The 70,523-nt window shown below is 34.6% G+C and overlaps 9 protein-coding genes across 10 annotated transcripts; 5 read left to right on the top strand and 4 right to left on the bottom strand.

The window, feature by feature from the left end:
• Positions 1–12,857: 12,857 nt before the first annotated feature.
• Positions 12,858–15,923, top strand: LOC130968253 (probable protein phosphatase 2C 4). The gene is made up of 4 exons (XM_057893430.1): positions 12,858–14,799; positions 14,885–14,998; positions 15,082–15,346; positions 15,536–15,923. The coding sequence occupies exons 1-4, from the start codon at positions 13,078–13,080 to the stop codon at positions 15,649–15,651; spliced, it is 2,217 nt and encodes a 738-aa protein (XP_057749413.1). The 5' UTR covers positions 12,858–13,077; the 3' UTR covers positions 15,652–15,923.
• A 3,078-nt stretch (positions 15,924–19,001) lies between these two features.
• LOC130969450 (epsin-3) lies at positions 19,002–21,100 on the top strand. Its single transcript, XM_057895180.1, has 4 exons — positions 19,002–19,401; positions 19,781–19,903; positions 20,029–20,190; positions 20,294–21,100. The coding sequence occupies exons 1-4, from the start codon at positions 19,295–19,297 to the stop codon at positions 20,844–20,846; spliced, it is 945 nt and encodes a 314-aa protein (XP_057751163.1). The 5' UTR covers positions 19,002–19,294; the 3' UTR covers positions 20,847–21,100.
• Positions 21,101–21,479: 379 nt separating this feature from the next.
• On the bottom strand, positions 21,480–26,152 carry LOC130969449 (U-box domain-containing protein 33-like). Its single transcript, XM_057895179.1, has 7 exons — positions 25,662–26,152; positions 25,296–25,414; positions 24,871–24,980; positions 24,256–24,625; positions 23,328–23,879; positions 22,160–22,879; positions 21,480–21,943 (listed from the first exon to the last, which is right to left on the bottom strand). Exons 1-7 carry the CDS (start codon positions 25,942–25,944, stop codon positions 21,761–21,763), a joined length of 2,337 nt encoding a protein of 778 aa, XP_057751162.1. The 5' UTR covers positions 25,945–26,152; the 3' UTR covers positions 21,480–21,760.
• Positions 26,153–26,904: 752 nt separating this feature from the next.
• On the bottom strand, positions 26,905–28,519 carry LOC130969082 (actin). The gene is made up of 3 exons (XM_057894662.1): positions 28,373–28,519; positions 27,223–28,303; positions 26,905–27,133 (listed from the first exon to the last, which is right to left on the bottom strand). The coding sequence occupies exons 2-3, from the start codon at positions 28,288–28,290 to the stop codon at positions 27,068–27,070; spliced, it is 1,134 nt and encodes a 377-aa protein (XP_057750645.1). The 5' UTR covers positions 28,291–28,303; positions 28,373–28,519; the 3' UTR covers positions 26,905–27,067.
• A 14,774-nt stretch (positions 28,520–43,293) lies between these two features.
• Positions 43,294–46,573, bottom strand: LOC130970850 (putative E3 ubiquitin-protein ligase XBAT31). The gene is made up of 8 exons (XM_057897050.1): positions 46,143–46,573; positions 45,964–46,023; positions 45,756–45,827; positions 45,542–45,663; positions 45,286–45,426; positions 45,069–45,176; positions 44,556–44,811; positions 43,294–44,067 (listed from the first exon to the last, which is right to left on the bottom strand). Exons 1-8 carry the CDS (start codon positions 46,323–46,325, stop codon positions 43,654–43,656), a joined length of 1,356 nt encoding a protein of 451 aa, XP_057753033.1. The 5' UTR covers positions 46,326–46,573; the 3' UTR covers positions 43,294–43,653.
• A 4,422-nt stretch (positions 46,574–50,995) lies between these two features.
• LOC130969912 (U-box domain-containing protein 13-like) lies at positions 50,996–54,134 on the top strand. 2 transcript variants are annotated; one of them, XM_057895829.1, is made up of 4 exons: positions 50,996–51,424; positions 51,523–51,639; positions 51,736–52,191; positions 52,781–54,134. In XM_057895829.1, the coding sequence occupies exons 1-4, from the start codon at positions 51,146–51,148 to the stop codon at positions 53,894–53,896; spliced, it is 1,968 nt and encodes a 655-aa protein (XP_057751812.1). In that variant the 5' UTR covers positions 50,996–51,145; the 3' UTR covers positions 53,897–54,134. The 2 variants fall into 2 exon arrangements, with proteins under 2 accessions (XP_057751812.1, XP_057751813.1); XM_057895830.1 differs by having other exon boundaries at positions 51,201–51,410.
• Positions 54,135–55,584: 1,450 nt separating this feature from the next.
• On the top strand, positions 55,585–56,493 carry LOC130969448 (uncharacterized). Its single transcript, XM_057895178.1, has one exon. It carries the CDS (start codon positions 55,585–55,587, stop codon positions 56,491–56,493), a length of 909 nt encoding a protein of 302 aa, XP_057751161.1.
• A 1,963-nt stretch (positions 56,494–58,456) lies between these two features.
• LOC130969436 (secreted RxLR effector protein 161-like) lies at positions 58,457–59,182 on the top strand. Its single transcript, XM_057895156.1, has 2 exons — positions 58,457–58,570; positions 58,685–59,182. Exons 1-2 carry the CDS (start codon positions 58,457–58,459, stop codon positions 59,180–59,182), a joined length of 612 nt encoding a protein of 203 aa, XP_057751139.1.
• Positions 59,183–65,029: 5,847 nt separating this feature from the next.
• On the bottom strand, positions 65,030–66,678 carry LOC130969748 (dof zinc finger protein DOF2.4-like). Its single transcript, XM_057895616.1, has 2 exons — positions 66,470–66,678; positions 65,030–66,201 (listed from the first exon to the last, which is right to left on the bottom strand). Exons 1-2 carry the CDS (start codon positions 66,518–66,520, stop codon positions 65,263–65,265), a joined length of 990 nt encoding a protein of 329 aa, XP_057751599.1. The 5' UTR covers positions 66,521–66,678; the 3' UTR covers positions 65,030–65,262.
• Between the last annotated feature and the right edge of the window lie 3,845 nt (positions 66,679–70,523).

Below are 70,523 nucleotides of genomic sequence, written 5' to 3'. Positions count from 1 at the left end.
GTCGTTATCGTTATCGTCGTTATTGTTATTGTTATTATTGAATTTTTTTTTCATGTTGATAATGTTGTCTGATCCAAATTAAAATTGATTTTGGATGTGTTTTTTTCACGATTCAGTTTTGTTTGTGTGCTTATTTCCGAATTAAGTTTATGTGTGCAATCATTATGTAATTTCGATTCATTTATGAGTTAATTATGTCGCAAGTGTTATGTAATTTCAGTTCATTTATGAGTTAATTGTATCGCAATCCATTATGTAATTTCGGTTCATTTATGAATTAATTGTGTCGCAATCATTATATAATTTCGATTCATTTATGAGTGAATTAAGGTGCATTTAGACTTGTTGTCCTACACAATTCTTTTTCTTTGTCATCTTTTTCTTCTTCATCTTCTCATTCTTTTTTCATTTTATTATAGTTATTCTTGTTTCACTCTTTTAGGAGGAATAAAACTAAGAAAAAGAGAAGAAAATATCAAACAAACAAAAAAGAAGAAACATATTAATGACGTTGTCTAGTCCAAAATTAATTTTGGATGCGTTTTTGTTCACGATTCAGTCTTATTTGTGTACTTGTTTTCGAATTGAGTTTATGTGTCGCAATCAGTATGTAATATCGGTTCACTTCTAAGTTGATTGTGTCGCAATTATTATGTAATTTCGGTTCATTTCTAAGTTAATTGTCTCGCAGTCCATTATGTAATTTCGGTTCATTTATGAGTTAATTGTGTCACAATCATTATATAATTTCGGTTCATTTTTTAGTGAATTAAGGTGCATTTAACTCGTTGTCATACACAATTCAAACTCTTTCTCCTCACCTTGTACTACAATAACAACAATAACAGTAGCAACAAAAGAATGACAACGAAGAGAAAACACGCGGAGGAGGAGGAGGAGGAGGAGGAGGATGAGGAGGAGGAAAAGGAGGAGGACGAGAAGGAACAAGAAGAAGGCGACAACGATAATGTAAAGCCCTGTACGTAAACGTAAACGAATTGTTTGTAAAAATGATGTGTGTGCATGTAATCAAACTCTTTTTAATGAGAGTAATTTTTGTTGGTATTGGATCTACTTGGTTAGACTTAGATGATAATATTACTTGAATGTATAACATATCTGTTATAAATATATCATAAATTATTGTAGTTGTAATTCAGATATTAGAAATGTAATTTTTTTTTGTTTCGTTATAAAACTATGATATGAACAATTGAGATTGAGTGTATTTTTCTCTTGTTGTATCAGAAAATTAGGTAGAAAATTGAGGAGTCTTTTCAATTCAATTCCTAAATTATGATGAGATTGACAAATTAGATTGAGATGTCACTTTCTTATTACGTCAAGAAATTAGATAAAAAGTAAATAATTTCTTTTACATTCAATTTCAATATATATCATTTATTTTTATTTTTATTTTAATATATTTTTTTATCTAGCTAGTTTGAATTTTTGTTTTATGGTTTACCTCCTTATTTCGTATCAATATTTTAATCTCATATTTTATATATATTGTTCATACCCTGTCCCAATAATAAAGGCCCAGGTCCAAATGAAAGGCCTAGTCCAGAGGATTGAGCCTTGCTGAGCACCGACCTTCGTACTAAGAAGTCGGTGTTAACCCCGACTTACTCTAAAGAAGTCAGAACGGAGAATAGCTGGCAGATAAGCACTCATTCAAATGAGTAACTGCCCCTAACATCTCTCTAACCACTTCATCAAGCCATATCTTAACCTCCCTAAGATAATGGGACGGTTAACACCCTAAAAATATGGCACTACTTCAACGGTGGTTATTGGCTCACCACTATAAATACACTGACACCCCTCAGGTATCTCTAAGCCCAATACTCTCTAGACCTGCTCACACTCTTGCTAACTTAGGCATCGGAGTGTCTTTGCAGGTACTACCCCCCTCTCCTGGCACAAGCAAGTCGGACGGAGCCTCCCAAAGTTGCAGATCCATTCGGAAACCTCCTCCTTCACACGTTTGGGCCAACCAACGCCATCCATCTTATTAATCTCTGGTTACCCACCGTAACATTGGTGCCGTTGCCGGGGACCCGAGAGATCATCCATCGATGGCGGACAGATCCCACGAAGAAGGTCATGTGGAGACAGATTCTGAGCAAGAGAATCTGGACACAGGCAATAACGATGTGGACTTCACCCTCCACCAGGAAATTGATAATCAGCACAGAGAAGGCACCTCCGGAGTAAAGAACCCGAAGGTAAACTCCTCAGAAGGGCGCGAGTCAGAAAAAGAAGAACCACCCCATGTAACTGAACTCATGGGATTAGTCCACAGCCGCCTGGAACAGTTAGAACAAGAGCGGGAGCGACAAAAGGAAACTGAAAAGAGCCTGAAAGAGGAGATGGAACGACGAAAAGAGTTAGAAAGAAAACTCTTAAAGTTAGAATACTCCCTCAAAGGTCGCAACTCCCGTGACGAACAAGAAGAGCCGCCCTTAGGTGGGGAGGATCCTTTCAGCGAGGACATAATGAGAGCAAAAGTTTCGAGGAACTTCAAAAGCCCAGATATGGACCTTTATGACGGAACCACGGATCCAAAGCATCACCTGAGCAACTTCAAAAGTCGGATGTACCTAGCCGATGCTTCCGACGCTACACGATGCAAAGCCTTCCCGACCACTTTATCGAAAGCAGCGATGAAGTGGTTCGATAGCCTCCCCCCGAGGTAGGTTACTAGCTTTGAAGACCTCTCAAAGAAGTTTTTGATGAGGTTCTCGATCCAGAAGGACAAAGTGAAACATGCACCGAGCCTCCTGGGAATAAAACAGGAGGTCGGAGAATCTTTACGAGCCTATATGGAAAGGTTCAACAAAGCATGTTTGGAGATTCAAGACCTGCCCACAGAGGCAGTCATAATGGGGTTAGTCAATGGACTCAGAGAAGGTCCCTTCTCGCAGTCCATATCTAAAAGACACCCCGTTTCTCTAAGTGATGTACAGGAAAGAGCTGAAAAGTACATCAACATGGAGGAAAACGCCAAATTAAGAGACCTGAGTTGGCGACCTGGGCCCCCTCCCTCAACAAAAGAGAGGGAAAGGAAAACCAAGAAAAAGGAAGAACTCGGTCTTGAGAGGCCAAGAAAATATCACTCTTATACTCCCCTGAAAGTCTCTATAGTGGATGTATACAGAGAGATTTGTAATACTGAAAGACTGCCACCCCCTAGACCCATTAAAAAAAAGGGGGAAGCCGCAACGATTACTGCGAGTACCATAAAATATATGGTCACTCCACAAACGACTGTTACGACCTTAAAAATGTGATAGAAAAGCTGGCTAGAGAAGGTCGGCTTGATAGATATCTCATAGAAAGGTCAGACAGTCATGGAAAGAGAAAGCGAGACGATATGGATAAAAGAGACCCACCACCGCAGACACCAGAGAGACATATCCATATGATCTCAGGAGGGTTCGCGGGAGGGGGACTTACCAAATCCTCTCGCAAAAGACATCTCAAAAGAGTCTACCAGGTCGGGGAAGAGTCATTCGACCTCCCTACCATTTCGTTTACAAAAGAAGATGGGCAAGGAATAATCCCTGGACACGATGATCCAGTAGTAATAACTATGATCCTAGCAAATGCCCATCTCCACAGAACCCTAGTAAACCAAGAAAGCTCGGCGGATATTCTTTTTAAGCCCGCTTTTGACAAACTAGGGTTAGATAAGAAAGAATTAAGAGCCTACCCCGACACCCTATACGGATTAGGGGACACGCCAATAAAACCACTAGGATTTTTGCCCCTTCACACCACTTTTGGAAAAGGGGAAAAATCAAAGACTCTGAGTATAGACTTCATAGTCATTGACGTTGGGTCAGCATATAACGCTTTAATCGGCAAAGCTACCCTTAATCGACTCGGAGCAGTGGTATCCACTCCTCACCTCTGCATGAAATTCCCGACCTCAGCGGGAATAGCAACGGTAAGGGGAGATCAAAAGTTGGCAAGGAAATGCTACAATGAAAGCCTAAATCTGAGAGGAAAGGGCAGAGAAGTTCACACGATAGAGCTCGGTGGCGCAAGGGCCAGAGAAGAGCTGCGACCACAACCGGGAGGAAAAACCGAGGAGATACAGGTCGGTAAAGAGGAAGGGAAAAATACTCATATAGGAGCCAACCTAGGGGAAACCCTAAAACAAGGATTGACTAAGCTCCTAAGAGATAACTCCGACCTCTTTGCCTGGAAGGCCTCAGACATGCCTGGGATAGACCCCGAGCTCATGTCCCATAAACTCTCGGTTTATCCGGGATCCCGACCTGTACAGCAAAGGAGACGCAAGCTCGGCCCAGAACGAGCCCTAATAGTAGAAGAACAAGTACAGGCACTCCTGGAAGCTGGCTTCATCAGAGAAGTCAAGTACCCAACATGGCTAGCCAATGTAGTGCTAGTCAAAAAACAGAATGGCAAATGGAGAATGTGTGTCGACTATACCGACTTAAATAAGGCATGTCCCAAGGACCCTTATCCCCTACCAAGTATTGATACCCTAGTGGACTCCAGCTCGGGGTACCAATACTTATCATTTATGGACGCCTACTCGGGATATAATCAAATCCCGATGTATGAGCCCGACCAGGAGAAAACATCATTCATCACACCCAGAGCTAATTTCTGCTACGTGGTCATGCCATTCGGATTGAAGAATGCAGGAGCCACATATCAAAGGTTGATGAATAAAGTGTTTTCCCCTCACCTGGAAAGTCTAATGGAAGTATACGTCGATGACATGCTTGTAAAGACCAAGAAAGAAGTCGACCTCTTGTCAGACCTCTCGCAAGTCTTTGACACCATAAAGCTGCACGGGATGAGACTAAATCCCGCAAAGTGCGCCTTCGCGGTAGAGGCAGGGAAGTTTCTAGGATTTATGCTAACACAAAGAGGGATCGAAGCCAATCCCAACAAGTGTAGAGCCATCCTAGAAATGAAAAGTCCGACTTGTTTGAGAGAAGTCTAGCAGCTGAATGGCCGACTTGCAGCCCTCTCCAGATTTTTGGCAAGATCGGCACTGAAATCCCTTCCACTATTCTCCTTATTAAGAAAGGGATGCCAGTTCGAATGGACTCCTGAATGCGAGGAGGCGTTCCAGGAGTTCAAAAAGTTTTTAAGCCAACCTCCTATTCTAACCCGACCAGTATCTGGAAAAGACCTCGTCCTGTACTTATCCGTAGCGGACAAGGCTGTCTCATCAGCCTTGATAAGAGAAGACGAGGTCGGACAACATCCAGTTTACTTCATCAGTAAAGTTCTACAAGGCCCTGAACTAAGATACCACAAACTAGAGAAGTTTGCCTACTCCTTAGTAATAGCCTCACGAAGGCTACGACCTTACTTTCAGGCTCATACAATAAGAGTCCGTACGAACCAACCCATGAAGCAAATCCTCCAAAAGACGGATGTTGCAGGGAGAATGGTCCAATGGGCAATAGAGCTCTCCGAGTTCGACTTAAGATATGAAACTCGGACCGCGATCAAAGCCCAATGCCTCGCCGACTTCGTTGCAGAATACGCAGGGGATCAGGAGGAAAAACCAACTACATGGGAACTCTATGTAGACGGATCCTCCAACAAAACAGGAAGCGGCGCAGGTATAATACTGGTAGATGAAAGAGGAACCCAGATAGAGGTTTCCTTAAAATTTGAATTTCCAGCTTCAAATAATCAGGCAGAATATGAAGCCCTGATCGCTGGATTAAAGCTGGTAGAAGAAGTCGGTGCTACAAAGGTGATGATATACAGCGACTCACAAGTGGTGACCTCCCAGATAAGTAGAGAGTATCAGGCAAAGGACCCAAATATGAAGAGGTACTTGGAGAAAACTTTGGAGCACCTTGGGCGCTTTGCAGAAATCGAGGTCAAACACATAACTCGGGATCTAAACAGCAGAGCGGACGCCCTATCCAAGTTAGCAAGTACCAAACCAGGAGGGAACAACAGAAGCCTGATCCAAGAAACCCTCCAGGAACCCTCAGTAGTAAAAATAGAAGACAAACAAGAAGTACTTGAGGTAGTCAGTTTAAACCTCGGATGGATGAACCCCTTAGTCGAATACATGAAATTCGACATCCTCCCTAAAGAGGAGAAAGAAGCTAAAAAAGATCCGAAGGGAAGCACAACACTACACCTTGGTGAGAAATATTCTCTATAGAAGGGGGATATCAACACCACTATTAAAGTGTGTACCGACCTCAAGAACTGCCGAGGTATTGGAGGAAGTATATAGTGGAATCTGCGGAAACCATCTCGGAGCAAGGTCACTAGCCAGGAAAGTAATCCGAGCTGGATTCTATTGGCCGACCTTGCAGAAAGATGCCACAGAATTTGTGAAAAAGTGTCAACCATGTCAGATGCATGCAAATTTCCACGTGGCTCCACCAGAAGAGCTTATCAGTATCACTTCTCCATGGCCTTTTGCAAAATGGGGAATGGATTTGTTAGGTCCTTTTCCCCAAGCGACAGGACAAGTCAAATACCTGATCGTGGGAATAGATTATTTCACAAAGTGGATAGAAGCAGAACCATTGGCCACCATCACCGCCCAAAGAAGTCGGAGGTTCCTCTACAAAAATATCATCACAAGATATGGGATACCTTATTCCATCACTACGGATAACGGAACCCAATTCACCGATGCTACCTTCAGAAGCTTAGTAGCCAGTATGAAAATCAAACATCAGTTCACCTCGGTGGAGCACCCACAAGCCAATGGGCAAGCCGAGGCAGCCAACAAAGTCATACTGGCAGGGCTAAAGAAGAGATTGCAAGAAGCAAAAGGAGCTTGGGCTGAAGAGCTCCCTCAAGTGCTATGGGCTTACAGGACAACGCCCCAATCCGCCACTGGAGAAACGCCCTTCCGGCTAGTCTATGGCGTAGAAGCAATGATACCAATAGAAATCAATGAGCAAAGCCCAAGGGTAATTCTCCACGATGAGATCGGAAACATACAGGGGCACAAAGAGGAGCTCGACCTGCTCCCCGAAGTCCGAGAAGATGCCCAGATAAGAGAAGCAGCATTGAAGCAAAGGATGACTACAAGATACAACAAAAAAGTCATTCGAAGAACATTTGCCCCGGATGACTTGGTACTAATCAGAAACGACATTGGAGTCAACAAATCAGGAGAAGGAAAACTTGCCGCTAATTGGAAGGGACCATACAAAGTCAATGAAGTTTTAGGAAAAGGTTATTATAAAGTAACCGACCTGAACGGCACTGAGTTCCCAAGGTCGTGGCATGCTTGTAATATGAAAAGGTACTATAGTTAAAAGCGAACTCTACTCCCTGATGTACTCTTTTCCCAACTTCATGATTTTTTCCCAAAATTAAAGGGTTTTTTCTGGAGAAGGGTTTTTAACGAGGCATCATAGTAGAGGCTAAGGGAAAATAGGCTATTAAAACCCTTAGTAGCAAGAAGGTACCTCCCCAATTAATAAAGATCTTTTTCATCTACAATATCTCTTATAAAATCCTTTTTATTTTCTAAGTCTTTCTACAAAACGCGCCGACTTAAGTTCGACAAAACGTGAAAATCCCATGAACCGACCTAGATGGTCGTCAGGATAAAACGACGAGGTACAAGTCGGTGTAAAGAGGTTATATGAGTCGATCGTAAAAAACTCGGGAACAATCCGACTCATAAGTCGAAATGAGAACCCGAGTAGAAAAGCTCGGAAATACTTCGACCCGTAAATCGGAGTGAAGGACCGAGTAGAAGAAAAACGCATCGCAAAAATAACCTAAGTCATAAGAACTCACTAAAACAAAGTTGAGTATAAGGGATAATAAAAAGAGATTGAAAAACCTAGGAAAAAGTTTAAAGGCTGTCCTAAAGTCCTTAAACAAAAGGCTCAGAAAAACAGACAAGCCAAAGGGAAAGGTTTCCAGAAAAAGATCAAGGGGACTTCGAAAAATCAAAATCAGAAAAGCATACACGCATAAAGGTAACTTAAACCCTTATCCAAAAAAGGGCATTTATTTTGCTAAGTTAACCCTTGTTAAAAAAGGGTACTTATAAAATATTTTTGTTTACGGCCTTAAAAGGCCAAAAGAAATTGTTCAACCGACCAACAACATATAAAGAGTTTAAAAAAGGGGAGACTCACAGGCCGAGCCCCCATATAGCCATAAAAAAAAAGTTATTTTTGCAGAGGAGTAGACGGATCACCACCACTAGAGTCAGGAAGAGCGCCATCAGGACCGGGAAGAGAGGCAACCACGGGAGATGAAGAGGAAGCCGGAGGAACAACAGAAGAACTCGGAGCGTCTTTAGAACGAGGAGGGGACTCAATAATCCTCTGCCCCCGAGTCTTCAATTCTGACTCGGAAACGATTACGGGGGCAGGAGGATCCACAATGGCACCATCAATAACAACTTTGTCAGGATGTAAAGGAGAAAGATCCAAGTCGGGAGCAATAACTCTGACTTGCTCCAGGAAGATCCTCCAAGACTCCTCGGCACCATCAGCGATAGAGTCCTCCAACTCGGCATACGCATTTCGAGAGTTCAGCAAATCCTTCTTCACAGACACAAGATCTTGAAATAAACTCTGATAACTCTCCTGTGCTGTCTTCCTCAAACTCGCCTCCATATTGCATTGGGCCCGCAACTTACTCTCCTTCTCCCGAAGGCTATCTCTCTCCGCCCTCAGCTTGGAGACCTCATCCTTCAACTCCCTCTCATGCTCCTGATAAGAAAGAAGCCTCCCCTCCAGCTCCTCAACCTTCGAGATTAACCCCAAAGAGCTGAGAGGAGTCTTCTCAAAAATATCCAAAAGCTTGCCACAAATACCCGCCGCCCTAAAACTTTCCTCGGCCAGAGTGGTGAGGTGGTTTCGAACAGAAACATCATCCATACTTATATGAGGATAGATGTTCTTTCGGACGAATGCAAGAGCATCCGCCTTAACCCCACCATCAAAAGAAGAGCCAGACTCTAAAGTCTTGCGCTTCTTCTTCTCTGGCTCAGAAAGAAGTCGGGCGGAGGGGAGCGGCCGAGATAAGGCTGAAGAAGAAATCACAATGGGCTGAAAGGGAGTCCCCACGTTTTGAGGAGGAGGAGGAGGAGAGATGATTGCCCTGGCACCACCAGCCCTGGTCCGGGACTTTGCTTTAGCCTCCTGAACTCTCTGGTAAGATTCCTGAGCATTCTTCCTTGCCATGTCTGCAAAAGAAACAATTAGCAAAAATTACAAGTCGGCAAAACTCAAGTCGACAGATACAAGTTGAAAATAAGAAATGTATATACTACCTAGTTGCGACCGAACAAAGGTCGGCGACCCCTGGAGGAATTTCCTAGTGTCCAAGTATGGGGCCCTCCCCCACACTTCTCGGAAAAACCCCACAATGGCCGCCTCCACCTCGTCCAGGTCGTCCAGGCCGTACTTCTCACAAGGGGAGGCCTCCAACCAATAGAGGGGAAAGCGAGGGGAAGAATTCTCATCCAGGAAAAAGGGGTGGTGACCCTCTACAGCTTGCACTTTGAAAAAATAATTTTTAAAGTCGTGGAAGGATTCGTCAAAAAGGGTGAAAATTCTCCGACCTTGTATGGCTCGGAAAGACACCCATTGCTGCTTGTTGTTTAGCCCACTAAAGGGCTTAGTCATGTGGAAAAGAAAAAAGAAAATCCTCAAAGAGGTCGGAAAGTCCAAAGCGTGACTAATAAATTGATAAATTTTCAGAAAACCCCAAGAATTGGGGTGAAGTTGGGTAGGGGCAACTCGACAGTGGTGCAAAACAGACATCTCAAAATCCGAAAAAGGAAGAAAAACACCCAAACGGGTGATCATACATTCATACATAAAGAAAAAATGAGAGGCCGCCTCATTGGCCCTCCCAAAACAAACACGGTCTTCTGGACCCGGGACTACCAACTCATACTTTGGCTCGTCATCCTCAGAAGCACAAATCCTGTGATAAGTACGAAGATGAGTAATAAACTCAGCATCGACCAAGGGTTCCTCCCCTAGGACTGTGACATCAACCCATTGAGAAAGAGCTTCTACAGAAGACATTTTTCTAAAAATACGATGAAAACCTACAAAGGAAAAAGAAAAAGAATAAAAAACGAGAGTCCCTAAGGGGATACGAAACTTAACAGAAGCCTACAACGTCACTTCTCCCTCTCTAAAGAAAATAAAAGCATGCAAACACAAAGCATGTCATGAAAAAAGAAAACACTAACCTTTATCCAAAAGCGAAGGTTGGAAGAAGCAGAAGTCTCCAAACGCAAGAACGAAGCACGAACAAAGAAAGAAGAAATTTGAAAAATTGCAGAAACGAAAAAATGAAAGAGAGAGAAAAGTATTTATAAATACTCTAAGGGCATAATGGTAAAAACGAGGCAGTCATTAATGAGAGTGCACCGTTACCAAAGCCATCAATCCCTAAGTGCATCCCTAACTGACACAACGCTTGAATAGACGTAACTGTCAGAAACAAAAAGTCGCGAAAATCACGTCGGTTTAAAAACCCCCGTCTCCTCCGAGAAAGTCGGCTACGAACCCGAGTAAAATACTCGAACCCAAGTCTTATAGAGATCTTGGGCTCAAGTAGGGGCACTGTTCATACCCTGGCCCAATAATAAAGGCCCAGGTCCAAATGAAAGGCCTAGTCCAGAGGATTGAGCCTTGCTGAGCACCGACCTTCGTACTAAGAAGTCGATGTTAACCCCGACTTACTCTAAAGAAGTCGGAACGGAGAATAGCTGGCAGATAAGCACTCATTCAAATGAGTAACCGCCCCTAACATCTCTCTAACCACTTCATCAAGCCATATCTTAACCTCCCTAAGATAATGGGACGGTTAACACCCTAAAAATATGGCACTACTTCAACGGTGGTTATTGGCTCACCACTATAAATACACTGACACCCCTCAGGTATCTCTAAGCCCAATACTCTCTAAACCTGCTCACACTCTTGCTAACTTAGGCATCGGAGTGTCTTTGCAGGTACCACCCCCCTCTCCTGGCACAAGCAAGTCGGACGGAGCCTCCCGAAGTTGCAGATCCATTCGAAAACCTCCTCCTTCACACGTTTGGGCCAACCAACGCCATCCATCTTATTAATCTCCGGTTACCCACTGTAACATATATATCATAAAATTTAATCTAATAAAAACAAAGAATAACATTTAATTTTGTTTTCACAGTTTTCTTTCATGATTTTTAAATTTTTCTATGATTAGGAATTAATTGAAGTTTTATAAGTGTTCAACTATTCAAAATATTTATATAATAGCATAATTTATGTTTAATCATATATATTAGTAATAATAAAGAGATGGAAGCATAGCTTTCGTGGAAAGCATCATCAAAGAGATCCCAAATGTCAACATTCAATTCAATCTAAAATAAGATAAAAAGTCAATGGAGTAATGGAGCTACGTTTGCATCCACATTAGTCAAATTACCTAATATTCAGGCTCTGCAGTGATGGCAGCATTACTAATATGTAATATCGAACCACCCCACCATAACACATTCAATTAACTACTATTTTCCAATTTCATAATATAATAATATCTTAAATAATAAACACAATTTTTATTTTTTATTTTTACAGGCACAGAGCACTCATAAGTGTTGGCTGACCTCATTATTCACAAGTTGACATACTATCAAATCCAAGCCACCACCCTCAGCCACCTGTCAGTCAACCCTTTGCTTCGTCGCCACTCTCCACTTCATCCAACGGTCATAGTGCCACTCTTTACCTGATCTCTTTTTTTTTTTAAATACCAAAGATTAAGAATTTAATACATGACAATTAATTTATATTTCAATATTTTAACTGAAAAATAATTTTAAAATAACCTATTATATTCAAAATGTTTGAAAAATATTACTTTGAAATGGTATAATTATAAAAAATACAAAATTTGTTGTTTATATTATTTAATATTTGATATTTAAAATTAAATTGATAAATTATTATAATTAAAGAATATATTTTAAAATATTATTTTATTTATAAATTAAAATTTTTACTTAAAACTTTTAGTTTTGATTATAATCTATTTTTAAATGTTACCCGAACATAATTACTTTTTTGGCAAAAATCATTTTACAAAAATAAATCATATTTCGATAATTTTCAAACACATTCTTAATTAATAATAACTAATTAACAACTACAAATTTATTTTTATTACTGTGGTTTAAAAAAATTAATTATCTTTTTTATTTAAAAAAATAAAAAATTAATATTTTTATTAAAATTTAAATAATATTTAATTATTATTAAAAATACTAATAATAATTAATTAATAAATATAAATTATAAAATATGCTCGCTGTATAACACTTGTTGTTTTTTTATATTCAACTACAAAATTTAGTTATATATAACATCATTCAACATTAAAAAATGTCTTATAGTAGTAAATTCGCTTTTCCCCCTTTCCCTCCATGTTGACTTTTTCGATCATTACCCAGAATTTATGACTCCAATTAAAACTTCACCCTCCTTCTTTCCACCAAACATAGGAAAACAAACGTGCTGATAGAGCGCGTGTCACACACCGCAGTTACTCATCGCCATTCTCATCCACTTATTCGGGAGCGTGAAGTGAACGCTCACAGTAACGAGTATTGAGATGCAAAAGCAGGAGTAATAAAACCGGACACAAACCTTTGAGTTCTACTTAAGCTCCCAACCTAGTCAACGCCGCACTCGAAAAATCCGAAACTCATTTCTTTTTTCTATTTATTTTAATAACTTTTTATTTGAAATTTTATTCTAAATAAAACAAAAACCAAAAGAAAATAAGAGAAAGAGAGGAAGAAGAAAACAAGTCCAGTGCGTTTTCTTATTTCCTAAAAAGCCTTATATTCCCAAAAGTCAACGCCTTCTCTCTCTCTTCTTCACACCTTCTCCCTTCTCTCTCTTTCTTTCTTCACCACTTCCTTCTTCTTCTTCTCTCTTGTGTTTTCCTCTCTATCAAGTTCCATAATCCACACCATGAACAACTCGTTGTAGCAACCTTATAATCTCTCTCTCTCTCTATATTCTTTTCTATTCGTTTCTTCTTTTTTTGGTATATTGCGATATGGGAAACGGCATAGGGAAGCTGACGGTGTGCTTCACCGGAAGCGGCGGAGGTGGAGGGCGCCGCCGCAAGCACGACATATCCATCGTATTAACAGAGCCACTAGACGAGGGTCTGGGACACTCGTTCTGCTATGTTAGGCCCGACCCGACCCGAATATCATCCTCGAAGGTTCACTCGGAAGAAACCACCACTTTCAGAACAATCTCCGGCGCGTCCGTGAGCGCCAACACATCAACGCCACTCTCAACTTCCTTTGTGGATCTCTACTCATACGGTTGCATCGATAGAGCTGCGGCTTTCGAGAGCTCAACCTCTTTCGCCGCGCTTCCTCTTCAACCCATTCCAAAGGGCTTCACCAATTCGGGTCCATTTTCCGGTAACTTAAACGGGTTTCCAGCATCGGGTCCTCTTGAGAGAGGCTTCATGTCAGGCCCGATTGAGCGTGGATTTATGTCGGGCCCAATCGACCGGGCCGGGATCTTCTCCGGCCCGATGGATAGAGACAGTTCCGATCAGTTTCAGAGAAGCTTCTCTCATGGCGGTTTGATTTCGGGTATTGGGATTCGACCCGGAACGAGGAAAACCCGGTGGATTCGGGTGCTGCGGAGGGCGATTTCGAAGACCCTTCGGCAAGGTTCGATCGTGGCTCCGATCAAAGGGGTGGCGCCGGCGGGAAGGGAGCCACCGGAGTGGGTTATTGCGGCGGCGGAGAAGCAGAACGAGAACACGGTTAACAGCGTGAATTTCAGCAGCGAAGGGAGCTTCTTGGAGGACGATGATTCAACAACGGCGGCGATGGAAGGTCACCAGAACGTTCAGTGGTGTCAGGGGAAAGCAGGGGAGGACCGTGTCCACGTGGTGGTGTCGGAGGAACACGGTTGGGTGTTCGTGGGGATCTATGATGGATTCAACGGCCCAGATGCACCTGATTACTTGCTTTCGAATCTGTACAACGCAGTGCACAAGGAGCTCAAGGGTTTGCTTTGGGATGATGGGGTTGATGGGAATTCCAATTTGGGGGTTAAAGATTCCATCTTGACAACTGGGGATGATGATGGCGATGCTTGTGCTGGCTGTATTGATCAACAGAATAATCATAATATGAATGACGAAGATGGGTCATCTTGTGCTGCAAGTGGTGCTGGGGATTCTAATTTTGATGATCATGGTTTGAAGAGAAAAAAGCGTGGTGGAAATGGAAATGGAAGTGGAAGGAGTTGTAACAACAAGTACAGAGGCGCTGCAAAGAAATGGGAGGAGAATCAGATGAGGTGGAAGTGCGAGTGGGACAGGGAAAGAGTGGAACTTGATCGGAGATTGAAGGAGCAGCTAACTGGATCCGATGGGTCAATGATGGTGAACCATTCCGATGTGTTGGAAGCTCTGTCTCGGGCTCTTAGGAAGACGGAGGAGGCTTTCTTGGACGTGGCGGATAACATGGTGATGGAGAATCCTGAGCTTGCTCTAATGGGGTCTTGTGTTCTTGTGATGTTGATGAAAGGTGAAGATGTTTATGTGATGAATGTTGGAGATAGTAGAGCTGTTCTTGCTCAGAAGGCTGAGCCTGATTACTGGCTTGGCAAGATTAGGCAGGACTTGGAGAGGATCAATGAGGAGACCATGAATGATCTCGAGTCCTGGGATGTCGATCGATCCACCTTGGTCCCTACTCTCACCTCCATTCAGCTCACCAAGGATCACAGCACCAACGTTGATGAGGTAAACTAAATTACTCTCTGTTTCAGCAGTTCTATGCTTTTCATTTTTGATTCTCATTGGAAAATTGATCTGATCTTGATTCCAGGAAATCCAAAGAATAAGAAAAGAGCACCCGGATGATCCCTTCGCGCTTGTAAATGAGCGCGTCAAGGGATCTCTCAAGGTTACTCGGGCATTTGGTGCCGGATTTCTCAAACAGGTTCGAGTCTTAAATCCATAGTTATAACCAAAATTAATCACAAACTAGCTACTTGTTTATGAAATTGTTGTGAATGTTTGCAGCCCAAGTGGAACAATGCATTGTTGGAGATGTTTAGAATAGACTATGTGGGAAGTTGTCCTTACATAAGTTGCATGCCATATCTAAAACACCATAGATTAGGACCAAAGGACAAGTTTTTGATTCTATGTTCAGATGGCTTGTACCAATACTTGTCAAACGAAGAAGCAGTTGCCGAAGTTGAACTTTTCATCACATTGCAACCTGAAGGAGACCCTGCTCAGCATTTGGTTGAGGAAGTCCTATTTCGTGCTGCAAAGAAAGCTGGTATGTACATTAAATCTTCATTTGAGTTTGAGTCCGTCTTAGATAGAATAATACTTATGCTAGCCATAGTTAATCAAATTCATTGCTTGGATTTCTGATTATATCAAGTTATGATTAGTATGTTTGAATAATAAATGCATCATAGAAACTAAGGTTTGCTGATTTTTGGTTTGGTTTATTAAATTTCAGGTTTAGACTTCCACCAATTGCTTGAAATTCCACAAGGTGATAGACGTCGATACCATGATGATGTCTCCATCATTGTTATTTCTTTGGAAGGAAGGATATGGAGATCATGGGTATAATCATAGTCAAAATCTTATATAATATAATATTAAAAAAAAAAAAAAAAAGAGGAAATGACTCAAATGAGAGAAATTCTGCCTAAGGGTCAAGGCATTACCATTTTGGTGTTTTTACCTTTTTACCCCCCTCATTGCTCACCCTTTTGTAAAATAGCAACTAGGCTATGAGAAACTGGGAGTTTGTCTAGAAGACTAGTTGTACAATTCAACGAGTGATAGGGAGGATTGTAAAGTTATTTAAAAAAAAAGAAGCTGGATTTTGTTCATTATAATTAATTACTCACATGAAAATGTAATTTTGTAATAATAAAAAGCCATTCCTTAAAAAAAAATCTTTATAGTCGTGCATAAAGCACTAGAAACACCCTCCATCACTGTGTGCAACTCTGGTTGGCAAATCAATATTTTGGAGAATAAAAACATAATCAATAAAAATGGATTGATATATACAATAAGGTCAAGGGTTCATGCGGGTTATGTTTGCCACATTTCAATTTGATGTGATCATCATCCACTCTTTGCATTATGTCTTCCCAAGCACTCTCTTTTGTCTTGCAAGATATTCCTTTCTTTCTTTTCCGTTTCTTACCCAATCAATTATTTTTATTCAAAATTAATTTATCACAAAGTTTATTAAAAAGCAAATCGAATTTCTTACACAATTATATTAAGTGTATATTAAAATCAGTTATTAATATAAAATACATATTAAAATATAAAATATATATTAAAAATAAATTAAATAATATATAAATATATAGTGATTAATTTTAATATACAAAATTACAGATAATATTTTTACTAATATTAAAGAGACTAATATATTATAGAATATTAATTTTAAAATAAGATACCCTTTGCATGTTAAAGTTGTTGCAAGTTATAAAAAGCAAAAAATTAATTTAAATTAGTTAAATAATCAATCCCTTCGTTCGTTAGTTGAAATTCTGCTTAAGATAAACAGCAATTCATCAACCACTTAAATCTTTAAATATAGTCCGTGATAGATTAATTTTTTATGAAAATTCAGGTGAAGTCGATTTTACATAAAGTTGATATCTGAGAACCGTTAGATAAAAATTTAGTCAAATCAGTCAAATTATCTAACAACTCTCAAGTATCAACTTCACGTAAAATTGATTGTACCTGAGTTTTCACCATAATTTTTTACCAATTAAAATAGAAAATATTGCAAAAAAAAATTATCAAAGGCAAAAGAAAAAAAGAAACCGTAATAAGATGCTGTTGTGCTGAACCCTAAAAAGTAATAAACACGTGGTGGAATTTCGTAGTAGACACGCTTTTTCATCAAAATCAACTTTGAATTTTATTTTATTTTTGACTTATTTGCCTTATTTCTATAAGCATGTAAGGGTTGACAATGCTTATAAACGTTAAGGTTCAATGAACTGAAATTGGAATAAATATTAGCCAATTCAAGCATCAATTTATTCATTTCATACGAATTCTTGTACCGCACATGTCTTATTGACTGACAACATTCTAATTCGGAAACAGAAACAAATTCAACTTTGTTATAAATTCTAAAGAGGTAAACTTATAGTAATACCAAGCTTATTATTTTATTTTTTCGTTGAATTGAATAGCTGAATAAAACGTGAACAATAAGCAGTTATCATTTTTTTGAAGATATCTACTAAAATACGCGATCTTTGTAGACACACGTTGGTGGTGTTTGTACTATGAAATTCATTAAATTTTGAACTACTAGCTACCATATTATATACTGAGAATTAAATGCATAGATGCAGATAAATGATTATATCTGTCACTTTATTGCCATTAAATTCGGCTCTATTTACTTCAGATTCAGTTATACTCATTGTGTTCTCCGTTTTGATATAAACATATCACAACGACACAACCAACTAAATTCCATAATGTTCCCTATGATATAGGGCTTTGACTGGCCCATGTAGATCATCATGTTTCGGCCCAAAACATTAAGTTTGGGTTTATATTCCAATTCAACTTATGGGCTAGCCCGCTAAGTAATAGTGTAGACTTCCATTACTAATTAATTAACAAAAAAAAATTATGAGCTGGGAGATACCGTGAAAAATTAAAAAAAAATTAATTTGGGTTGATCGAGTGGTTAGCTCATTCATCTGTTTAAGCAAGTGTGTGTATGCGTTTGTAAGGTAATGTCCAAGAGTTGGGTTAGTAGTCAGTTAATTAGTGCTCGTTTAAACAAGTATCGGAAGTTTGAATCTTATTCTGTGCATAAAATAATTTATTAGCAAGCGACAAACCCTTGAATAGAGGTCAGTATGATAAAAAAGAGTGGATTTTAATTTCTAAGGTGTAAAATAAGATATTAATTGAAGTGAATGATAGGGCTATATTTTTGAGGTAGATAAAGTTGAAAGAGGAGAGTAAGACGATGCTTCTACAAGGGCAATCATATATATATTAAGCATTGTTAATGTTCGGCGAAATTTCTTATGTATCTGTTTGATTCTGACTTCCATTCTTGGAATGCTTTCTCTGCAGATTCGTCAGTTACACTTACACCGTACATTGTCGAGGGTGACATACATAGCTTCAATTCAGTTATTTACATGAAAACTATTTAAACCAGAAAAAGGCAATTATACATCAACATGATTACACGAACATGAACTATACTAGTATACTCCATCATTGAAGTTAATTTTGTGGATCTTAAAAAAAATAAATACTTTTGACTTCTGATCATGTTTTTAAATAGATATTTACCACCTACATCTTTTTATTTTTTTTAAAATTCAAAAAAGGTTAAATATTTTCATTTTTCATTTTTCTTTTTATACTATCACTTTTTTTTCTCTTGGTAGTTAGCCGAATTAGTTTAATTCATTTTAAAGTTAGTTTCAAATCAAATTGAGACCCATAAAATTTTAACCTAACATTTTTTAGTAGGCTGAGAATTGGTATAATTATTAGTAATATCTAATCTAATTTTCTTTTGGTTCAATAAGGTTACTGAACATTATTGACATAGTCATTCATAATGTTAGGCTCAACCTCACCCATAACATAACATGCTCTTATAGTCTTATGTCTAGAAGGAGTGAGAAAGATACTAATTATAGAATAATTAGATCATAATTTTATTTATATATGTATAATAAAAATAAAATATAAATAACTAATTTTAAAATTCAAAAAAGACATCCAATAGTCCAATTAAAGTGTTAACTTCATAAAAGTTGACTCCACAAAATACTATGTGCCTATGTTAATCAACATTTACAATGTCAAAAATATTAAAAAAGAAAAATTAAAATTGTCCTCTAAAAACGGCAATTTAAACTAAACAAAACAAATTATTTCTGATTTTCATATACAAATTATAAAATTCTCTATTCCAAAATCCATTTCTCCATTTCACATGTCACTCACATATTGTTTCTTTAATTCAACCTACTCTTCAAAGTTGAATTGTTCTTCTTCATAGACCATGAAGCCTCCCAAACTCACTTCAATAAATTAAAAAAATGAAATAGGATTATGGTTTTGGTGTGTTTTAATAATGGGATAGGATTAGTTGTGACTTGTGATCTCAGCTCTTAAGTCCCATTCAAATCAAAAGTAAGAACTTTGGACTTTACATATTTCCATTCTGTACAGCAACAGCAAAATGGGTACCCCTTCGTTCCATGAATTCAAAAAGCAAGCTTCTTTCTTCCTCAAGGAGAAGATCAAGAGTGCTAGATTAGCTCTCACAGATGTCACCCCTGCAGAACTGTAAGTAAAGCTTGCAACTTTCTCCGACCCCATCATAAAAATTTATATTTTTTTTTTTATGTTTCATTCTGTTTCATAACTATAAGCAAAGGTAGGTATTAGAAGGGGTGGTTTATTGTCGGTTATGTGTGTATGAGAGTGTGATTTTTTGGCATGAGTGGGTGATATTTTAGGTGCTATATGTTTGGTAGATGGATCATGTAATCTTTTTGTTAGTGAATTTTGGATTAGGGAGATTAATTATCTTTGATGGCTATGCCTAAAGAGATTAATTAATTGATTATAAACCATCTCATGAATTATCGAAAAAACAGGTTATTGGATATTTAGATTTGTGATTTATTGTGCCATTGTGTGTACGGTCTTTTACAATTTTCAGGATGACAGAAGAAGCAACAACAGGAAATCCATGGGCCCCAGATATACCAACACTAAGATCAATTTCAAGGGCTGCTTTTGAGGTAGATGATTATTGGAGGATTGTGGAGATTCTGCACAAAAGGTGAATATATTAGTAGGTCCTCTTTTTTTTTTTTTCCTTAGCATGTTTTTGTCACTTTTATGTTAATAATTAATCAAACATATTATGGATGATTAAATGACATAGTATAAATAATTACAAATCAGGTTTCTGAAATTTGATAAGAAGAATTGGAGGGCATCTTACAATTCTCTGATTGTGCTTGAGCACCTCTTGACTCATGGACCAGAAAGTGCCAAAGATGAATTTCAGTGTGACAAAGATGTTATTAGACAGCTGAAAAGCTTTCAATATGTTGATGACAAAGGGTTTGTTTGATTTGAATTTAAAAATTCTTTTTCAAAACTATGGCCATGAATTTTCTTATTGTTTAGCACTACAAGATCATTGATATATTTTGAGTACTTGCAGGTTCAACTGGGGCTTGAATGTGAGGAAGAAATCTGAGAGGATAATCACACTTCTAGAAGAAGCAACTCTTCTCAAGGAAGAGAGGAACCGTGCTAGGAGGTTATCAAGAGGAATTCAAGGTTTTGGTAGTTTCTGTCAAAGGTCAACAACAAAAACTCCAGCACAAGGTATTTTAAGAGAGAAATCAATGCCAACCACATTAGGAAGAAGCAACTCTGAATCCAACAACCTTGAACATGAGGAGAACCATTTCTCTAGTTCAAACAATGGTGTGGAAACCAAGAGCTACCATGATGATGTTGACAACAGTGAAATGGTTCTGAAATCTGAAACAAGTTCCAAAGAGAACAGGGAACCAAGCAAGGATGAGTTCCATCTATGGAACCTTTCCAAAGGGGAGTCAAATCCACTTTTGGATGGTGGAAAAGAAGATTCAAGACTCGGGAGGTTCATGGAAGATAATGATGATGACCACCCTTTCAATTCAACATCAGAAATGCATGCCAGTTCCTCATTGCTTTCTGCTAGAGATGGGATACTACAAGGGTGTTGATGCAATTGGAAGGTTTGGAATTGGGCTAAACAACTTGTTTCCAAATGTTGAATTTTCCATGCACAAGAACGTTTAATGGTACATGAATTCATGTATGTGACTTATATTTTGTTTTTTCTCTTTTGTTTTTTTCTCCCTACAACTTTGCCTCAGTAGTTACGGTTAATTACTAAACTATGAAGAGAGAGATTTGAATGTATATATGTTTCTTTTTAGATTTGACATAACTAGGAGAGCGATCCTCCCCTTGTCTAGCCATCTGTTTATGACTTTATGTTGGTGTCATGCAATTTGAATATTTGACATATCCCTTCTAAGTTAGAAAAAGTGGTTTCCAATCAACTTGTTTTTTTTGGTCTCATAAATTGGTCAAATTATGGCAGCCAAATGGTATGTGAATAAAGTTCTTAAAGGAACAAACTCTAAAATTTAAATTCATGTAGTTTAATCTACAAAGTTTTTGTATTTCCTTACATGCTACCAGATTTCATGAAGATAGGCATTAGAACAACGAGGTAATTGTGCTTTACTTCTTAATCCATAGGTTATGTACACTTTAGTCTCCATTTTAAAAAGTTCAGACCAATTCTAGTTTTTACATGTTTTTGAAATGTGAAAACTAAATTACACAATAGAGGGTAAAATTCAATTATCCCTAGAAAAAAAGCAATATGCTTGATATTTCACTATTTCAATGATTCATGGATACAATAAGATTACAAATATCTAGACTCATCTCCATACTAAATCCTATAATTATTCTAGTTGCAACTTGGAATCTACAAAATAAAAGCCAACACAAGAAAGCAGCCAGCCCTATAACTCTAAAAGCTCAACAATGATTGCTTAAAGTAAGCACAGGGGGCAACTACAGAAATATACAGAGATATTTACAGCAATGAATTAATGAAGCTTCAGGGTTTGCAAAGCCATTCTTGGATAGCAAGTTGAAGTGCATGATTGGGAGTAAGATACAGATGATTCAGTTTCAGATTGGTCATGGGAGAAGTTTCATGTCCATTTTCCAGCCATTCAGTTATGGCATCTCTTTCATAAGTAAATCCATCTGCTGCAACTTGAGGATCGTGCATTATTTCCTGAGGAAGGTGTTCAATAAAAATTAGTCACATATATTGCAATCACTATCTTCATCTTGTAAAAAGAAAATGAGACTTTTCTTCAAAGTTCAAATTAAGAAAACTTGAGTATGGATTAGCACTTGATCCATAAGCCCTTTAAAAGACACGTGCACTTCATCCGTGTCATTGAATCATGTTAGTAATGAAACTGACATAACAAAAAAGAACATGTACCTGAAGGATTGGACACAGGAAAAATGATGGCACAGGTCGCTCTTCCGAAACATGTAACTGCTCCAGTTCTCTCACCAGAGACGGTGTTAACTCTGGTCTGTCTCTACTATATTGTTGGCAGCACTGTAATCCGAGGTCAGCCAATCGTGTTGCCACAGCCAAAGGCCATTCGCCAACCGAAGAATCTAAAATTGAGGACAATCGTCCATATGTAACAGCTTTCTGTACTTCACCAACTAATCCAACTGGGGTCCGACCAGTCAAGAGTTGCAAAATAATGAGGCCAAAGGAGTATATGTCAGACTTTGGTGTTAGTCCAGTTCTCTGAAACTCTGGATCTGTATATGTGAAAGAACCCCTTGGCTCAGTTTCCAAGCCAAAACTAGGAAGATAGAGAGAATCTTCTGTCACCAATCTGCTGAACCCAAATTCACAAATCTTGCAACTAAGTGCAGAATCAAGAAGTATGATGTCAAGATTCAGATCACCATGAATAATAGTTTCCGGTTTGGAAGAATGTAAAAAGCAGATAGCACTAGCAATTTCAGCAATCCATCGTGTTCGGATATTCCATGTTAAAGGGGAAATGTTGCTCCTTCTTAGAAGGCTGTCTTGAATACTTCCATTGGGCAAGTACTCATATACAAGTGACCAGGCTTCAGGGCAAACACCAAGCAAAGTCAACAGATGAGGGTGCTGAAAACTACCAAGAACTTGAACCTAGTCACAAAGCATTAGTTTGATCAAACAAACAAATCGTCTCATAGAAGAATATAACTAAAGAAAAGAAAGAAGGTTTAAAAACCAATACGGACAGTTATTTATTTCCAGAGTTTTGAGTTTTCAGAAAGTCCAGAGTTACCACAGTTTGTATACATACCAAACTGGGTAATCCACTCATCAAATTTTTTATACCAAGGACATTGTTGGTTTACACGGATCATGGCTTTTCAGCTAAAACCATCTAAAGCATCCAAAGTTATGCCAACGATATATATATATATAATTCCAGGGTTGCAATTAGAGCAGCTTAAGCACTTGTAAGATAAACTAGCATGTTACCAAGCCCTATTACTTATTTATCTTTAGATGATTGTTCAGGAGATGAATTATGGTTGTCCTATAGTGTAGCACATCAAAAAACCAAAGGCCATTTTGGTGAACTAACCTCTTGGTGAAACTGTGAAGGTGCTTGCAAATTGTGAGAATGGAGCTTTCTTATAGCAACTGTCCTACCCAACATTTCTCCCTTATAAATAGCGCCATATCCACCCTCCTTAATTTTAAAGCTTTCAGAAAAATTGCATGTGGCATTTTGAATATCCAATAATGAAAATTCTGCTATCTCAGGTAACTCCTCAGCAAATCCTACAACTCCATTACAATGAGCAACTCCAACTTGCCCACGGCTTTTCCACCGGTCCAGCCAGCGGATGGCTTCCATTTTCTGTCGCCTGATCTGCTGTTTTTCGTGCCAGAGTGTGGAGATGGATGCTTGAATTAGTGATAGTTCATCTTCAGCTGCATCTCGCCTATGGTCTGTTTCCTGCACACAACTGTTTAGGATGGCAATACTTCTCATGGTTCTTTGTAACTCACTACCAATTTCTTCATTCTCATCCAAGAGCTTTTGTTGATCCTTTACTGTGGTTCTCAACTCATCCTCTGCCTCTTGTCTGAGCTTTACTTCCTGTGCATGAGCAGATTCAAACAAATTGACCTGAAGAAAAAACATACAACCCAAGTTGGAACAAACACCATGATGAAACTCTAAATCTATCTATTTAATATTATCACTTGTCAATAATTTGAAGATATGCAGCTAAATCACATAATATGGTTTCAAGAAATTTCTGAACAATACATTTTTAGTGTCACAGTTCTGACAAGTTTCGGAAACATGTACATAGGATCCCAGTAATTTGTCAAACTTCATTTAGCACTATATTTCATCCCTGACCCTCACAGCAGGCAAGATTGTGTTTGGCTACATTCCTTACAAGTTACAACAAACACAAAGTGAAAAAATAAAAGCACAAAAACAAAAAAAAACCTTTTGCTACACAACTCTTAATCAATCATTAAGTTATCCTTACCTTCCTTATGGCCTCAGTGGCTTCAGCTTCCAACTTCAATAGCTCAACAAAAGACTCATCTGCTGCTTCATCAGCTTCTTGTTTGACTTCAACAAGTTGACTATTAACTCTTTCTTCTTCAGCCTCTAAATGAGTATTTGAAGAACTCTCAGCAGAATTTTGGGGCAATGGACCGCTGGATGTAGTTGATTCGGTGGCAAAAGTGCCTTCTGTTTCAATTGTTTCACACAGTGATAAAGAACAAGGTTTTTCAGAAGCTTCTCTTGTCCAAATATGTTTACCTCTATAGATAAACCATATTTTACAGAAGGGGGGTGCATTTTTGGCAGCATAATTTGCTTTCCTGGAATTCCTTTTGACTTTCATCCAACTGCAGTTTTCGATTATGGTTTTGTAAGAGGAAAGGTTATTCATTCATCCCTCCAATGAAAGAAAAAGGGAACCAAAAAAAGAAACGGAAACAAGCAGATACTATGCTTCTAGCTATTAGTTGTAAGTCTCTAGAGCAAATAAAGAGATGGAAGGGAAGAAAAAGGGAAAAGAAAATTCTCAGACAGTTTCCACAGAATATTGAGATTCAACAGCAAGTTAGCTGACAATCAAAGCATTACTAACCCTTCGGGTATTGCTCCAATAACAAGCCTCCTAATATTATGCCCGACAACCAAATCAACAATCCCTTTCTGGACTTGATCAGCTTCCGTCATCATAAAGCTTGCCTTAACCTGGGAAAGAAAGTTACACGAAGACCGTCGATAACGGATCTCTTTCCCACAGCTTGCATATCACATATTTGTCTAAAACGAACATTTTAACAACACATACATAGAAGGCAGTTATAATCATTCACATATTCTGCAGCTACAATACATAAAACAGAATGGCAGCCAATAAGATTTGATAGGTCTTGCTCAATATGATTGATTCCTGAGCCACATTTCCCAGGCGGCAAAAATAGTTCTCCTTTAGAAATATAACTAAGAAAAAAAATCACCATAATAATGTAAATGAACAAGCAGAAATCAGCATCAAAAGAATACCTTAGCTGCACGGCAAATTCTCAAGTAATTGTCCAAAAGCCTCATGGCCTGTTCTTTTTCCTCTCTTCTAAAAGCAGAGACCACTTCAGGATTAGCTTGAGATGCAGGTAACTTCCCTACTGCTCAAAGATACCAACTTTAAACCAATCAAATTCATGGGATACCACCAGAATTTAAAAGCAATCAAGATACTCAATTATATTTGGAAGGAAAACAGCTCAATATTTCCTTCTTTTTTTCAAATAAGGCAAACTTATGACCCTAATCTAAATAACCACCGAAATATAAACAGTAACAAAGAAACTCAACTTCTATGTCAAAATTAAATTAAAAAGAAAAGGAATTTTTAGGGTAGAGGGGAATTACATAGTGTAGGGATGAAAGGAGAAGGTTGATGAACATGAAGCAAAAGAATGTGTGGGTTGGTGAAGTTTGAGAAAGCCCATTGAAGCAAAGTGGCACCTTTTCCCACCGACTTGCCAACTGCCACGTGCACCTTGTCCTCTTCAGCGGCGGCTTCAGGAGGGGTTGCCAGCGCGTGGAACTCAACGCGCGAGCTCGTGGAGGGAGGAGGAGAGTAGCGGTGGAGGGCGTCTGCTGCGAGTGGCGGGTCGTGGCGGTGAGGAGGAAGAGGGTGCAAGAGCTCCATTATTGGATTTGGAGGAAGAAGAAGGAGAAAGAGAAATGAAGATCGAACATTTAATTTAGATGAGAGGTGGTGGTGGTTGAAGAGAAGAGAAAGGCTTGACTTTTACACTGACTCGATGGCGTTGGCGTTGGCGTTGGCGTTGGCTTTGGCGTGTGGTGTGAATGTGATTTGCGAAGAAAGAGAGAGAAAGAGAAAGAGCGAGAGAAAGAGGAAGGAAAATGAGACAAAATGGCTCAACTCATCAACATGCACCTAAGCTCATTGATAGAGTAGAAAACTAAAAATTTAATTATCTTTAAATTAAGATAATAAAATTTATAAATTTAATATTATTATTTTTTATTTTATCATTTTATAAATCTACTTATTTTAGGAGTTTTTTTCCATAAAATATAATAAAACTGTAAATTTAGTAATTTTTCTAAGGGAAATAATAATAACGTACCAACGAGATCAAGGATAAAATGTGTATTGGCTTGCACTAGTATTTTAGCAATATATTTTCTTCGTTTTATTCATTTTTTTATATAGAATTATAGATAAACTTTATTAATGTCATTGTATTTCTACTTTTGTTATTTTACCATCTATAAAAATTAGATTGCCATAATTATCCTTCCTTTATTTCAAAACCAACCCCATATTTGTGGAGAAAATCCTAAATTTATGGTATGTAATGGAGTTGACAGTGAGTTTTGTCTTACTTGCATTAAAATAATAAATATATATAAGTTATTGTTACTCTATCCAGAATTATGTAAATACTTTGTAAAAAATTGTTGATTTAAATTTACCTAAAGTTATTGAAATCAAATAAAACTCATAAGTTTTACGTGAATTAATTAAAATAATATGAGACCGATATGTGACTTTGTGCTTTGGTAGGTCCATTTTCATATTTTCCATTTTCCAATCCTAGTAAAGTATAGCATAAATAACGAATATTAGAGAAAAAGAAAATGTAGCAAAAAATTATGTTGTATATAGTAAAGAATGAATTGTTCAACAATGGCGTTGATTTATAATGAAAGATGAACCATGTGTTCAACAATGAGAAACAACAAAAAGAAAACAAATGAAAGAATTATTTTTGTTCCAAGGTAGAAAGAAAAGGTTGCAGCATTTAGAAGCATTTCCTATGCACAATTGAAGGACCAGCTTCGTCGTACTCAGCCTTGGCAATCCACATCTGCATTTGAATGAATTAGTTAGTGTGATATATAGAATGAAATATGAATGATAGAATAATAAGCATGCAAGCAAAGAATGTAAAATGACCTGTTGGAAAGTGCTGAGAGAAGCCAAGATGGAACCACCAATCCAGACAGAGTATTTCCTCTCCGGGGGAGCAACCACCTTGATCTTCATGCTGCTGGGAGCCAAAGCAGAGATTTCTTTGCTCATTCTATCAGCAATACCAGGGAACATGGTGGTACCACCACTCAGAACAATGTTTCCGTACAAGTCCTTCCTAATATCCACGTCACACTTCATGATTGAATTGTATGTGGTTTCGTGAATGCCCGCAGCTTCCATTCCAATCATGGAAGGCTGGAAGAGCACCTCAGGACAACGGAAACGCTCGGCGCCAATGGTGATCACCTGTCCATCGGGAAGCTCGTAGGTCTTCTCAATGGCGGAGCTAGTTTTGGCAGCTTCAAGCTCTTGCTCGTAGTCTAGTGCAATGTAAGCCAACTTCTCCTTCACGTCCCTCACGATTTCACGCTCTGCTGACGTGGTGAAAGAGTAGCCACGCTCCGTCAGGATCTTCATCAAAGCATCGGTGAGATCGCGGCCGGCCAGGTCAAGACGGAGGATGGCGTGGGGAAGGGCATAGCCTTCGTAGATCGGGACAGTGTGGCTGACGCCATCACCGGAGTCGAGAACGATACCGGTTGTACGGCCACTTGCATAAAGAGAGAGGACAGCCTGGATGGCAACGTACATGGCGGGTGCGTTGAAAGTCTCGAACATGATTTGAGTCATCTTCTCACGATTTGCCTTTGGATTGAGAGGGGCTTCGGTGAGCAGAATAGGGTGCTCCTCCGGAGCCACACGGAGCTCGTTGTAGAAGGTGTGATGCCAGATCTTCTCCATGTCATCCCAGTTATTAACAATGCCATGCTCAATGGGATACTTGAGAGTCAAAATACCTCTCTTTGACTGAGCTTCGTCACCGACATACGCGTCTTTCTGCCCCATCCCTACCATCACTCCCGTGTGCCTTGGACGCCCTACGATGCTCGGAAACACTGCCCTTGGTGCATCGTCTCCGGCAAATCCAGCCTTCACCATTCCAGTTCCATTGTCGCAGACGAGTGGCTGAATATCCTCACCGTCTGCCATTTTCTTTCAAGATCTGCAATCAACAATCAAAATTAGAAACAAATTCAAATTCAAAATTATTAACACAGAAAATGGAATTTACCGGAAGAAGAAGATGGAAGTTAGGTCTCAGGTGGCCGCCCGCCCTGGGTTTCAAACACAGACAGAGACAGACGAAGCACGAGTTCGTATCAACGAAATCAAGCGCTTATTATTCACATCTCCCCCACCTTCTATATTCAATTCCTCGCGACACGTGTCCCGTTTTCCATTCCCTTTGCCGCCCTATTTTTTTGCATCACCATACATACGTCGGGTCAAACTATACACCCCATCCATTCCTATTCTTGGCCCAATTTCTTTGGTCAACGCTCCTTTTTTCCTTATTGGGCCTACTTTTTCGCTTTCTTATTTGGACCCCCGCAACACTAGAATATTTTCCACCAAAAATAAAATAAGCTATCATCCCTGTCAACACGCCACTCCTTCCTTTCATATTATTTCTCTCTTTTTTAATTTTTTAGTAAATTGATTCTGGTTTTCTAATTTCAAAAGATTACTAATTCTGGAATTAATAGAGAAAAAGTAATAGTAAAAATAATTCTATTTTTCTTTTCTGATTTTTAATCCTTTTAATAGAAATTAAGTATTTCCTTAAACATTATGTATAAGTAAAAAAATATATATATAAAACGGAAAGAGTAATATATAGTATAGTGATATGTTTTAGAATATTGCATTTTATATGAACTTGAATGTATTTGGTTTCATAACTAGGAAAAAAGGGGAATTAAGGAGTTGAAATTTTTGAAAATTTGAGAAGGAGGTCGATATATATTTGATGATTTGTTGGGCATGGCACTTGGTAAACTAGGATGGGTTGCAAAATCATGAGGCATGACCATATGGGGGTACAACGCAATTATGTTACTCGGGAATCTTTTTTTATCATGTTTTTTCACTTTCATGATACATAATTTCCCCTAGCTTTCTGATATTATGACACCTTTTCTTTTTCCTTTCCTATTTGGTAATTCTTGCCTTAGGTAATAGATTGAAATTTGGCCCCTCTCAGTTATTTAATTAGTAAGAGAGCACCGAAATTTGCCACTTCGACGGAATGGAATGTTTTTTTTTCATGAAAGTGATAAATATGTATTCTTAATGTTGAGCTAAATAGACCTTTTTGTTTTTTGAGAAAATAACAAATAGGTTTTTGACTTTTTTTTTTGGTATTTTTGTTTTTGACCATTGAAAAATACTTTTAAATTCCTAATATCTTTAAAAGTTGGACGGATCAGTCCCTCCGTCTAAATGTCTCCGTCAGACCTAATGAAAAAGTCTAACGTAGCTCCCATAATGCTTGTCACGCATACGCGCGCGTCACCATGAATTCAGCAAATTCTCATTTCTTCATGAATTCTCCACTTTGCATTTTTTTCCATTTCTTTCAATCTATTCTTGCCTTCAAAATTTTAAATTACTCAAACAAACACATCAAGGCATCGAATGGGAGAAAAATAAATTAAATTTAACAATTTAATATCCTAGAAAGCATGTTTTCAATCATTAAGCACACTTAGGAGAAATTCACAAAACTATGCTATTTTAGTGAATAAATGTGAAAAAAGTTGATAAAATCTACCAAATTCAATACAATATAAACCATAAAATTGTGGTTCATGAAGTTTCCCACACTTAAACATTCTTGTGGTTCATCGACTAATATGCAAAATGTATCTACCTACTTAGTTAAAAATGAATTAATCTCCAAGAACATATATGAACAAGTAGGACTAAGATAGTATGATGATTTATGAATTCCACTAATTCAAATCTCAAAATGAAGTATAAATATACTTGCAAGAAAAAAGCTCGTGAAAGTAAGGAATAAGGGATTGAGCATCGAACCCTAATCGGAAGTGTTTGCACTCTAATCTCTATAGTGTTTGAGGGGCGATTCTCTCAATTATCTACTAATTTTATTTTCTAAGACTTGCTCTTCTTTTACCAATCAACATATATTCAATGCATGAATACACATATCAATAGGTCTTTTCAAGAGTTGTAATGGGGTTAGGACTATAAATTTAATTTACTTTTCTCTCATTCGATGCCTTGATATGTTTGTTTGAGTGATTTAAAGTTCTGAAGACAAGAATGGCTTGAAAGAAATGGAAAAAACCATGCAAAGTGGAAAATTCATGAAGAAATGAGGATTTGCTAAATTCATGGCGACGTGTACGCGTACGCGTGAGAGGGAAGTCTTCACGCGTACGCGTGACAAGCATTACGGGAGCCACGTCAGACTTTTTCGTTGGGTCTGACGGAGGTATTTGGACGGAGGGACTGATCCGTCCAACTTTTAAGGACATCAACAATTTAAAAATATTTTTCAATGGTTAAAAACAAAAATATTTGTAGAAAAAAAGATCAGGAACTTATTTGTCTCTTTTTCTTATTTTTTTAAATTTTATTTAAGAATATATTAGTAGATAAATTGTTACATACACACAAAATGAAAGTCAGATTTGCGAGATTTTATTAAACAAACAAGTGAGATAATTAATCGGCTAACCAAATTTATTTGCCAAATTAACAAATAATAAACACGGAAGAATAAGAGTTTATACCAAAGCAAACATGAAAGAAAAAGGTTAATTATTATCATGCAGTCACAAATTAATTATTATAGTCAGTTTTAGGAAAATGCTATAATAGAGCTTTATATTAATATTTATTATACCATAATGTCATCCCAAATTTAGGGTTCATAGAACTAAAATAGTTACATAATATATATCATGATTGTGATCGTTACTTTTAATTAGGTGCATTGTACACACAAATCATTTTGTAGATGTGATGAAACCCAAGCAACCCATACACATATGGGTCCTCCACTACTACTCTATCTTGACTACCAAAGGAAAGGATCCAAGTAGCTAAATTACAAATTAGACAAAAACACATGTGGCCGTATCCCGTTTATGTTTTCTTATCACTCACTTTATTTGTTCCTCATCGATCATTAAAATTAGTATCCCCCCAAAAAACGAAACTTACCTAATCTCTTAACTTCCCTTGATGATGTTTCACATTCAAGTTTAGGGAATCCTAAGTTCAAGTGCCTCCCCAATTTTATATATCTACATTAGAAAATGGCCGGCAGTAGGTCCCTTTTTTTTGGGGGTGAAATTCACCTGCTAAAACCCTTCGATACAACCAAGGCATACTTACTAATTAATAATTACTATTTAATATTAATGCTGGAATAATCAACAGTTTTTTTGTTGCATCTAAATTACATTCTAATTGATTAATATATACAGTTTTTCAACTATTTAAATTACATTAATCATAATAATTAATAATTTACATTGAACATCATTAATAAGTAAGATATGGCTCTTCACAGGAATAACGGTGCAAAACTACAAGCACTGTTTTAACATCAACGTTCAACAGGGTGCACATATGTATACAATGTATAATTCAACTGATGATGATTTGACGTTTGCTATCATTGTCAACCATTGTATTCAGCAATTTTTTAAACATGAAGGAATGTAACATTGAATTGTTTTCTCTCTCTCTTGGTCGTCTTTCCTATACAATTGAAATTCAGCAATCAGGCAACCCTACCTCCTTTTTTTTTTTACAAAATGAGATTCGAATTTATGATTTTTAAGTGAGTATAAAAAAATTATATCATTTGAGATATAATTTATCGATGCAGCACTATCCTTCTATTGCTATAGAATGGGAAATATCATATGTAATAAATTTTAAGGGTGTGCATGGTCCGGTCCGGTCCCGAACACTTTAGAGGCTAATTTGATGTGATTTTATCGGGTTTAGAACTGGATAAGGGTCTCAAAAATAAATCCGGTCATTATTTCGGTCGGGCCCGGACCATGGCTCGGGTCGTCCGAACTCGACCCGGTAATCATACACAATTAATATTTTGTGTTATTAGTTATGGATGATAGCTATTTTTATGTGGAATTTAAGTATTGTAAATCTTAATATTTTGTGTTATTAGTTATTATTTTATGTTTAAAATGCATAAGATTTTAGACTAATGCATAATATAGTGTTATTTGTATTGATTTAAATATTTGGTGTTATAATACAATATTAGTATTGATTATGGTTATGCTTTAATTTTAGAGAAGAGTTGGTTCTTGTTGTATTTTTCTAAGTGAATTTTACCATGTCAAATAATAATTTGAGCATTAGAAATTTGGATATTTTCATATGCTAGCTTATAAGAAGATATCAAAATAATATAATGTTAACGGCCCGATTTTCACCTGATTTTTACCCGGTATAATCGTGGCCCGAAAATGTATAGGTTTTATCGGCTCTTGGGTCGGATTCGGGTATAATAAATAGTCCCGATATATATTTCGGGTCGAATTTGTATCACGTTAAATCCGATTTCACCCGATTCATGCACACCCCTAATAAATTTAAGCTAAACAAACCGAAGAAGATTTGATATTAGTTATTGTATAATAATAAGCAATAATTAATGCAATTAACCAGGTGTGGAGGTGCATTTGGTTTACGTATAAATTGATTAAATTGTGGACAAATTGTATAAGTGTGTGTACTAGAATCTTTTTTTATATTTATTTTTATCAAGTTGTATGACAAAGATAAATATTAATTTATGTAACAACTTATTTTTTGACTAAGTTAAAAATTGTAACTAATTAAGCTAATTTATCTAAAATTTTTACTATGCAAGTTAGACAACTTATAAATAATTGTATGAGTCTTGTAATTTGATAAGAATCATTTATCTTATATTTAATTCTAGGCTAAACTTAAATTTTATAATATTCTTTAATTTTTTCGAAACTTCATTATGCACCTAACATCTAGCTATTTTTATTGACTTCAAACCAAAAGAAAAATGTTTACTTCTTCCTTTTACATATATCATATTCTAAAAGAAAAATTATCAAATATTGAGTATCTTAAAGTGTCTGGGTGCTTACATTATTCTTTAACTTTATGTACACAAAGAAAAAAACTAGACAAAAGAACAAAAAATTTCCATACATTGGCCAAAAAGCAGACAGCAAGGGATATGTTTTGTATGATTTGGCAACTGAATATAAGAGCTTATTGGGAGACTCCTCTACCTTATAATAAATACTAGACATGAGATATGTTATGCTGTGGCCAGGTTGAGCCAGTTTTTTTATTACGCAACTGACAAGCATTTTGAAGCAGCATTGAAATTTCTGTAGTATCTTAAATGTGCACTAGAAATATATAGGTTTATTTTTTTCTTTTACCATTAATCTAACACCATTCGGGTTCTCGAACAGTGACTTAAATATTAGTTAACTTAAATCTCTTAGAATATGTAACTATAATTAGCTAAGTTAGTAGAGTGAAGAGAGCTTGTATGGTGTGATTCACATTTTTCTGTTTGAATAAGACAAAGCCAATTTCTTCTCGTGCAAAATTCTCTCTTCTCCTTCTTCATTATTTCTTTTTCTCTTCATCTTTCAGCTTAGCATCTGAGTTCACACCATAGAGTTGATGAGAGTTGTTTCAACTTCATACTTATCTTTTTTACACATATACCAATTGAAAAGGCAATCATTTTTGAGATTCTGCTTTTTCTTAATACAGTTTGTTTTTTGCCAACCACCATCCACAAGAAAAAAAAATGAACTTTTTATTTTAAAATAATATTAAAAAGACAATAAATACAAAACTATTTTATTTAATTTAATAGTCATAATTCTATATATATATATATATATATATATATATATATATAATAATTACATGTTTATTATATTTAAAATTATTTATTTATTTTAATAATAATTAATAAATATAAAATAAAAAAGTAGACTATTTTAGATTATTTTTTATTTTTCAAATATTTTGTATTATTTTATTGGTCTCATATATATTTTTGTATGTGTATAAGTTGAAGGGAAACGCGTAAATAAAATTTAAATAGGATCGTTATTAGTAGTTGTCGTTTATTATTAAATATATTATCTACTAACTTTGTACAATTCTTTTATACCAAGCTAGCTAACACTTCTTTTTCTTGCTAAGAAAATGATGTATTAGATTATCAATGAATTGGAGAAATTATTTTTTCTCATAAATGTTTGATAACTAAAAAATATTAGTAAAAAATAGTCAAAATTTATCTCATTATTTAATATTAATTAATTATTACAATAATTAATAAATATAAAAAAATCTGACTGATTTTTTGCCTCTTTAGTTTTTTTTTTTTTTTTTCTGAGAATGATTATTTTGTTGGATTAGAAGAAAAACTATGCCTCCAATTGTATTATAATGTATGTTTCCAATACAAATGAAATTAATAATGGTAGAGTAAAAACCGCATATTCTTCTTTATATCCAAGTATTGATGACAATTTAAGTTTTGCATAAATTATCCTACGTATTTAAGATAGTGTTTGGAAGAGAGATAAAGATTAAAATAAGTTTTTGTATTGTATTTGGTGTAAAGTGAGAGATATAGATTGAAATAAAAATGAAGTTCTAATTTAATTTGTATAAAAAAATAAAATTATAATTAATTAATTGAAATGGGATATTTTAGATATAAAATATTATTAAAATTTCAGTCTTATATGTCTCTACTTTTTTGATATACTAAAATACTGAAATTTTAGAGACAGAAACTGAAATTTTAATACCAATCTCTAGACTAACAAACATGATATTGAATTTCAGTCTTTTCATCTCTGTCTTAGTACCTTAAAACAAACGCTACCTAAGTGTTTACAAATGAGTGAATAATATAATTAATTACTTTGAAGGATATATATCATAGTTAGAAAAATCAAATGAAATGAATAATGAACAAATTGAATAGCATATATGGGGGGTAGGGAAAAGCAAGATGCATATATAGATATAGATGGTTATGTAATTATGTTTATTTATTTGCATGGTTAAGAAGAAAAGCACGTGAATATAAATGAAAGAGGATAGAGAGTTAAGAGAGATTTTATACTAGTTAGTTATTATTATATTTTTTAAAAACACATGGAAAACCATATATATGAGATTAGAGAGAGAGGTGCATGATGATATAGAATTTGTTAGCATTGGATCCTCTCTCTCTTTCTCTCTCTCTCTCTCTGCCTCCTTTTTCTCCTCCAAATTCAATCCATCGTCCTTCCTTGCTTCATAGGATTCTATCATCGTGATCCATCAATTTCTCTAACTAGCTATGACCACACCGCGTTGACATTTTTCTTTCTTCATATTCAACACACTAAACCCCTTTCTTTCTTTTCTTTCTTCTTCAATTCTCATATGGCAAAATCTTCATCCAATCTTTTTCAAGTGTTTCTCCCTGAGAAACAGCACCTCATGATCATGGAAACAGTAGAAGAAGATCTTCTTCATGGAGCTCTCAAACCCATCAAGATTGTTCCAGAAGAGAAGGAGAAAGAAACAGAAGAAGAAGAAGAAGAAGAAGGGTTCAAGACTCCAACATCAGAAGAACACAGAATCCCAGCCATGGTTGAGTGTCCACCTGCACCCGCAAAAAACAAGAACAAGAAACGCACCAAATACTCTTGTTATTTTAGCCGCCATCATCATCACCATCGATTCCAATCTTCTGTTATTCATTACTCCCACCAAGACATCGACTCTTTGTTTCCCGCGCTTCATCATCTCCATGGCGGTAACAACAAGAAAATCAAGCTCTCATAGATATCCATCTTCACTAATTATTAATTAATTTCTTGCCACATATCCAGTTAGCTCCTCAGGGTTTCTAGAAAATTCCTACCATTAAAAACATATATACTTCTATATTAGTACGGTTTTGATTTTCATATCATAAGAATTAAGATGTGTATGCATATATGTCTGCTGCACTTAGTTAATAGTTATTATTGTTATTATCAGCATAGATTTTGTTTCAATTTTATGAGTGCTGAGGATGATGATGAAGGTGGACTAGTTAATTAGTATATATGAATTTAGGGTACATAAATTTCAGCGAACATAATAATGAATTGAAGCAGTTATTATGAATATTTTTGTGATTGGAATTTGGAAATGAACTTTGGATTCCGAGAATGATGAACATTTTGGTGTGACAGTGACACTTGATGATAATTTAAAGGCATTGACTTTATTAGTTTATGAAATTAAATGAAAAATGGGAAGCATTGACTTCATCTCAGAAACAGAAACCCATGCGGATGTTTCCCAATTCCCACCAAAAGTAGCAGGGTTTAATTAAAATTAATTATTAATCTACGTTACTATTTTATTATTTATTGCGCTACCGTTACATATAATCAACAAAAGTGGTTTCGCAACAAAAAGCTGCCCAAAACTTTATTCATGTAATTAGTAAGAAATGAACTCTAATGTTATAACGTTTGATTTTTCATGTCAATGTAAATAAAAACTAAAAAACATTTTAGTAGATAATTCTATGAATAATTCTCTATATATATGCATTTAAAAAAGAGAGAGAAGAGTTCTCTAATTAACTTATGCATTAACAAATTCATTTCAAAGAAAAATGCTGGTTCATACAAAAAATGATTGGTGGTATTGAATTTGGATCCTCTAAAATTTGAATTTTACTTTAGAGAGTAAAGTGTGATCTTTTATCCTTTAAATAGTTTCTCTTTCATATTTACTCTTGGTCCCACTTATGAAATAAATGGTGAGAGATCACACTTTATTCTCTAAAATAAAATTCAAATTTTAGAGGATCCAAATCCGATGGTATTATACAAACAGACCTTCGTCATTTTTCAGAAACTCAAGTTGATCTGCTGCTATTTAATTTCATTGGATAACGAGTTTATAGGAAAAGAATCCTTTAAAATAAGGAAACTGGTAGAGTAATAAAGCAACTATTAAATTTTTAACTTTTATCATATGTGAACGGAAGTGGATTCTCTCCAATGAAAAAAAAAATAGATGCTATCAAGTGTTTAATTTAACCTTTTATTATTTTTCTTTCTCTTATTTAATTTTGATCTCATTTATAGGATTAAAGGTGAGAGATCGCAACTTTATTCTCTCAAATGTTTTTTATTTTTTTTACGGGAGAGGATCCTATGTGAACCTACAACCTGAATTAATTTAAAAGTGATTAGATTCTAGATTAACTTGAGATGAGTATATAACATGCACATTGGCTCTCAACTTGAATTACTACATTTTAGCAAACAGCATGTGCAATTATATTTTTTTTTTCTCTTTTTTTTTTTTGGTGAACTGTTTTTCTCTTTTTACTTCTTTTACTCATACCATGCTATTGTTTTGGTTCAATGGACAAATATCTTTGGGCCTAAGATTAGCCCATTGGAGATTTGATCGGCCCATTCCAAGAGAGATAAAGCACAAAGAAGCAAAATAATGGATCCAATCTGGGTACTATGATATTTTGGTCTACAAAATAATGGACTGGACAAAATAAACAAAAAAGTGATTATCCATATTCTGGAGTTTTTAGAACATAATTTGGAATGTCCAAAAAAAAAAAACAAACATAATTTTGAAAAATGGTCATTAGTCCATTTAAATTTCGCCTTGTGCATGCAGCAATCTATTGGCTAGTGACAAACTTTTAAATGAAACTCAATACCGCAACGAATTAGTCATTAGCCTGCCGAACTAAGAGATACTGTGAAAAACTAAAAAAGAAAAAGAGAGAGATCAAATTACAATCCAACCCTTAACTTATATCCAATAAAAAACCTGTTCACATAATACAAAGGAGGAGTTGCTTAAGGGTTACAGATTATTGCTTAGATGTAATTGTTTATAGGGTGAGGTTTAATTTCTAATTATATTATGGTTATACAACAGGGATTTTCACAAAATAATTATGTAACTTAGCACTCAATTGAATGCATGCTAAAATTTCCATACTACTCTTCAACTAGAACAGTCAAACAAATTTATGAATCGTCTAATCACTGAATTATGCCTCCCTTAAATACGATAAAAAAAAAAAAACTTTAGACATTAGACATAGCATGGCAGGATTAATTTATAGATAATTTGAATTTTAGTTACTTGTAATTTTGTGTGCTGCTGACACAATAATTAATAAAAGGGAAGTAAGCTGTAAATAATTTTGTTTACTAGGGCCCTTGGCTTGGAGCATTTTCAGTGTACAATACAATAATAGCGTTACGCTTTTTATTAATTTTTTTTAATAAAATAAATAAAAAATTGTCGGGCATTGAGCATGGTTGTTCTGAGAAAACGACTACACGTCTACACACATTACTTTTGGAGACACTGGTCGTCATCTTTCTAAATTCTAACACTTACTCAAAATAATTTCTCCTTCTAACACTTTTCACAGGATCCTTCCTTAATTAATTATTAATACAACACCACTTTATGACTTTAACAATCCCCTAATCATATGGTTTCTCCTATAATTAAGGTGATTAGGCCCTCCTCCTCCACTCTATTCTCTAAGTCAAATGAATCTCACCTTTCTCTTATTTCGGGGAAGAGATAATTGCACTACTATATATGGGACTTGATGAGTGAAAAAATGAGAAATATAATTTGACTTAACATTCATAATTTGATGTATATAATATTATAGTTATATATTTATTACATTTAATATTATTTATTAATTACAGAAATAATTAATGATAATTACTAAATACAAAATAAAATAATTTCAGACTGATTTAAACAAATTTTTATTGTCTTCTAAAAATGTATATAAGTTTTAATTAATTAACATAAAAAGTTTATATAAAATTTAATTATGATTATAAAACCGATATTTTTCTGTCAATAATAAACAATTAAAAATTAATTTCCAATATTTTTTTTTATAAAAAATAGATATTTATTTATCATTTCGATAATGTTAAATAAGATAAGTTCTAACCGTTTTCGATTAAACTTTTTTTATCAAATGTTTTGGTTATCCTTTATTGTTTATCTTAATTAATGTTACTGGAATGAGTAAATAGGAATGTAAAATAAAAATGAAGAGTGTCACAAAATATATGTATGTATGTATATTTTAGGAAAGTGGTTACTAGATTTGTGAAACTTCCAAAGTGGGCATATAGGGAATGGATCCTTTCTAGTCTCAAGTATGCAACTGGAATTCATACCTTACTCTCTTCTTCTCTTCTTCTTGTGTTCATTTCAAGTACGGTTTTGCCAAGGACACCCTCATTTACATGAAAGCAAAGTTTTACCCTTTTTACCACTACCTACTAATCATGAAAACCAAAGCAACAATTCATGATTCCTTCTTCTCAAATCTGACACCTCAGGTGTCGTACCCCCCTTGCTTTTTTTCTAATTTTTTTATTCTTTTATGGGACTTTAATAAAATTGAGACCCTTAATTAATAATTGTTATTGTAGTGTTGGATCTTTCTCTCTGAAATACCTCTTTTCTTTTCTTTGTAATACATACATAACATTATCATTATTCAATTGATTGATGTTTAAGAAAATCCATGTCATTATTCAGCACGTTACATTCTGCTTCATCTGATGAGAGGTCGGTGAAAAGTTGCATAGATAAAATGACTTTTTAAATAATAATAATAATAAAAAAGGGAATGGTATGGTACGGTAGGTGAATGTGTGTTCCCATATCCGTAGTAATTGCTGAGAGAATTCATGTGGCTAGACTGACATTGATTTGAATAGAATATGCCACAAAATTTCTCTAATTTTTGCACTGCAATTGCATGCTTGTGTGTGTGGATCAGGTTGAGGACCCTGCATCAATAGTGTACAAATTTATCATCTTCTATTCTGCTTCTGTGCATACCACTACTACTCATACTCCTACTGCCACAATTCAATTATCAAAATGCAGTTAATTTAATTATTATTTTTATTTACCTTTAGCTTCAAGTAAATAATATAGTTTTGGACCACGATTGGTTAGGTCTACTTGCATTGTCTAAACTATGAAAGTTGAAGGCTGTAGATTCTAGAGCACTAGCTAGTTAAATAAACAAAACAAAACTAGGATGACATAAATCTTTCAATGGGATATATCATATAAAATACTTGTGCATTTAATTTTAATTGTCACTACATACATAAACTTTTTTTAAGATATTACATGCCTATAGCATTTGTAGCTATGTGTTAATATTGCAAGTGTGAGTAGTGATGAAATTAGTCCCAAAATGAAGAAAGCAATGAAGAGTGAGTAGTTTATAAAATGAGAGACCCATTAATTTATTATCTTAAAGTTTTTGAGTTGGATGTGATGTCTTCTCATCTTATGTTCTCTCACTTGCTTTCCTGACCCAATAAATGGTGAACAAATAATTAACCAGTCTGGTAGTAAGGAATATTCACCGATAGTTAACCAATCTAGTACTCACAATTGGAGGCATAATGGAATAAATCCATGGTTAACCATTCTAGTATTCCAGCATAATGGAATAATATATAACCGTGATATCCTATCAAAGTTTATATATAATTAAGAAAGTTACATTTGTGTCTTCCTATTAAAAAAGTTGTAATCTAGTAACTTTTTTATCATAACAATTTAAATGAGTAAATTACCTAAATTACTATGGCCATCTTGAAAAAGAAAAAGTTTTTTTCTTCTTTTTGTGTTCCTCTATTAGAGGTTGATCATTTTTCTTTTAATTACTATCTTTTTAGGTAGCATCAGGTCTTATATTCCCTCAATATTCAACATCACATTGATGCACCTAAATTTTTAAAGTTAGTAAAATAAATATTAAATAGCAACATTAAATTTGAATACTATCCTTCTGAAAGAAATGTACAATAAGGGTATTCAGGAATTTTAAGATTCAGTTAAAAAAAATAAATTATTCGACCCAAAATGTAAAGATAGTAATGTACTAATCAAAAGGAAAAAAAAATGATGCTGCGTGACATTTATAATACAGGCATTGACATTTTATTGTGTACTACTCCTACCAGTCTACTATTCATTCTCAAAATGTCACCATGCATGATAAACTAAGAAGCATGGGCAGCGACACAGACTTAATTTTTTACAAAACAAGAAGACAAAGTATGTATATAAAATATAACACTAACGCTTTGCCCTAATTATATGCAACAGAAAATATTGTGGATTGATCAATAAAAGTCGAATTTGTCTCATAAAATTAAGTTATTTATCTAGAAAGTTTTCTATGGTCGGCTTCCGGTGCTTGCTCAAATTCATTACTACATCCCATTTATATCACCAATATGCCTCTGCTATTATGAAGCAACAAAAACAGTCACTCATTGTTTGATCGATTGCTCTAGAATTAAAGATGTATGGTATTAGAGTTATCTTTGTGGCTGTCTTCTCCTTCAAAGCCCTAACGACTTTTGGATATGGTGGACTGCATCAACAGAGATGCTTAATCCATTGAAAAATGCTGACCGTAATCCTCAATTGCTTACCATAATTTGCTGGAACTCCTAGAAAGCTCGCAACCAGTTGATTTTTGAAGGTTCTACTTCAATGCCGTTTGCCATTCTAGCAAGTTCTGTCAAGTTGCTCCGTGAAATCCAAAGAACTCCCCGTTTAGGTCGTCTTCTCTATGAGGCAAGCTTTTAGTTTCATTTAATTTGATTTATCATTCTTTCTTCTTTAAGATTTTTCTTTGTTTTTCGACGATGTACCATTGAATGAATATCTCTAGTGTAGTACTTTTAAAAAATCTCCACCTTTTATTATGCTGTCTTGCTTTTAAACACTTTTTGAATACTTTTTCAATAATTAATAAAATATAACTTATTATCTTTGGATAAAAAAAAATATTAGATACACAGATACTATAATTCAAAAAAATATTAGTGTTTCCTATACGGTAAAGCTTGTAATATTTAAAAAATAAAAAACATAAATAAAAATTTACAGTATGGGAAGCAGATAAATAAATAAATAAATAGTACTGTTGTACTATGTATAAATAAATAAAGTAACCTGATCTCATGTGTTGGCTAGTGTGACGCTCGCTTACTCAAAATTTTCCAAATCTGTGAAAGTTGAAAACGTCAATGTTCAGGGACAAGAGAAAACGATGCTTTTATTTTTCAGACCCTTTTTTTTATTTTTTTTATCTTCTAAAATTTCGAAAAAAAAAATTTGATTGATTTGATGGATATTCATATCCACTGACTTCTGAATTCGTTTAATCATCATACATACATATATATACATACAAAGATACACGTATGCACCTTTTTTCTTTTCTTTTTAGTGTTTAGCATTATTGCATTATATCGTACATTGTACGCTCCTACTTTGATTTTTGAATATACAACCACTTTGATTTGGATTCTAATGGCTAGATTACCAAATTCTTAATTATTTCATCTGTGACAAGGTCCCATGTGTGACCCACTTATCTAGATATTTTTGCATCTTACTAGTAATATATTTTGATTTGAGTGTGCAAATTCATTCATATTTTATTTATGCAGCAGACACATAGACAAAGACCAATGCAACTAAGTAAAACCTATTTTATATTATATTGATTGATGTTGGTTTGAACTGAAAACTGAAAAGTACTAGTAGTATATTAGTTATTCTCTCAGCTTCAATTTAATTAATTAATTAGACATTAAAAGTTTTGATATTTTGAGTGAGAAAAAGAAAAGTGTGATCTTGAATAGGCAAGGCCCTGGATGACAGGAGTGAGTATGTGTTATCCTTTTCAGTTTTCAGATTATTGATGTCTGATAGGAACAGTGTCACTTGGCATTCAACCCAAAATTATTATTGATCCTATTCTGTATTCTGTTCATTCATTCATTCATTCAGTATTGACAGTTATTGGATCAATGATGCTAGTCGTGCATGTATATCAACATGCATGTTAGATCAGATGACTTTTTCTCTGCCACCTGACACATTAACTTGTCCTCATTCTTTCTCTGTTAATTCAATTCATCACATCACACCCAGGCCCTTTTCTGCTTTTCCTCTCAAAATTGTATTGAAGGGCACTTATAAAGAATTTAAATATGCTGAAGAAAACAATTGCCACGTGATATTATTGAATATTTTGATACACAGAAACAAATAAGAAGCAAATACAATACATTTTCATATGATCTTAGACTTTCTGGCTACTTTGCCGAGAAAAAGAATTTCTCACTTCACTTGAATACTTAATTATACACAATATCCATTTGATTTTTGATCATGCCCAAAATCATCGATGCAGGTGATGCTTCTTCATTCTCAAGTAACTTTGCTTACTTCCCAATATATTACATTATACAGTATATCATTCTTTCCATGCTTTTCATTTTTTCTTCTTCATCAAGCAACTTGTTCCTTCAACATTTACCAATTTGGTGAAATATTGATATCAACAATGCATCACTGTTGCTTGTTATCAACCCACTCACTTTCAGCAACAACCCTTCCGGAGCTTCGGCTGCCCACCTTTCCGAATGAACCGACTGCGGCAGCAGGTAATCCCTTGTTGAAGCTGCTGCTACTGCACTCATTGAAGTTCCAGGACTTCCTTGACTTGCTGTGCTTGGAACAACTAATTTCGACACTGTCTGGATCAAAGTCGTCGTGGTAATCTATCTTGATAACTGCCAGCCTGGCTATGGTGCTTCGGCAGAAGGGGCAAACGGGTGCGGTAAGGGAAGCCGTGACAGGGTTCGGCTTATTGTGGCAGCAGAGTGCTAGTGTGCATTGTGCACACATTTGGTGGCCACAATCTTGGACTTCAATTGTGCAAACTTGCTCAAAGCAGATGCAGCACAATTCTGTCTCACTCATCTGAAAAACATTACAATATCCCACAATAAGAATGGTTCAAGCCAAAAGCTATAACAAGTTTCTCTCTCACTAGAGTGTAAAAAATGATTGTTGCTGTTAGAAAAGTGTGTCGACTTGGTATACAAGGTAAAATGCGTACACAAAAACATTTGCTTTATTTGAATTTCATAATTGGGACATTAAACAGGACATCTAAGTGTAGATGCAGAGTATAATGGTGTGGGACAGCACAAAACACAATGTCTATAAAGGCTTTGATTTTTCTAAGGTGTCTCCTTTGGTTTGTTTTTATGGTCAAAAAGCAAATCTCACATTGAAAATCCCCCATAATGACCTTATGCATGATTGAACAACTTAGTAAAGATATAAAACTTAAACCTTAAATATTTGGTGTATTTGCAAACTATCCATATCATTAGCTACCTGGTTTGACTCAATTCAAATGCATATCTAAGAACTTGACATAGATTTAAAGGGTGTAAAGTTACCTCTGAGATATTATCATCTGCTCCATCAGAGTCCGAAGGAGATGGAAGAGAGTACTCACTTCCCTTCAAGATGTTTTTCTCCCTTTCTCTGTTTGCATCCATCAGTGCCTGCTCTAATAGCGCTTTGGCCTCCGGATTAAGCTCACTTATTACCTTCAAGGGTGATGGCCAAACTAGAGGCTCTGCAGATGCAGGGTTTAACAATGCTGCACATGCACCATGTTTGTGTTTCAGAGCAACCACATGAGGTATTCGCCTGCATCAACATGCCGTACCGCATGAAAATATGAAGGCAATTCTAGTCACTTTGATAAGAACTAAAACTTATAAGAACATGGTCAGTTAGATTATGAATCCATTCTAGTAGTCTATTTATCAATGGCAACATTTTTTAAATGAAAGTATAAGTTTAATTGGGCAAACCCGTCAAAATAAACAACATTCGCTTTGACGAGACATTTTCACACACACATCTCTAATAGTAACATTTATGTTAAAGAAATGAAAAAGTACCCAGATGCATCGCGCTGAAGACGATCTGCACCCCATGCCAAGAGTTTCCGGACACAATCAAGGGACCCTGCTCTAGCTGCCAGATGAAGAGGAGTGCTACCAGGACAGCTGCAAGTATAGCAAACGCCAATTCATCATCGATTTCTTGCGAAACAAGCGAATTGATCGAATTCAAGCCAGTAATCACAAAGAAAACTTTGTGAACACCAAGTCATACCTATATCTTCCAGTTGCAGCACAAACAAGAGCTCCACTATTCAATAGAATATGTACACATTCAGCTCGTCTTTGACGCGCTGCTAAGTGCAATGGTGTTGCACCTCTACCATCTCTAATATTCACAAACCGTGCAAACCCCCTACAAAGTTAAATGAAATTAGTGTCAACTTTTCGATTTCAAATTCTTTGAAGCATCATGAGAAGTTCCCAATTGAGGAAGAAATTGATGCCTAATAGAGGAAAAAGAGACCAACCAAGATGCAGCCACTGGACTTGTTTGAGCAGCAGAAAGAATTGCCTTGAGGCAAGAAGAATGACCATAGTAAGCAGCATAGTGCAAGCATGTTCTGCCATAATGAGTATCAAACAATAACACCTGAAATTCAAAAATTACCATTTAGTTTTTCCCTTTTCATCATAATTAAAAAAAAAATCAAAAACAAGAGAAATTTGGGAAATTTCACACACATTAGCACCAGCTTCAAGGAGCTTTTCCACACAGGCGATCTTGCCGTGCATCGCTGCCAACATAAGTGGAGTCTGAAGCGGAGTTCAAATGCACAATGCAACAAAAAACAAGTAAGACAACATTTTTTAAAAAAAAGAAAAACCTACATGATGAGAGAACAAAAAAATAATAATAATAAAATTGAGAATATCATTTATAGAAAGGTACCTGCTTTTGGCGATTCAACACATCTGGATTCACAGATCCATCCAAAAGCCTAGACAAAATCTGAAACTCAAAAACAGAAACGAAACATTGTGAGCAGATACATAGAAAAGGAGGAATTTTGAGAGAGACCCAGAAAAGAAGATCGAAAAGGGGAAGTGAATCTAATAGAAAGAGAAGACCTGAAAGTGGCCATTGGCAGCAGCAATGTGAAGGGGAGAGTGGCGGTCATAGACAGTGGTGTGGTGCATGAGAGTTGGGTGTGTTTGAAGCAGAGAAGAAACGGTTCCAATGTCGCCATGCTGAACAGCACGGAAGAGACCATGTTCATTGCCACTAGCTCTGCAACTCATCCCCTGACCCATGTTGCGCCACCCTTTTGGCAGAGAAGATAAGGTGGTGGGTGGGTGGTGGAGTTGGGTTTAAATCTAAGAGTGGAAGAAAGTTTTCACATTTATGGAGGTTGGGGGTTGTGAGTGAGTTCGAGTTAGAGTTGGAGACAAGAGAGAGAGAAAGAGGGGTAAGTGTGTCAGAGCAGTGAGTGAGTTGGCTTTGGAGATCCCTCAGAAATGCTACTAACATTATTACATCCTCGTAGCTCTTAGGTCACTCATAGGGTAAGCTCTTTCTTCCTATATCAAAATATCACTACTAACTTAGTACTTGGATCATTGCCCAATCAAACTCATCATATTTTTCTACTCTCTTCAAAAATTATTTTACAATCAATTATTCTCTGTAGAAATTTAGATCCACTTGCCAATGAGTTATAATTCAAATAATATAATATTTTTATATTTAATTAAGAGATTATAGATTCAAATCTTAGGAGATGGAATCTTGTGCAGTAAAAAAAAAAAATAAATGTTGTCTAGTATTTAATCTAATCCTTTATGATTTTTTCTTTCTTATTTAATTTTGATCACACTTAAAGAATTAAAAGTAAAAGATTACATTTTATTCTCTCAAGTGTTTTTTTCATTGGAGAGGATCTATTTTCTAAATCTCATTCTCTTTGATAAAAAAAAACTTAAATACACTTATTTTCACCTGAATTTCTATAAGATAATTTGATATATTAATAAATTTTAACTATTAGTTTTCCTTTTGAATTTGTGATCTTTAAATTTAAGTTGTATATATGAAAAAATAAAATTAGTGTTAAGAGGATTAATCTTTAAAATTGGTCTTTAAATTTAAGTTTTATATAAAATTAACTGTGTACCTAAATTTTTATCTAAATTTATTAATAAATAATTTTTTTATACACTTGATTTTGACGTTAAAAAAGGGGTTATGGTTAATTAGAGTATGTAATAAGATCTGAGTTATGATAATTGATAATCAAGTAGAAGGCTAATCAAGTACTTATAAAAATAGATAGAAAATGATATAAGTGTTATTGTTTAATACATTAAAAGGGTGAAACATAAAGCAAGTGAACATGTCAAAAAGGAGACCCAAAAATGGGGTTTGAACTTAAAATTCAAAATACGCGTCTTCCATTTAATTATTTTGAATGGGTCTTGTATTTCTTTCGCTTTGTAATGGACTAATAGTCTTGGAAAATTCTTGAGTATCCATCCATTCAAGTTGTAGTCAAAACAGCAACCTTTAAAAGATAATTGTCAAAACAGCAACCTTGGTTGATGGATCACATCATATTATGAATGTCTTCCGTAGACCATTCAATTCAATTATACTATTAATCCCTCTCTTGGATATATAAATAAAAAAAGTTTTAAGTAGGTGGAGCATAAAAAAAAAATTAATAACACAAAAAATAACAATTCTTTGTTATTTCTGGTATTGTTATTAATAACTACAGGATTCACCACAAATTCACTTATCGTAATTTGTAAAGGATCTATTAATAATATCTACCATACTTAAACTTTGATTTTTGAAAATTCTATCATTTTTTTTAGTCAAATTGTTTAGATAACCGCAAAAAAATTAACCAATCGTCGCTTCCATTCCATCTTTTTCGCTAATATATCCGTCCGACTGTCATAGTGTTGCTTAAGCGTACCTAGAATAGTCTATATCCTTCAAAGAGCGAATAACCAAACACACCACACTTGTCAAGTGAGCTCACAACCAATGAACAAGATTTATAACATAAAACATACATATTATCATTCTGGCCAATAACACATAATTTACATAATCTTTCTTTTGTATTCACCCTACCAACTAGTGCAAACCAAATAAACAACTCAATCTTTGTTGGGATGAATCCTCTCAATAGTACTAATAAAACTATAGCTTGTGATATCCGCTGAAAATATCTCTACCTGTAATACTTATACAAAAAAATTAATAGAATAAACACATTTTTTTTATCAAATTTTCAAATCCCTCCATCCTCTCTCTCAATTAGAGTGAATAAAAATCATTCATTTTATAATAATTCTACCAGGCATTAGCCACTTGAAGTGTTCAATTGAGCACATATTCATTAGTTTTAGTGTTCTATACGATGTTACATGTCGCATACACATCAAATTATACTAATTTCTTAATAATAATAATACAAAAAAAAAAGACTCTTGTTCAGCTTTTTAGTTAACCTAAAGCGTTACTATATCAAACAATAATTAGTTTATATTATTGTATACTAGCTATAATTACAATAATATAACATTATTATTTCTGAACTGAGTTTTCAACTTTGTGACAAAGTTATTGCTTCAAGGTACAAATTAAGTGCCCTTGAAATCAATTATCTTCTTGAACAAAGCTTATTAGCTAGTTAATTACCCACCCTACTATCACCTCATGAGAGACAAATCATTTTTATGCTTCAAGAAACGGTTTGCTTGATAATAGATCAGATCATCAAATAACTAAAAAAACAATAATTAATTAGTAGGCTTAAAATGTAATATATTTAAGCTATGAATTTCTTTCGATCCATCCAATATAACCGACCCCACTATCTCATTCGATCGATCGACAAAGCTACTATCTCTAATTCTCTATATGTCTTTAACTTTCTTTTCCTTTTTCTCTTTGTAAGTGTATGTTCTCTATCTATCATATTTCCATAACTTTCACTGTTGTATAACAAGAGGCAACTGTGGATAATGGAACACAAAGATGTGCAAGCAATGTCATTCATGTTTCTATGCTTCGCAATCCATTACAACAGTTCTAATGCATCATTGGTTGGTCAATTTTATAATTGCTTCATCACTGAGCTGTCTACGTTGGGAAAACAGAATGTTCTAAACACATAATTATTTCTTAATTATTTTAGTTCAACCGGTTTGGTTCAGTGATCCGTCCGGTTCAATTGTGGAACCGAACAAGTAGCACAAGTTAGGCTCCAACATTTAAGATTACACACTTTTTCCTAACCGGCTATATTTTCTGATATTCCAACTTGTATTAAGGCTTGGTACAAAGTTGGTTAGTTGGATTCCAATAATATATATTTTTCTTAATTAATTAATTAATTTCAGTTATTATTATTATTATTTAGTTGAAAAATACAATGCACATAGATGGAGTATTGGATTGTGTTGTGAAATATTTCTATAAATTCAATCCTAAGAATGAGTTTAAGAGTCTAAAATTTTTTAAGAAATCGGTTTGATGATTAAATATTTTTTGGAATTCTAAAGAATATTACAAAAAGGACGCTAACTTTTTGTAACTCATTCCAATGCTTAATAACTCAATTTTATGAGATTAATTGTTATATTGTAACCGTTATTCTACTGTTAATAGAAAATATTATAATATTAACTATATATAAGGCTAAGAGCTATCATATATGAGAAGGGACCACAATAAAGTATCAAGCATCTTATAATAAGAGTAACTTATGAAAAGAGCAACACACATAGAAAAAATTTGTAATATCATCACCTCATAATATATACGCTATTTCAAATACATGCACTTAAGTATGATATCTATCAAAATTTCTCTTGCAACTCATGCTAACTTGAGTGTCGGAGTCCTTGCAAGTACACCCCACTATTAGGAACGATGAATTCGGGACATTAGGAACTTGAAATAGGAGAATGGCGACAATATGGTATTTTTAACTTATTTTTTGTAATTTTGTTTAGGTAATTTCTAAACTCGGAAGAGCAAAAATATTCTTGAATAGAGTGGCAGTACTTAACTATTTAAGTTCTTTTTCTTTTTTTTTTTTGGCTTTTACCTGCTAAGATTTTGTTACAAGCCCAATGGGATAATCCACAATGAATTTCAGAAAACGTTTTATTTATCCTGGTTCCTAGAAATATCTATTTTTGTTTCAGCCCAATGGTAATCCAGAAGTCCAGAACCCAAGAGTGAATTCAAAGTTCAAAAATAAAACATTTGATGATTTCCCTTATTGCAATTCCCCAAAAATAGATCATAGCCCCGAAGTTACGTTTCATACGAGTTAAATCTTTTTTTTTTTTACCAAAAAAAAAACTCTTTTTTTTTTCCGATTCCAAGACAGAAGGAAGAAAAAGAAAATTTGTGGAGACCTAAAACTACAAAAAAAAAAAAAAATTAGTTGTGGAAGAGGATGAGCCGATGAGGCATAGTGGTTAAAACTTGAAAGAATCAACTTGGGTTGGTCGAATGGTCAGTTCACTCGTCCGCTTAAGTAAGTGTCGAGAGTTCGAACCCCGCCTTGTGCATGCAGCAACCCATTGGTTAACGACAGACTCTTAAATAAAACTCAGATTCGCGACGGATTAGTCCTTAATCTGTCGGGTTGGGGATACCGTTAGGGTAAACTAAAAAAAAAAAAAAACTTAGAAAGTTTTCAACTTTTCATATCCTATCTAATATTTTAAATTAATATTTGAATTGCATTAGTAGTGCAAAAGAGGTTTTAACCAAAAAGTTATATACTACTACTATTTCATTAAGGCAGAATGGAAAACGGTGGAGGGTGGTTTCACATGGAGACTAAATGAGTGGTTCAGTCTCCTCTTTTCCATTTGCAATTAGTGCGGGCCCCACATACTTGCTTGGTCTGGTTCTCTTCTACTAAACTACTTTCACTGCTACTCATCTCAATTAGGCACACAATGTGGAACAAATAAATTAATATTTTATTCTTTTAATTATTTGGAAAAAGTCATTGAGCGTGGTTTGTTCTTCCTTTTCCAATTTGCACTGATTCTTATTATTAAGCAAACTTAATCATCATCATCATCATCAGAGCGCCATGGGGGAGGGGCAGCAAGACGATGGAGTAGTCGACACCTTGATTGACTTGGTCAACGAGATTCGTTCCATCTCTGATTTCAGGCCTATGCTCAAGAAGCACTTTTCCAACTTAGCCAGAAGGCTCAATCTTCTCACCCCTTTCTTCCAAGAAATCAGCGACTTCAACCCTGCTCTTCTCCCTCCCAACACTTTCAATGCCCTGCTGAGCTTAAGGGACGCTCTTCAAGCCGCCAGGGATTTCCTCTCCTTCGCTGCCAATTGCAGTAAGATTTTCATGGTTTGTTTTTCTCATCTCCCTTTTTATTCAATTCTTTCTTTTTCTTTTTTTTTTCCAATAATCCCGCGATTTTGAGAAAAAGGTTTAATCTTTTGCAGGTTCTTGAGAGGGACCAAATTATGACTAAGTTCTATGAGGTCTCGGCTAGGTTGGAGCAGTCTTTGGCGGCGGTTTCATGTGATCAACTCGACATTTCAGATGAAGTTAAGGAGCAGGTTTGTGTATATTTGCATCATAGTGATCTTACACATTACTCAACTCAATCAATGCCACTTTTTGCTCATGTTGTTTAATTCTACCTATGAATCAAGGTTGAGCTAGTTCTTGCTCAGTTCAGAAGAGCAAAAGGGAGGGTTGATGAACCTGATACCAAGTTGTATGAGGATGTGTTGTCCCTCTATAACAATAACACTGATGTAGCTACCAATCCAGATGTTTTTCGGCAGTTAGCAGAGAAGTTGGAATTGATGGGAATAACTGATCTCACACAAGAGTCACTTGCCCTGCACGAGATGGTGGCCGCAAGTGGTGGCGATCCGGGCGGACGCATTGAGAAGATGTCCATGCTATTGAAGAAGATAAAAGATTATGTTCAAACTGAAAATCTAGTTGTGTATGATACTGTAGGAGGAAAGGGCCATTCTTCAAAAACCAGCAAACAAGTCACAAATGAAAGGAATCATCAGACACCTGTTATCCCTGATGATTTTCGATGTCCTGTTTCTCTTGAATTGATGAAGGATCCTGTCATTGTTTCAACAGGACAGGTATGTCTGTATTCTATCATTCTCTGTAGGGATATTTATAGTTTGTTTCTGAAATCTGAACTGTGCCTATGATGTTCTTTATTGTTAGAAACACAATGCTAGTTTGGTCCCTAAAAGATCAAAATGATGAGAAATTTGTTTTTTTAGCTTGTGGTACCTCAATGATGAATTCTATACTTGTCACTGAGATCTTGTAGTGTTAACAAAAGATGCATTAGGAACTAATCTGTCAGTGCAATGATTATTGAGATTTCTTAAGAGAATATAATATCTTTTGGAGGCTAAATTTTTAGCATTTTAATCTTTCGGGAATCAAATTGGTGGTTTTCTTGTAAGGCTTATTGGGATTCGTAGTTATTTGCAGATGAGGATACTCTTGTTTTATTCAGTACTCACTACCATTTGAGCATCATGTTATCAGCAAAATTGTTGGATATTACCTTGCTTCCTTTGTTCTCTAAAATCAAATGCTATTGAGCTTCATATGTTTTGAAGTTTGCAAGTTATGCATAATGGATTTCTGTAATTTTGAATACTTTAGAAACCAGTCCTTAATACAATACAATTGGCATTTTATGATTGTGTGCAGACTTATGACCGTTCTTCTATCGAGAAGTGGTTAGAAGCAGGGCATGGTACATGCCCAAAAACACTGCAGAGCCTCACTAGTACCGTCCTCACACCCAACTATGTCTTGCGAAGCCTCATAGAACAATGGTGCGAAGCAAATGGCATGGAACCACCGAGACGACCAAGCAATTCCAAACCTAGTAAATCAGTGTCGGCTTATGCCCCGGCCGAGCGAAGCAAGATTGAAACTCTTCTCCAAAGGCTGACTTGTGGCAGTCCAGAAGAGCGAAGAACAGCTGCAGGGGAGATCCGGCTTCTTGCGAAGCGCAATGCAGATAACCGTGTGGCCATTGCAGAAGCCGGTGCAATACCTCTCCTTGTTGGTCTCCTCTCTGTGCCTGATTCCCGCACTCAAGAGAATGCTGTTACCGCACTTCTGAATCTTTCCATATATGAAAACAACAAAGGAAGCATTGTATCTTCAGGGGCAATTCCAGGCATAGTTCATGTGCTCAAGAAGGGAAGCATGGAAGCTCGAGAAAATGCAGCAGCAACACTTTTCAGCCTATCAGTTGTTGATGAAAACAAGGTTACAATTGGTGCTTCAGGAGCCATACCTCCATTAGTAACACTTCTAAGTGAGGGTACTCAGAGGGGTAAGAAAGATGCTGCAACAGCACTCTTTAATCTATGCATTTATCAAGGGAACAAGGGAAAGGCAATCAGGGCCGGTGCCATTCCCACATTGATGAAACTTGTAACAGAACCCAATGGAAGCATGGTGGATGAAGCGTTGGCCATTTTGGCAATATTGTCTAGCCATCCTGATGGAAAGGCTGCCATTGGTGCTGCAGAGGCGGTGCCCTTTTTGGTACAGTTTATTGCAAATGGTTCACCCAGGAACAAAGAAAATGCGGCTGCTGTCTTGGTTCATCTTTCTTCTGGAGATCAACAATATCTGGCTCAGGCCCGAGAGCTCGGCGTGATGGATCCTTTGTTGGATTTGGCTCAAAATGGCACAGATAGAGGAAAAAGGAAGGCAGCACAATTGCTAGAACGCATGAGCAGGTTCCTTGAGCAGCAGAGTCAAAACGAACCGAACCATGTTGCACATACCAGCATTGATAATACCTGATATGTTTTTGTTCTATGCTTTTTGATCATTTGACATTTTGTCCCCTTTCTTTTTAAGTGTTAGAGGAAAGGGTGGAAGATCACCAAGCTACTCCATTAATTCATTTGTTTTGTGTAATATAATACAGAAAATAACAATGGCAAAAACTCTGAAAAGGGAGAAGAAACATATATACAAGAAATGGACCAGGTGTGCCTGACCTATAAGAGTGTCAAATTATAACATATATTATCCTCATCATCCTCAATGTTCATGTAAATAGGCCTTTGAACTTGCAATCAGATTTAGGGATGCTTTTAATTAGAAGCAACGCCATATTAAAAAATAAAATAAAAAGTGGTCAAACATTGACCACTTTAAATATTGTTGAGTATGAACAAGTATAGTCTTTTTATATACCTGGATTTTATTATAGCTGCTCCAATTGACTTCTGGTTCCCATATGATTTATCTAAATCTAAAAGATGTGACACTTCAATTTGGTGTTACACATAAAAATGTATTTCCTATCAAAACACCCAAATCGGGTTTCTTGAGTTTTATGTTTTAACCTACTTGTCGTTTTCCTTTGAGTCAATAACTGACATTTATAGTCCTTTCTAATTTTGAGGGGTTTGGCCTGCATCATTCATGGTGGTTGTTTCTCCCAAATGGTGATGTATATATGTTGATTTGCGGCCTTCATTATTCTAATATAATTAACTTTCATATCTTTGTAGCTTACAAGTGTTTATATTGTAGAACTCCCATATTTGATATTATACAGCTCAAGATCCCCATCATGCATTAAGAATGTATAGTATTAATCTTGATTAATTAGTCTTCTCATCCCTGTAGACAATTACTTTTACTAATTAAATAATTTATTTGAGATATTTTATCGCACCGCTATAAGACCGGCTATGCTGTATGGTACGGAATGTTGGACGGCTAAAAGGGAGCACGAACATAAGATGAGTGTGGCAGAGATGAAGATGTTGAGATGGATGAGTGGTCATACGCGATTGGATAAAATAAGGAATGAAGATATAAGGGAGAGAGTTGGAGTAGCACCCATTGTTAATTCATAATAAATCAACTTGCATCACTAGAATAAATATTGGAAGCTTGAAAATTTTTGAAGAACATTCAAGAGAATAGTACAATTACAACATTCTACAACATTGAAGAAATTCAAAATCAAATTGAATTGAAATTGAAGACCAAGCAACCTAAATTAGAAGATTATAGAAACTACATGAATACAAGTTGAAATAAAATTCATGAAGCCAACTCATAAAATAGTAGTCATTACAAAATTGAGTTGTAATTCATAAATTATTATTTTAGTAGGAAGCATTGCCTATATAAAGGCATATATGCCTTATGTATTATGTGTGTTCCATAACGAAATGTATATGTTTTGAAATATGAAAATTCTCTCCTTTGTTTTATGAGTGTTAGTGAGTTTGAGAGATGAAAATATGATAGTGTCATTATATGAGTGATGATCCTAGGGCCAATATAGTGTGAGTATTATACTTACATTTGGTATCTGGTTAATCCAGCGCCTGTCTGAGAGTTTGTGAGGTGTGGGAGAGTTCTCACATAGTTGTTATTCATAGAGTCAGTATGACAAACACTTTCAATATTGTGTGGTCCGGTCCCAAGTTAGATGGGAAACTTGATTATAGTTATTGGGAGACTTGATGTCTACCCATTTGAAGGCCCAGAACCTATGGAATTTCATTGAACCAGGTTTGCAAGAAGGAGCAATGCTGCCACAAGGAGATCAATTGGCGCTATCTCAAATTCATCAAGGAGTAGATTATACGGTGTTTGGCAAAATTGCAAATACCAAAAGTGCAAAAGAAGCATGGAACACGTTGAAGCTGTCATACAAAGGCGTAGATAAAGCTCAGAAAGCAAAGCTACAGTCTTTGAGAAGAGAATATGAAAGGTACGAGATGTCTAGTTCAGAAACTGTTGAGCAATATTTTACTCGTGTTACAAATCTTGTCAATAAGATGAGAGTCTATGGAGAAGATATGCCCGATAGCAAAGTGGTGGAGAAAATTCTTCGCACCATGCCGATGAAGTATGACCATGTGGTGACTACGATACTAGAGTCCCACGATATGGATACTATGACAATTGCAGAGTTGCAAGGAACCATGGAAAGCCACATCAGTAGAATACTGGAGAAGTCAGAAAAATCAACCGAGGAAGCCCTGAAAAGTCGAGTGAATTTCAACAACGTTGCAGAATCAAGCCGTACACAAGAAGGACGAGGTCGTGGTTTTAATTTTCACAGTAGAGGAAGAGGAAGTTTTAGAGGTAGAGGTCGTGGCAATTACAACCAAGGAAGTTACAACAATTTTACACCACCTAATCAAGGAAGAGGTGGAACGAATTTCAGGCCTGTCAACCGAGGAAGAGGTCGAGGCAATTTTTATCAAGAAAGAACCAATTTCAACTGTTTTCATTGTGGAAAGTATGGACACAAAGTAGCAGATTGCAAATTCAAAATGGTGAATAACAATCAAGCACACGTTGCAGAAAATCAGCATCAAAACACTGATGATAATCCTAGTACTCAGACTTATTTTTACAAGTAATTCATGTGCTGAAGATGAAAATATATGGTACTTGGATAATGCTTGCAGTAATCATATGTCTGATAGAAAGGAGTTATTTTCTTCAATAGATGATTCAGTTAAACTATTATTGAAGTTTGGTAATAGTACAAAGATCCCTATTGAAGGAAAGGGCACATACCAATTAGATTGAAAGATGGTTCTCTGAGTTTTCTGATGTTTTCTATGCTCCTGAACTTGATTACAATTTACTGAGTATGGGGCAATTATCTGAGAAGGGATATAAGATGATAACTTATCGTGGATATTGCACTGTATTTGACAACAATGGAAGGTTCATTGATAAAGCAAAGATGACTTCAAACAGAATGTTTCCGTTAACAATTCAACATGTTAATCCCTCTTGCATGAGTTCTATGATACTTGATGATAACTGGTTATGGCATATGCGGTTTGGACACTTTCATTTTTCTGGCCTAAACTACCTGTCAAGAAAAGGACTTGTTTCTGGTCTACCACGGATTCATATTCCTAATTGTGTTTGTGAGATTTGTCAACTGGGAAAGAAGCACAGAGATCCATTCCCTACAGGAAAGTCTTGGAGAGCTAGAAGATTACTTGAAATTGTGCATTCAGATCTTTGTTCTGTAGAAGTTTCAAGTAATGGTGGTAGCAGGTACTTTATCACCTTTATTGATGATTTTAGTAGATATACATGGGTATACTTTCTGAAGCAAAAATCAGAAGCATGTGATGTCTTTAAGACATTCAAGGCGTTTGTCGAAAAACAAAGTGGCTGTAAAATCAAAATTCTCAGAACAGACAGAGGAACAGAATATCTTGCATGTTCAGAATACTTTAAGCAACATGGAATTCAACACCAACTAACAACTAGATACACTCCTCAACAAAATGGAGTTGCTGAAAGAAAGAATAGAACCATCATGGATATGGTCAGATGCATGCTCAAGTCAAAACAAATGCCTAAAGAATTTTGGGCAGAAGCAGTCGCAACAGCAGTTCATATTTTAAACAGGTGTCCAACAAAAAGTGTTCGTGATAAAACTCCAGAGGAAGCTTGGAGTGGAAAGCGGCCTTCCATTCATCAGTCTTTGGGTGTATCGCTTATGCCCACGTACCATATCAATTAAGGAAGAAGTTAGATAACAAAGGCGAGAAGTGTATCTTTATTGGCTATAGCACAGACTCAAAAGCATACAAGTTGTACAATCCAAAAACAAAGAAAGTGATCATCAGCAGAGACGTGACGTTTGACGAGAAAGCCACGTGGGACTGGAACACAAAGACAGAAAAGCAGTCGATTGTAATTTCAAATACATGTGATGATAATGAAGAAAGACAAGCAGACACAACCGGACAACCAGAATCATCTAGAAGACCTCAAAGAGAGAGGAGACTACCTGCTAGATTAGCAGATTATGAAGTTGGCAATGACAACGATCCGTCCGATGAAGAAATCATAAATTTTGCTCTATTTTCAGATTGTGAGCCGTTGAACTTTGAAGAAGCCTTTAAAGACAACATTGGAAGAAAGCGATGAGGAGATTCATGCCATTAAGAAGAATGACACATGGGAGACAGATTTACCAACAGATAAGAAGCCGATTGGAGTAAAGTGGGTTTACAAGACTAAGTACAAACCCAATGGTGAAGTTGATCGTTTCAAAGCAAATTAGTTGCAAAAGGATACAAACAAAAACCAGGTATCGACTACTTTGAAGTATTGCTCCTGTTGCTAGATTAGACACTATTGTATGATTATTCACTCTCGCTCAAAATAAGTGGATACACAAATGGATGTTAAGTCTGCATTTCTAAATGGCACTTTAGAAGAAGTATGTTGAGCAACCTGCAGGATATGAAGTTCTTGGAAAAGAAAAGTTTATAAATTGAAGAAAGCTTTGTACGGCTTAAAGCAAGCACCAAGAGCATGGTACAAGAAGATTGATCTTATTCATTGAGAATGGTTTTAGAAGATGTCCGTTTGAGCATACTCTTATATCAAGTTGTTGAACCTGGAGATATCTTGATCGTGTGTCTTTATGTTGATGATTTTCTTTACTGGGAACAATTGAAGGTAATTGCAGAATTTAGGGAGGCTGATAAAGCGCTTTGAAATGACAGATATGGGCTTGATGTCTTACTTGGCATTGAAGTGGTTCAAAGAGATGATGGTATTTTCATTTCTCAGAAGAAATATGCAAATGATATTTTGAAGAAATTTCAAATGGAACATTCAAAGCCAGTTTCTACTCCAGTCGAAGAAAAGTTCAAATTGCTGAGAGAAGATAAAGGAGGTGCAGTAAATCATACATATTACAAAAGCTTGATTGGAAGTCTAAGGTACTTGACTGCGACTAGACCAGATATTGTGTTTGGAATTGGTTTGCTTAGCAGATTTATGGAGGAGCCTTGTACCAACCATTTGCAAGCGGCAAAGAGAATTCTTCGATATATCAAAGGTACTTTAAATGATGGAATTTATTATGAGAATACTAATGAAGTAAATCTTGTTGGTTACACTTATAGTGATTGGGCCGGAGATATAGAAACAAGAAAAAGTACTTCAGGTTTATTTCATCTTGGTTCTGGTGCAATTTCATGGTCGTCAAAGAAACAACCAGTAGTAGCACTATCTACAGCAGAAGAATATATAGCAGCAGCAAGTTGTGCACAAGCGTTTGGCTAAGAAGAATTCTTGAGGAATTGAACGAGAAACAAATACTCCAACAACAATATTTTGCGATAACAAGTCAGCTATTGCACTTTGCAAAAATCCAGTATTCCATGGAAGATCGAAGCATATTGATATTCGATTTCACAAAATCAGAGAGTTGGTGAATGAAAAAGAAGTTGTGATCGAGTACTAAAAAACAAGTTGCAGATATCTTTACAAAGCCATGAAGACAGAGTTATTTTACAAATTGAAGAAGATGCTTGGAATGATAATTCTGCAAGCTGATTTAAGGGAGGCAATGTTAATCATAATAAATCACTTGCATCACTAGAATTTTCATGAAGAGTTTTTGAAGTCAAAATGGTCAAAGAAGAAGCAAAGTTTTAGTTGAATACAATAATCATCAATTTGGTAGATATTGCTAGAAGCTAACATATTGGAAGCTTGAAAATTTTTGAAGAACATTCAAGAGAATAGTACAATTACAACATTTTACAACATTGAAGAAATTCAAAATCAAATGATTGAAATTGAAGACCAAGCAACCTAAATTAGAATATTATGGAAACTACATGAATACAAGTGGAAAGAAGATTCATAAAGCCAACTCATAAAATAGTAGTCATTACAAAATTGAGTTGTAATTCATAAATTATTATTTTAGTAGGAAGCATTGCCTATATAAAGGCATATATGCCTTATGTATTATGTGTGTTCCATAATGAAATGTATATGTTTTGAAATATGAAAATTCTCTCCTTTGTTTTATGAGTGTTAGTGAGTTTGAGAGATGAAAAATATGATAGTGTCATTTATATGAGTGAGTGATCCTCCTAGGGCCAATATAGTGTGAGTATTATACTTACACCCATTGTGGAAAAGATGGTTGAATCGCGTCTCAGGTAGTTTGGACATGTGAGAAGAAGACCGATAGAACATCCAGTCAGGAGGGTGGATGAGATGGAAGATGGATAAAGGGCGAAAGGCAGAGGAAGACCTAAGAAAATCATCCATGAGGTGGTCAAACGAGATCTACATGTAAACGATCTCTTTGTAGACATGATACATGACAGAGCACAATGACGTCGTTTGATTCATGTGGGACAATGTTTTGTTGTTGTTGTATTTTTTCTTTAATTTTGGTACATATAACTCTATTGGGAACTTTATTAGAAGAAGTACATTCATATATATATATATATATAGTGGCGGAACTTGAAATAAAATTTTGGGGGGCCACATAGAAGATAATTGTCAAAATGCTTTTGATATGGACTCCATTTAAGATAAGCTCGTCTAATCTCATTTCTCTGGTTTTGGTGATATTGCCAAATTTAAAGCCGTTTTTCAGGGTCTCGTTCCAAAAAATTAAGGTCAAACTTATCAGATGTAACTTTTTGAACTTTTAAAAGTTGTATCTCACTTTTTTCGCGATTCATTAAAGTAGAAAAACTATCTACATGTGTTGATATTGTAAAAATTATATATTCTCCTTCTTAAATATTAGTCTTCCTCTTAAAAAATGCATCAATTCTTTAATTTTTCATTATTATTTTATAATAAAATTTGAATATATATCCTGTAAATATGTAAAGAAGAAGTTAGAAGAACAATATTAAAATTTATAATATTTATTGAATTTTTTTATCATTTATACAAATACAATATAATACTTATTGAATATTCAATTATTTTTATCATATAAAAATTAAATTAAATAATAGTAAAATAAAATAATAAATTAAATAATAAAATATCTAATTTTTATATTTAAACTTAAAGGTAGAAAGAGTGTTGCTTATTAAATTTATTGGGTACTTAAGTCATAGTAAGTATTTAACCATTGAAATTTTTTATCTTTTGAAAAAGTACTACTAATTTTGTATAAAAAATTTGGGGGGGGGTCGTGACCCCCCTTTGTCTGAACTAAGCTCCACCACTGTATATATATATATATATATTATATATATATATATATATGCATGCATGTACCCTATCATTGTTGGTAACGGCCTGCGCCATTGACGGGTGGATTAGGTCCCCAACCTACTATGGAAAAAGAAAAAGAACAAGAACATGCATGCAAATAAAAGAGGGCAGCCAAGAAGGGTAAAGCAAAATATATAAGACAAACCAAGCATATTACTGTGTTTGTTACAAAATTGAAAAATCTAATATTTATTTTATGTTTGTTATAATAACTTTTATTAACAAATACTAAGAGTAGTAATAACCAATGTCTTTGAAAATCCTTTTATATTTGGAGAATAAAAAAAAAAAGACTAATGATTAGAGGCACTGATGTTTTGTGGATTAATCATGGTTGAAATCAGTGTCCAAATACAGACAGTCACAAAAGCTAAGTTCATGAAGCATGCATGAGTTTCTGAGCCCTCTTTCATTTCTTTCACTCATTCGTACAGTAGTAACTGCAGATTTACTCATCACAGTTTTCTTTTTCTGTACTCTATTTTCATTACTACAATCTAAATTAAGGGTTTATTTGGATAAATTTTTAAAAGAAAAATTTTTTTAGTTATTTTTTTATAAGAAATTTTATAAAAAATAAAAATAATTTTATATTTAAATATTTCATGTAAAAAAATTTTTATTTATTAATTATATTTGAATATAATAATATAAAAATATTTTTTATTTATTTATTACATAAAAAATATTTTTTTTTAAGAAAAAAATATTTTAAAAAAATATATAAATTATAGTTTCTCAAAAAAGATATTTTTTCTTTTTATTTTTCTAATACTTTTATTTTTACTATTAAAAATTTGTCAAATACGTTAAAAATTAAAAAAAATAAAAAACAAATTTTTATTAAAAAAATATTTTTTTATCAAAATAATGATATCCAAATAAACACTAAATCATCTTTTTCTTATCAATATCTAAATTAAATCTTATGCTTATTAGTGCTAACCTAACTAAACACAATTTTCTTATTATATTCAGGAGAATGAATCCAAAAAAATAAAATAAAATAAAAATAAGACGTCCATTAAAATTTGATTATTAGTTACTACGAACGTTAATCTTATCGTTACATTTATTTTTATTTATATAATTATTTTGAAAACTTTGAACAAACTATTAAAAGAACTAATTGTTTATTGTTTATATAGTAGTTTTTCACTCAACAAATTAAGAATTATTTTATCATGAATTTGAATTTTATTTAAAAATATGGTTAATCAATAAAATACTGTATACACAATATAAAATTCAAATTCTCAATCTTACTTAAGGGAATGAATAAATTTACCACTTATCAATTCACTATCAACTCAAGTTAGTTATCAAGCCAACTAATTGTTGTTCTTCTTTGTTTGTTTTTTTTTTTTAAACTACTGTCTTGAATATTTCTTGTTAGAGACCCACAGGAACCGACATTTTAGGAATCTTGGTGCCCATTATAGTGCCTACGTCCAAAGACACAGAGAGAAAGAGCTTTATTCGTTCTTTAAAGGCAGCATTGGTCCTTACAAAAGTTATCATCTTCTCAATCATCACTATTCTTTTCCATCACATAATAAATTCATAATATATAATAATTCTTCAATTCCCCTACTCTACCTTTAGATTATTACAATCAACGACTTAATAAAGTTTCTAATTATTATTGTAATGTAATATTTAATTTGAACGGCACTATCACTCGCTACAACCTACAAATTAATAGGCTAATAGAGATAATGAGAAATGACCACATGCATATATGTTTTAAGAGAAAAAAAAATAACAAAAGGTTGCTTATTTTGACCATTGAACCTTTTTCTTTCCAATTCAAAATTCAAGTGCGTAGTTAATAATATACATATGGTCCAAAAGGATTTTTTATTATATTATATTAATTAACTAATATTTTTTATTTGTTCTGCTCAATAACTTCTAGAAACACTTTCACACAGAGCAGTAGTTTTTGGTCCAACATAGAATTGCATGATTTCGAGTGGGATTTTGGCGTCTTCTTAGAATTGGTTACACTTCGTTTCTCCACTTTCATTCTCATATCCAACAAACACTAACGTCCCATCTTTTGAATCTAATATCATAATAATAATATAACTACAACATCGTAAGTTTGACCACTCTTGACTGATGATGTATGTCCAATATATTTATATATCAAAATCTCTCACCTCCTTTATTTGTTGTCAAAATTTTGTTTGAGAAACATTTATTTTCAAAGTATGTATTAACTTTTAAGTAATGACAATTATCCAACATGGATAATGTTCATATCCCTTGCATATTTTATACTAAAATAAATTGATTATTAAAATGTTCTAATTTGGGGGGTAATATAATTAAGAAGGAAATTATAGTAAATCACAATAATAGGAACTCACTTTAGGTCTTTATTTTCTTTAAAGTAATAACCAACTCTTTCTAGGTCTTTACCATATTTTTACCCTGGTGATGATTTAGAGATTCCAACAATAATTACCTTCTTCAGAATTTAAATCTTATTACTTTTTTTGGGACTACAACTCGCTTACCAATATTGCATCCAACTTTACATGGTCATATCATAGTCACTTTAATAATATTTTTGGAACTCTTTCTCATTGAAATTTGAAGTTACTAATTAGTAGTCAAAACCATGAATGCATGATATACTAAATCTCTGGCAAGAGTTTTGGATGGTGAAAACTCAATTGCAGATATAACTTAATGGAGTTGATAGTTGAGAATCGTTAAATGATTTGACAAGTTTAACTAAATCATCGTCTAACAACTCTTAACTATCAACTTTACATGAAATTAACTGGAGAATGAATTTTTACCGTTTTGGACACTATTTTGCAATATGTTATTATCACTATAAGTTCTTTTTATTATTTATTATTTTAAAAGAAAAAGATCCCAACACTAATATTCCTATGTAAAAGTACTATATATATATATATATATGAAATCAAGGAGCTTCCTTGGAATACAAAATTTTCCAATCATTATTCAATTAAGTTTCCAAGAAATTGATGACATTATTATGGTAAAGAAAATAAAGGTTGGAGGCAAAGCTTATTTAACTCCAGCTTCTAGGTCTCAAAGCAAAGGCTGGTGAAAATTGAAGTACTCATCACAGTGACTGAAGTGAAAGAGAAAGATCCGCAGAAAAAGAAAAAGTACATGTATAATTATTATACATAGAAGATAATAACGAAGAAGAAGATGGAAGGAGTGAGTTACAACAAGTTAAGGCTTCTTTGGCCTCCGAAAAATGTGTGTCAGATTTGTCACCTCCTTTACCTTCAAATTTGTCCAACTTGTGTATCATGCTATCGTACTAATAATTTATAAATGTCTATCATAGATTATTCATTATTAATTAATTAAATTAATTATTTATAATTAACAATAGCATTTGTATCACATGCAAACCAAATTCATGCCATGCATAATGCATTATAAGATGAAGTAATTTAAGAGGGTGTCACAAACTAATAAAATTAGGATGATTTAAACTTAATTAAAGTAGAGAAGCTAATTGAGGTTGAGGTAGATCTATCTAAACAAAAAATGAAACATGTTATTTCCGACAAACACACTGGCTTGTTCAAAAGCTAACGTGGAGTGGCACATTCTTTAGTACCATATCAATGTCACTTTTCTTCTTTCCTAGTAACCCTGCTTTATCGTGTTATAGCAGAATCTCTTAATCTCATGTGAGCCAAAAAAAGAAAGAAAAAAAAAACGGTGCAAGCAGTAGACAATAGTAGTGTGATCTAGCTAGCATGAATTGAAGAAGATATCATCAGAGTGTGAATGAAACTAAACTTAGAAATTAAGAAATTAGAGACAATAATATATATAGCATACACACAAAATATTACATGCACACACACACACACACACAAACAGAGTTAATAATAATAATAATAATTATACAAAATAAAAACACATCAAGCCCCATATATATGTAGTAGTACAGAAATTACTCGACTCAATTAAATTAAAAAGAAAAAAACATAAAATAAACAGAATGAATAATGACCAGAAATTACTACCATTTGTTTGCATTAATTTTCTTGGTTGATTCATGAGCATGAAGAGGTAGGTTTACATATCCAAAGTTATAAGAGATTATGAGGAGTGGAAGAAGAAGCAGCTAGAGCTGACATATCAGTGTTCCAAGAATAGTATTGATGATGAGAGACATTCAAGTTGGTTGTTGTTGTTGTTGTTGGTCTTGATCCGTTTTCTTCCATTTTCACTGGTGGTTGCATCTGATTATTAACCCTAGAATTTCCAGCTATGTCAACCAAGCCTGAAGAACCTTGATCATTTTCATGATGAAAAGTGTTAGGGTATGATATTGATGATGCTACTGCAGCTGAAGAAGAATTCGAATCAAAACCGTTTAAGAACGGAAACTGCTGCAGCCGCCACTGATCCACTACTACTCCATTACTTGCAGCTATAGCAGAAGCAGAATTACCAACATACCCCATCTGAGGATGATGATGATCCGTTAAGCTCAGACCCATGTTTGAAGCAACTCCATAGCGGCTAAGATGATTCTGGAGAGAAGCCATGAAAGGAAGGTTTGGTGGTTGATGACCAATAAGCTCATGAGGAGGAGGGATGTTGTTTGAAGGAATTGCACTCGAAGATTGTTGCTTTTCATTGTTATTGTTTGGTGGAGATTTCGAGCGGCTACTACTCCTCTTGTTCTTCTTGTTACGGCGGCAACCACCGCCCACCGGAACGTTCCTCAGAGTGCCACCTCTTGTCCAGTAACGCCTACAGGCCTTGCAGAAGTGGCGGGGCTGAGACAGGCTGTAATTGTTGAAGTAACAGAACTTGGTGTTCGTCGAATCGCAACGTGGACACTTGAGGGCAGCCTCTGGAGGTGGTATCTTTGCTAGTCTGGCTCGATCAGCCATTGACCCAGGTCTGATCGAGCCAGCAATTGTGCCACCTCCTCCCACAGGTCCTGCCTGAACCTGTGGGGGTAGCGGCGGAAGTAAGTGAGGATTATCATTTACATTTGCTTGATGGTGATTCGGGTGCTGAAAATCAATAAATCAAAGAGAAAAAAAGAAAGGTGAAAAATAAAGAAGAAATTATATATCATTGAGTTATATATACATGATCTTGGTATATTCAAGAAGATATTACAAAGTTAGGAATAGGAATAATTTTTATCTTTTGCATAAAATTAAAGAAGGAAAAAAAAAAGGAAAAATTGCTTTATTTATCTTTAGGGTTGAGAAGCTGTGGCTGAAAATAGAGGAAAATAATAATAAAAATTTAAAAAATGGTTGAATAATTACTTACCTGCTGCCAATTGGGAGGATCTACATAGACTGGAATAGAAGAGAAAACCATGGTGGTTGAAATCCTTTTTATGATATTTCTTTTTATAAAGTTTGATGGTGGAGAATCACACTAAGGGAATACCAGAGGCAAGAAAGAAAGAAAGAAAGGGAAAAAGGAGCATTGAATTGAAGAGAGAGGGAGAGAAGCTTAGGAGGAATGAAGAGATGAGGTCTTTGCTTTAATTTCTTTTACTTTGTGCTTATATTCCCTTATTCATTCTCATCTCTTTTTGTTTTATTATATTTTTAGGGTTTTTGGGTGGACGAAGTTTCTTAACCTATAAGCTTCTTTATTTTATATTTAAATTTCATCCATCCATCACCATATCATATATCATAGCTAAGCTTGCTAGTGGCTCCCATGCATGGAATAATAATAATACACATAAAATTAAAATTAAAATTAAAGCAGATTATATATGATTACACTGTATTTGTCTACCTACAATTACTAATTAATTATCACTGTCTATTCAAACATGTTGGTGGAATGAGCTCACGTAATCAAAAAGATTTATGCTTAACCATGTAGCTGATAGAATCACCTGCTTTGTATGGTTACAAACGTACATATATAGTATTTGGTTTTTATCCATACCTTCATAAATGCTTAATTAATTAGTTAAAGTGTATGCCACCACACATGTATATATGGGAGGGGGATAGAATCAAATGATCTCTTCTATTCTTATTCTTGTTTATGCTGTATTTTTGTTTTCTTACTTTCTCAATTAGACAAATTTTGGGTCTTTTGATTTGTTTTTTTTTTTCATCAAATAAATTATTATATACACATAATGTTTAATTTATTTTTAATATATATTTTATATTTTATGTAAGAATAAATTTATTTAGTAACTGATTTATAATATAAGCATAGTATAATTGTAAAAAAAATATTAAAAATTATATTTCCCTTAATGTAAGGTAAAGATATATATATATATATATATATATATATATATATATATATATATATTAAAGCTAAATAAAATAAATGAACAAACCATCCAAATTTTCAAAGGCCTAAAATGGTTAACGATATAACTATTTATATACTTTTTTTATTAGTTTAAATTTTAAAAAAATAGTTTCATAACATAATATTAGAATTTTAACGTCTAAAAAAAAAGAAAAAAATTAATATAAGACAAATAAAAAGAAAAAAAAGTTAACACAAAAATTCAATTAAATCTAAAAGAGACTCTTGTTAGAGAGATAATTATTTACGCGTGTCTCTTTAATTTATATCAATTTAAATTTTTGAAAGAATTAATTTTATTATGATAAAAATATAAAATAGTAAAATGATGATAACATATCTAAAAAATGGAACTAATTTGATTTTTAAGAAATTTTAATTGATTTTTAATTTCTAAAACTTTTATTGAAGACTACTAAACAGCATATAAAATATGTCTCTCAGATAAATATTGACAATTATATAAAAAGTTATCCTTTTTTAATCTTAAAAGAGAGCATAATTTATTTTCTAGTTGTCAGTTTATTTTCCTAAATTGCAAACATAATTATTTAAAAAAAGGACGAGGAAGGACCATTAATAATACTACTATTGACTAGAGACTACTGCTACTTGAGAAGGAAAAGATAAAGGTTAAAATTAATTACCCGACCCATTTAAGAAAAAAAAAAAGGATAGGCAAAATGGAAATGCATTCAAATTTTCAAGCACATGACACAAATGTTGGTCTTCTTCCAATTATTGAAACAATGTTGACAGTGTCTTTCAAACTTTGTAAGTTTATGCTTCCTGAACGTGAAATCCTTCTTTAACCTTTTCCATTTGTTTTTTCCTTCCAATTTTCCATTTACGTAGTCTATATGAAAAGCACCCAGGTAGTGGTCACCATGCAATAATTAATAATAATAATAATTATAAATAAGATTTATTTTGGAGAAAAAAAAAATTCTTCAAGGATGCGGCAAGTTGAGCCAGAAATTATAGAAAAGATCATGAGACAAGTAATCCAGGAGGAAAAACATTAAAGGGAAAAGGAAAGTTTGCAAAATTGTCATATATCATATGTATTATATATATTAATAATAATAATTGGTACTATAGTCTTTAATTGCCTTACCTTTATTTTTTTTGTTTTTATTATTATTTATTATACTCATGAAGAGTAGTAAAAATTCAAGGCCTAAAGTTATGGTCAGATCCTTTTTGGGCACAACACCATCACTTGTGACATCAGTGCATGAAATTGCTATGTTTATCTAACTTTATCATGAGTATCTTTTTAAGTAGCTAGACAAAATCTTCTAGTTGCCTCTTAACTTTAATGGCTCAATAATTAATATACTTCAACATTGAGGGCGCCATATTAAATAACGTGTTTCTTTTGTCTATTTTTGCTTTCCCTTTTTCTTTAAATGTGGTAGAGAGAAAAACAAATAATTAACACATATATTAACATTAAAATTAACATATTCTTTTTGTTAGTGGGTCGGAGTCACACTCAGGCTTCATTCTATTGGGGTGAGTAGTAAATGTAGGGAATGATATGATATAAGCTAAGCTAGCTTCGTCATTTGATTGAGATCAATCTTCTCATTTCTTCATGGATAAGTAATTTTGGTCTTCTACATTATTATGTGCCACATCTATGCACTTTTTGTATATTGCAATGTTAGAAAACTCTTTCTTTTTTTGTATATATACATATTTAGAAAACTTTTTTTATGAGTTCAAAATGAGTATATAAAAAATAATGATCCTATCGCTACTCCATAACAAATAATTATTTTGAGACTGTGTGTGTGTAACTATTTATTACTTGCTTTTTGACTTAATTGCTTTTGTGTTTATTGTAAAGTAGGGAGTAAGATTTGATAAACAGAAACAGACAACATGGGGGGAGCTACTGACATTATATATAATTGTCTTAAAGTAAGATAATTATTGTATGAATCTTTATTTATTAGTTTAAATTTCGAGCTAAAAATAGTTTTATAATATGATATTATAATTTTTATAATCTAAACTTCTAAAATTTAATTATTATTGGTTCTGGAAAAAAATCAGTGTAAAATAAATAAAAAGAGAAAAATAGTGATATAAAAAATTTTGCATAAACCTTAAAAAAATATTTGTATATAAAAAAATACAATTATTCTCTTCATACAAGTTATTTTTTTATACAACTCTCTATAAGTCATTTATATTTACCTGCGCACATTCTTTTTTATGTCATTACTGCACGTTCTTCTTCTTCGTTATTTTTCTCTTTCGTTATCATCGTCACCAACACCACCTCCTCCTCTTCTTCCTTCTTTTTTCATTGAAATTTCTTCTCCTCCTTCATTTTTCTCCTTCTCCTTCTCCTCCATCATTAGTTATCTCATTGTTGAAGATAATGAATAATTTAAGTTCAGATTATCAATTGAACCAGAACGAAATTGATTATTGTTTTGAATCCAATCTAGTGGATGAAGTGTGGTTTTGTTTCTATTTAATTTCTTCGTTAGTAGTTTATGATTCTGTAAGTGAATAGTATTTCGTCGTTGATGGTTTGAATTGAATGTAATGTAAAAATTCTACATTAAAAAAATATTTTTCTGTATTTACAGCAAATTTAGGAGTAACACGAAGATATTTTAGTGTAATACAAATATATTTGAGTGTATTGTTTAAGAATTTTGGTGTATGTGTGTTGATAAGTTTTGCATAATTCAAAACTATTCTTCTTCCTCTTTCTCATCTTCTGCTGATTCTTCTTCTTCTGTTTCATCATCATCATCTTTTTTTTTCTTATTCATTTGTTTTGTTTTGCTCTTTTAACAAGAACAAAGACAAAAAAATCAAACAAAGAAAAAGAAGAAATACATAATGTTGCAAAATTACTTGGAAGAGGATGAGCTTACATTCATTCAACTAAAAGAAATAAATAAATAAGGAATAAAAGAAGAATTAAAAAAATGCAGTATTAGAGGAAACATTTTTCTGTATTTGCAGCAAATTTGGGTATAGCATGAAGATATTTGAGTGTAAT

Source organism: Arachis stenosperma, chromosome 3 (assembly GCF_014773155.1).
Source record: "Arachis stenosperma cultivar V10309 chromosome 3, arast.V10309.gnm1.PFL2, whole genome shotgun sequence".
Taxonomy (NCBI): domain Eukaryota; kingdom Viridiplantae; phylum Streptophyta; class Magnoliopsida; order Fabales; family Fabaceae; genus Arachis; species Arachis stenosperma.
Note: the sequence above shows the minus strand (reverse complement) of the source record. Positions and strands in the feature narration are given on the sequence as shown.

Excerpts from the sequence above, each read along its gene's own strand:
- LOC130969082 (XM_057894662.1), bottom strand. The coding sequence starts at position 28,290 with ATGGCAGACGGTGAGGATATTCAGCCACTCGTCTGCGACAATGGAACT. Across the intron at positions 27,134-27,222 it reads CTCTCAGCACTTTCCAACAG|ATGTGGATTGCCAAGGCTGA; the intron begins GTCATTTTACAT and ends ATTCAAATGCAG.
- LOC130968253 (XM_057893430.1), top strand. The coding sequence starts at position 13,078 with ATGGGAAACGGCATAGGGAAGCTGACGGTGTGCTTCACCGGAAGCGGC. Across the intron at positions 14,800-14,884 it reads ACAGCACCAACGTTGATGAG|GAAATCCAAAGAATAAGAAA; the intron begins GTAAACTAAATT and ends TCTTGATTCCAG. Across the intron at positions 14,999-15,081 it reads GTGCCGGATTTCTCAAACAG|CCCAAGTGGAACAATGCATT; the intron begins GTTCGAGTCTTA and ends GAATGTTTGCAG.
- LOC130970850 (XM_057897050.1), bottom strand. The coding sequence starts at position 46,325 with ATGGGTCAGGGGATGAGTTGCAGAGCTAGTGGCAATGAACATGGTCTC. Across the intron at positions 45,177-45,285 it reads GCTGCAACTGGAAGATATAG|CTGTCCTGGTAGCACTCCTC; the intron begins GTATGACTTGGT and ends CTATACTTGCAG. Across the intron at positions 44,812-45,068 it reads CTTCAGCGCGATGCATCTGG|GCGAATACCTCATGTGGTTG; the intron begins GTACTTTTTCAT and ends ATGTTGATGCAG.
- LOC130969450 (XM_057895180.1), top strand. The coding sequence starts at position 19,295 with ATGGGTACCCCTTCGTTCCATGAATTCAAAAAGCAAGCTTCTTTCTTC. Across the intron at positions 19,402-19,780 it reads GATGTCACCCCTGCAGAACT|GATGACAGAAGAAGCAACAA; the intron begins GTAAGTAAAGCT and ends TACAATTTTCAG. Across the intron at positions 19,904-20,028 it reads GTGGAGATTCTGCACAAAAG|GTTTCTGAAATTTGATAAGA; the intron begins GTGAATATATTA and ends ATTACAAATCAG.
- LOC130969912 (XM_057895829.1), top strand. The coding sequence starts at position 51,146 with ATGGGGGAGGGGCAGCAAGACGATGGAGTAGTCGACACCTTGATTGAC. Across the intron at positions 51,425-51,522 it reads ATTGCAGTAAGATTTTCATG|GTTCTTGAGAGGGACCAAAT; the intron begins GTTTGTTTTTCT and ends AATCTTTTGCAG. Across the intron at positions 51,640-51,735 it reads CAGATGAAGTTAAGGAGCAG|GTTGAGCTAGTTCTTGCTCA; the intron begins GTTTGTGTATAT and ends CTATGAATCAAG.
- LOC130969748 (XM_057895616.1), bottom strand. The coding sequence starts at position 66,520 with ATGGTTTTCTCTTCTATTCCAGTCTATGTAGATCCTCCCAATTGGCAG. Across the intron at positions 66,202-66,469 it reads ATCCTCCCAATTGGCAGCAG|CACCCGAATCACCATCAAGC; the intron begins GTAAGTAATTAT and ends ATTGATTTTCAG.
- LOC130969448 (XM_057895178.1), top strand. The coding sequence starts at position 55,585 with ATGTCTACCCATTTGAAGGCCCAGAACCTATGGAATTTCATTGAACCA.
- LOC130969449 (XM_057895179.1), bottom strand. The coding sequence starts at position 25,944 with ATGGAGCTCTTGCACCCTCTTCCTCCTCACCGCCACGACCCGCCACTC. Across the intron at positions 24,626-24,870 it reads ATTGGAGCAATACCCGAAGG|TTGGATGAAAGTCAAAAGGA; the intron begins GTTAGTAATGCT and ends CGAAAACTGCAG. Across the intron at positions 22,880-23,327 it reads CTTCACAGTTTCACCAAGAG|GTTCAAGTTCTTGGTAGTTT; the intron begins GTTAGTTCACCA and ends CTTTGTGACTAG.
- LOC130969436 (XM_057895156.1), top strand. The coding sequence starts at position 58,457 with ATGGTTTTAGAAGATGTCCGTTTGAGCATACTCTTATATCAAGTTGTT. Across the intron at positions 58,571-58,684 it reads TTTACTGGGAACAATTGAAG|AAGAAATATGCAAATGATAT; the intron begins GTAATTGCAGAA and ends TTCATTTCTCAG.